Source organism: Equus quagga, chromosome 6, assembly GCF_021613505.1.
Source record: "Equus quagga isolate Etosha38 chromosome 6, UCLA_HA_Equagga_1.0, whole genome shotgun sequence".
NCBI lineage: Eukaryota > Metazoa > Chordata > Mammalia > Perissodactyla > Equidae > Equus > Equus quagga.
Genome location: NC_060272.1, coordinates 121626808 through 121698896, shown reverse-complemented (window position 1 = coordinate 121698896; position 72089 = coordinate 121626808). Strand labels below are relative to the sequence as shown.

Sequence of the window (72089 nt, the reverse complement as noted above, 5' to 3'; positions counted from 1 at the left end):
CAAATAAAAGCATCTTACTTTTCTCTCTCATGCTCTTGTCCAACGAGCCTGTCTAGTTGAATTCTCTTCACGTGAATACAAGGATTCTGCAACTGCACTGGACTATCTTTTGTATTTCCCACGGCAGACCTAAGCCTTGTAAATTATTACCATTTCAGTTGGGAATCTAACTGGTTGTGAGTAACAAAAATGGATTCTGGCTGATTTAAGCAGGAAAGGAATTTATTGGGAGAAGGATGGGTAGCTCAGAGAATGGATGGGAAATCTGAAAACTGGGTGAGAAAAGGGAACCTCTGAACTAGGGTCAGAACCAGAGCCGAAATCACTCCACAGCCAGTTCATTGAGGACGGTGATGTGGCTGCTGGGCTAGGACACCATACCTTTCCCCCAGACTCCACCAGAACCACGTTCTGCCACACAGCTGGCTGGCCCTATTACCCCGGAAACTAATCTTTATATGCTTAGCGTCTGGCTGGCTGAGCTTCAGTCAGGTGTCCATGGGTTAGCTGCAAGGGGGACTGAGAAATGGAGTCCCTGGCTATTTTAGCTTCTGGAGAGACACACTTTCCCACCAAGGCTCATGCAGCGGGAAATAAATTCCCTAAACATAATGGGGAGGAGAAACACTAGGCAGTACAAAAAAAGGACAAATATCCTTTAAAGGAGAAATATTATTGCACTCTGAAGGAACTCTGAAGGAAATGATGATGTGAGTACATGCTATCCATCCAGTCCTTCAGCCATTCCAAAAGCGTTCTTATATGTAGCACGTTAGAATGTTCCAGATAGCCTGATAAATCCTTTTGTTTTTCTTTATCTAAAGAAGAAAAAAAGTGTAATTCATAGTGTTTCCCCTTTTTATCCTGATTTGCAGGAAGCTCAGGGCTAATGTTCAATCACAGTAGCTGTGACCACCTACAATCCTGATTCTCAAAGTGTTTTCCAGAAAGCCCTAGGGCTTCATGGAAGTGCCTGGACAATGGGCAAGCCAGCGGGTCTCTGCTCCTTCCCACCCTGCTTAACTTTAAGGAGGCAGTCCTAACTGTTCATATCTGCAGGTTCTTCTGAAGACCACATGTGATTACAGGCCCCCATCGCTAAGAGATGCTTACACTTCTGCTGGGATCGATGAGCCCACTTGCCTCCTCCTCCCTCGAGGTCCATGTCTTCTATTTCCATGTCAACAATTTCCCTTTGTACACATACTAGACTGCACCACAAGCACTTCTTTGGAAGCAGGTGGATGTGGATCCTAGAGGAGTCACTCCCTCTGGGAAATCGAGAGGATTCTCCGATCTGGGTTCTGCTAGGGTCCATGTAACAAACACCTGCTGCTGACTGAGTCACTCCGGGCAAGTCCGGGTTCATCTCAGGGGCCCTTCAGGACACTCTGAGCCTTGATGATATTTTCTACAGCTGCCCAGGGAGTTGTTTTGCTTACGGAATTGCTGGTATTTCAAATTTACTAAAGGGTCACCATCCAATACAGCATTTCTGCTAAAGAAAGCTTTTGTTTTATTTTCAAATCTTTCTCTTGAACCCAACAAAACCAGGTTCTAATATTCTGAGATTTCCACCATAGTTCAAAACCAGGATGTTCCCCCGGCCCTTCACTGGACCATTCAGATCTGTTCTCTACTGTGTTCTACAGATTTGATTTGAGTACCTTTTTGAAATTTTCGAAGATGAAAGGAAGTGTTTTCTTGGATTCCTTTCCCTTTTTGAAAGTTTATCTTCTTCATTCCTTTTTAGACAGTCTTGCAAAGGGAAGGATAACATGAAATATCTATTACTGCAGCAGCTTAACTACATTGAGGATACCATGTTCTTTGTAAGAACACAGTTTTAAAAGTCAAACACAGCTGATGAGGTGCACATTGAACATTCAGGAGCAGAGTAAGATCCCCATGTTTCCCTGTAGAGACTTGAGATGTGAGTGATGACATACTCTTCATTTCGTTTACTGACCGGAAGTTAGGATGGCCAGACAACCAGCCCCCAGTTGCTGTTGATGCCCAGACATCTGATTGCCCAAGGGCTTATCTGGAGTGAAAGAAACACAGATTCCTCCAAAACTCCTCCTCCAAAGCCCCTTAGCTCTATAAACCTCCCCCTACCCCCACTTTCTTCTTTTATTAAGGCAGACTTGAGAGAACCTATCCTTCTGCCTTTTGTCTTGGCCAATTTGAATAAACCTTTCTCTACCTCCAAGCACCAGTGTCTCAATGATTGGCTTCCTGCTCGTTGGGCACACAAACTTGAGATTTAGAGCTTCCATATCAGGCACAGCCACACATATTATCTCAAATGACTTGGCCATCGTCACGCAGAGCTAAAATGGAAATGAAGATATCCTAGACTTGAAGACCAGCTCTCTTCAATTAAGCTTTTTATTCTGAGAAGAAATTCTGCCTCTTCCATACAAGCCATGTTCCTTGGTGTTTCCTCTATATCTACCTGTTTTTTAGATCTTAAGAGCTCTTCATCCCTTTTTCCCAAAGCTACCACCTTTGGTATGTAACTTCTTTGATCCACTTAGGGATGGAGGCAGAGAAGTGGCTGATGCATTTTGCAAGCCTCACATTACTCTGAATATATTGAAGTCACGGTCAATTTCATGAGCATGCCACCTGGGCAGTTGCAAAGGGCCAGATGCTTAGAAGGGCAACATGCTTAGTTTCAAAGCTCTGCTGCCACCATCTTGAAATTCTAAACAAATTTTACACTGAGCCCCACAAATTATGTAGCTGCATCTGATTGACCCAATTCATTTTCCGAGAAACCACATCCAGATAGTTGGCCTGAGGATATTGTTTGATTTCTCTCAGTTTCCACAGTATAGCAGTTGCCAGCCTAAGATGGACAATGAGTGAACAGGGAAAGTATAACATTGGTGGTGCACCTAACAGTTTACAACAGACTTTTGTATGCGTGATGTTTTTTAATCCTCACAGGTGGATGTCAGGAGGCAAACCTGTTTAAGGCCATCAGAAATCCACACACAGGAGACAAAATTGATTCAAAAGGCAAACAGGAAACAGCTCTTCAAAAGTGAACATCAACAGAAAAATAAGACAGACAACCTATCCAGATGTTATACGGCTGTGCTGCAAAGGAAGTTACAAAGACGACAAAGGACTCAGCATGGAGTTTGTCCAAAGGGACCATAGGGAAAAAAATTTCAATTCCAGGTTGAGAGAGAGAGAGAGAGACATTGCTCTTGGAGCATCCCAGAGCATCAGTCACAAAGATCCCGGGATCCCTCACAGGCCAGGGATATGCATCTCAAAGTCCAGCTGAAAACTCCTTTGTCGAAGATTCTATCTTTGCCCAGTTGCTTCTTGATTAGCGGTTTGGTTTGTTTCCTGTGTCCCTTTGTCCCAGGAACAGATCAATACCGAAACACTGTCAAGCCACCTTTATAAGCTTGCTGGTCTGAGACCTGGAATCTGGGACCAGAACAAACACAACCTTCCAACCAACCTCCTGCCCCAGACTGTGGGTTTTCACTTGCCTCCACCTAGTCGTCTGACTTTCTGATCTCCCGCCTCTGCCGGCCCTGTTTGCACAGCTCCAGTTCCACCCTGACATGCGAAGTCCAGGCCGCTGCTGCTTGCTGCCCGGTGTGGGCTGACTGGATCCAAGTGGGGGAGCACCATGAGCTGCAACCTTGTCCTCAAGGCACAGCCATGCAGGGCCCAGGGAGGCCGAGGAGGATGCCTTCATGAGTTTGCACCTCCACAGTCCAGACGGGCCCATTTCCCTGACTCTGTTCTCGGGGCACTTTTAAACACTCTGTCCTAAGGAGTTTTCTACCTGGATTCAAAGTAAAAGTGACCTAGAGAAATACCAGATTTCTGTCCTCATTCTTTCTCCAATGTTCTCAGCTCACAACACAAGATTACCTGTGGCTTCACAGCCATACTCTAACATTTGAGTTTTTCAAGCCTGGGGAGAAAAGAGGAGCTTTTTGTAGAGATGGATTCTCTTGGACAATCAAGGTATAAATAAGATTTCTGTGAAGAATCTATTCTGCTGGGTGGAACTGTGGTTGCTCTTTACAGAGTGAAAAGCTGTGGGGGGATAAGCAGATTTCATTAGAGGTCAGGCACTCAGCCAGTATGTTTATTGAATTTATGGCCTTTTAACCAAAACTTTTATCACTTCAGCGAAGAATGAATTTTATTTCTTCCTGGTTTTGAAACAAATCACTGTTCGAGTTTCTGAAAGAACAATCTCCTGTTTCTCTGTCTGCTGAGAAATCAAACAAGAAACTCCAGTTAATGATCTGGTTGCCTAAACCCACTCATTTGAGCGCATTTGCTTGGCTGAGAATAGGCCTCATTAACAAGTGCTGAGTGGGTGTGTCTTTGCTTCCAGATGAAGTGCACAGAGCAGGTGAAGTCTACTTTCCCCTCTCCTGTAATCTTACTTCACAAATCCTTTCAAAATAGTAGGTTCATGAAAGAGAGCCTATTAATGAGCTTCCACTGCTACTAAAACGATATGAGAGCAATGGGGGTGGGGAGTTAGCACTTATAGAACCCCTTCTGTATACCAGGCCTATCGCAAACATAATCTCGTTCATTTCTTATGGCATTCTTGGGAGGTCTGGAGTTCAAGTTTCCCATACATAGCAGAGAACCAGAGAAGTTCAGTAACTTGCCCAAGATTTCCGTACAAGAAATGATCAGAACTGGAGTTCCATCCCAGGAATGATGATTATTTCTGTTATGCCAAACTCATGACATTTCTGTTATGCCAAACCATCTGCATAAAAAAGAATACAGGAATGGTGAATCTAATCAGGACATCCCCCACCAAGACTAAAAAAAAAAGCTTCATACCTGGGAATAGTCTTTGAATGGAGGGAGTGAGATGTAGTTATTGAAAGTGAAGTGAGGGTACAGTTCTCAAGTTGGCACTCAGCCAAAGTCTTTTGACATTTCTGGAACTTTCCCACTTCTTAGGCCCATTGGTGTCTCGAGAAGCAAGAGCATAAGAAGGGGAAGTGATTTAGGCAGAGAGGGTAGGGCCCACCGTGTAAAGACACTGCTTGCTACATTTGCCTCACCTATAGAACTTCCAGGGGCCCAAGGACTAATGTCTTTATCACATGTAGTTGAAATTGACCTGTGACCTCACCTTCATGTGTACAGTGTCTCTCATTTTACGGAGCATAGGAAAGTCGAGACGGAGACTTGCTGGCCGCTCTTACTGAGCTCCGCAGATCCTTTTGTACTCCCAAACGCTGCCCTCAACTTTTCCCCAAAAAAGTATGTAGATGCATTGATTTGGTTTTTATAACAGTCTCTGTATTCCAACAGTTTTATTGTCTTTCCCCCCCCACCCCGAATTATTGCATTGTTTGCATTCTCCCTCATTCTGTGGTTATTTGCGCACATATCTGGTTTTCCTCCCCAATATTAAGCCCTTTGGGGGCAGATCATGTTGTTTACCTTTGCTCTCTATAGTTTAACTTGCATAATTCACATAGGTTTTTAATTTTAGAAATACGCTTGAAATGGTACTGTACATAAACTTTTATATCTTGCTTATTATTAGATGTAACTATTCTAGCATATTTTGTGTATTCTTTATAAACTTATTTTTAAAATGTTGTAAATTAGTTTTAATTATAAACAAAAACGAACTTTTTTGGTGAACACGTTAGTTCTGTTTATAAAATTTCCCAGCAAGGACTTGGTGAATTCAAATAGAACAAACATTGAAAAGACTCGACAGGTTTTACTAACTCAACTTGCAAAAGAAAGAGTTTTATTGGCTGCAGTAGGCAGAATGCTAAAATAGCCCCTCCAGATTTCCCACTCTGATCCCCAGGACTGTGAATGTGATGAGATATCATGCCTATGATTATGGCACATTGTGGCCAAAGGGAGATTCTCCACATGGGCCTAATCTAATCACAGGAGGCTTTTAAAAGCAAGGAATTTTCTCCAGCTGGTAGGAAGAGGGAAAGTCAAAAAGGGTCAAAGAATGAGAAGGATTCAAGGCATGGATGTTGTCTTTGAAGGCTGGGAGGGGGAGGCTATATCCACAAGACCAGAGAGTGGCCTCCAGAAGCCAAGAGTGACCCCTTGCCAACAGCCAGAAAAGAAAGCAGGGACTTCAATCCGATAGCCACAAGAAACTGAATTCTGCCAGCAACCTGAGCAACTTGGAAAACAATCCTTCTCCAGGGCCCCGAGGTCAGAGCCAGCCTGGGCAACACCTTGATTTTGGCCTTGTGAGACCCTAAGCAGAGAACCCAGTCAAGCCCACCTGGACTTCTGAGATCATAAATGGACGTTGTTTTAAGCTGCTAAATTTGTGGCAGTTTGCTATGCAGTAATAGAAAATGAGTACACTGGCTTACTCTGTACAAGTAACGCATGAAATTGTTCATGTCACTACATGGACAGGTAGCAGTAAACAGAAGCCAGAATTGTGTGCTATAATTACAACAGTCTTCGCTAAGACTTTTATTATTGATTCCATCTGTTTTTCTCTGATTGATGGTGGAAATGAGAAAAAAAATTTTGTTGCCTTCTGATAACATTGGAGTGGAGGAACTAATGAAAGAAAAAAGACTGGAAATTCTGATAAGAGATTTCCTATTGAGAGAAAGAAAACAATCACAGGGGAAAAGATTCTACCTAAAAACAAGTGGTGTGTTGAAGCTGGCTTGTCCCAGCTTATGCAAGCCAACCGTTAATTTTTCAGGAATCTTGTGAGTTAGTTGCTAGCCACAGCTGTTATTAAAAATTGTTATAAAACTTTCAGTTAAAGAAGTTATATTAAAAACATAGGTAACAAATATCCAAAACTCATCACTTCTTAACTATTTTATATTTTAGTATCAGCCATGCACTCGAGGTTATTTACATCTAATGTCTCTGTATGATGGGAATATGATATAATGGTTTGCTTCTTTACACTTCTTCCCAACTCCACATTAAAGTGACATTACTTTTGAAGCTTGAAATTGGCCATGATGGGAGTATTTACACCATGGAAATTAGCAAATTCTTTTTCTGAGCCAGCAAGACACCATGAAAGTTTTTCTGAGACTTGGATCAGAGGTAGGGCCTTTTTGCTATTGGATGTGGGCACCAGAGAATGCAAAGTCTAGCCTCACTGGCAGCCCTTGTGAGGGGAGAGCTCTGGTGAGGATGGAGCCCACCTAGCAAAAGACAGAGGTGAGAGAGAGAGATAAACCAGTACTTGATGCCATGATGTGAGCCCCATTTCCAGCAGTAACGGATCCCACCCCAAGCCCTAGACTTTTTGATTAAGTGAGCCAATAAATTCCTTTTGTAGTTAAGCCAGTTTGGGTTGACTTTTCTATCATTTATAATGAAAAGCAACCTAAAGGATACAGCAGAATTTCTATCAGGTCCAGAGTCACACTCCTAGACACCAAAGAGGCTTCACTGATAACAATCACTTAATCAGAGGGATGGTAATCCTCCTGATCTCAAATTTGTTCTGCCCTTGTATTAGTTACAATTCTCTGTTTCACAAACACACTTTTGTTTCCTTTAACAGTTTAATGAGGCTTATATTATTTCCCTTGCAGGCTGGGATCAGTTCTCATCAATGAACACTTTTGTCAGAGTAAGGGGCATTCTTACCAGGTTGTCTAACAGCTCCCCTGCCCTATCTTTCTCTTCTTTGATAATAACAAACTTTTATTTCGGGTGACAAAGCCGCAGAAGATGAGTCATGATTGTTCTAAACCTGTCATGATAATCTCATTTCCCTTTACCAGATATTTGCTTTGAATCCACCTTTCAGCTAAATGTGGCCACAGGACCTAGTTCTGGCTTCTACTCTTAGCTCAGAAGGCACAGGCAGGCAGTGATTTTCATTCCTGTAATCACTCAACAGGTATTTGCCTTTACACCATGTAGCGTGTTACTCACTAAGATCCCAAAGGGGAACGGAGCAGACTTCATCCCTCTTATCTTTCTTCACTAATGTGAAATTAATAAAGGAAACCTTAACTAAATTGGATGAGGAAGGCCTGTGGGGGGAGCTCTCAGTATCATACATCACCAATTTCTCCAAACAGGAAGAGACCTGAGCTTGTGTTTCCAACAGGAAGATGTTTTCTACTTTTCTACCCAGCAGGAGGAAGAAAGATTTCTCTTCCCGCAGGGCAACAGCCCAGCCAATGAGAAGTCTCTACACTTTGGACTCCCAGTTTCCTCCAATGGATATTTTTGTTAAGCCCCTCCCCCAGCTCCCCCTTTTCCTCTGAAGGCCAGCCCCTTCCTTTGTTTCTCTGAATTTGCCTCTGGTCCACCATAGCCTGCATATCCTGAATTGCAATTCTTTCGGTTGCTCCTGAATAAACTCGTTTTGAGGGTAAAATAACCGGCCAATTTATTTTTTGTGTTGACACCTTTATGACTTTTTTTGCCTGTGTTTGAGAACATGCAAAGTAGACATAGGTGGCCAAACTCCAAAGACACCCTCAAGTTGTTCTTTAGATCTCATTTATTCATTATCAGATGTTGTTAATATGCAGTGATCAGTTAGATCCAAAGTCTGTGCCAAGCATACATTGATAGAGTTCATATATTTCTCTTTGAAACACAATCTATTTACAATTCTTATACTTCACTGTGAATGCAGACTACTATTTACTTCAGTTGATGGCATCTAAACTTGGTTCTTCAGCTGGGTACTACACTGAGCAGTTTCTTTTTTCATGAACTCTAAAGTAAACCTCCTCAACTCTGAACAGATCTCTTTTTTTGTGAGGAAAATTGGCCCTGAGCTAACATCTGTGCCAATCTTCCACTACTTTTTCTATGTGGGATGCTGCCTCAGCCTGGCTTGATGAGTTTTGTGTAGGCCCTCATCTGGGATCTGAACCCATAAACCCGGGCTGCTGAAGTGGAGCATGCAAACTTAACCATTACACCACCGGGCAGGCCTCTGAACAGATTTGAAAGGTCTATTCCAACGTTAAATGTATATGTCAAGCACCTGAAGTCTTTATCTTCAGGTTTTCTAAATAGCAGTCGTTTATCCTCATTTGATGCCACTTCTGAATCCATATTTGGAAATTCTTAATTCTTGAGATTTTTTCTTCTGTATGGTAGAATCTCTCATGAATACATCTTAATGGGTTGACTTATAGTTATATATGGTCAACATTCGTCCTTGACCCTCAACACCATGCCACCAGGTGAGATTGTGCATCTGAACTGCAGGATCCCATAGGTGCTTCACTGGCATCACCTGGTGATTCATTGTTATGGCAAATTCCATACAGCTAACACTATTCCCAAAAAGAGGTCCCAGGATCACTGATAGAGACTATGTTCACTCTTTGGTTAGAAGCATAGTGGTAGTAGAGAAAGAACATGGACTAGAGAGTCCTAGATTCAAATCCCAGTTGGACCACTCCCAAACACTCTGACTGACAGCACTTTGAGCATCCTCACTGAGCCTCCATTTCCTCATTTGTGAAAAGGGATCATATTACCTACTCTCTAGCATTTGTGTTGTGCAAACCAAGTGAGATCTTATGAGAAAAGTGCTTCAGACTGTGTCTGGCACATAGAAGACACCAAATATGGTAGTTGTGTTGTTATTATTTATTTTTTTCTCCTCAACTGGATGGCAAGTTCCTTAAGGCCCAAGATCTGATTGGTTCCATTCACTGTTTCTTCCCCTGTATCTGGAACAGTGCCTGGCACGTGGTACATTCCTAATACATGGTGAATTAATGTTATTACTATTATTACCATAAAAGTCAGGTCAACGACTGAATAACTCCAGTGACTTCCTCAAGGAATACCTCCTACATCCTTTTCTTTTTCAAATCAAGTCCAAGCACAAATCCTTTTCCTGTGGAACCAGCCCCTCCATCCTCTAATTTGCAGTTATCTCACACTCCTCATACTTCACTGACACCACCTCTCCTCCCCCTTCCCACTTACCATTTACACTCTGGACCAAAAAGGAATGGACTGCATAATACAACCCATGATGTCTATCATTGTCTAATTGATAGAGACATATATGTGAATCCTGTCTTTTTTTTTTTTAATTTTTTTTGAGGAAGATTAGCCCTGAGCTAATATCTGCTGCCAATCCTCCTCTTCCTGCCGAGGAAGACTGGCCCTGATCCAACATCCGTGCCTGTCTTCCTCCACCTTACATGTGGGACACCTGCCACAGCATGGCTCGATAAGCAGTACCATGTCCACCTGGGATCTGAACTGAATCCTGTCTTCTTAAAATTCAATTCCACCAATATTTCTTGATTGTTTACCAAGTAAGATTGTTTACCTATGCTAGGTTCTGGAAAGGAAACGGTAGCTTCCTGAAGGAGTACAAGTCTTTTAGTGGATATAGATATATATTCAAACAATTCCATCACAACATGATGTGAAAAACTATACGCACAGGTTACCTAGGTAGCAGACAGGTGAGAAAGTGATTAACCTCCGAGAAGGTCGGGGAAGACCTTCCAGGAGAGGTTATAAGGGAACACGATTATAAAGGAGGACCAGAAATTCTCCAATAGGTCAATGTGGGGAAAGAATATTCTGAGGAGTCTGAACAATGTGCACCCAAAGACATGAGATGAGAGGATGTTATCCCAGTGAATTTAGAGACGATTCAGTCCTATTGGAGTATAAATGGGAGGCTGGGAAACGAGGAGGGGCCAGGAGCTCATGGTGATGAGATTGGAGACAGAGGCAATGGCCGTATGTGCAAAATTTTGAATGTCGTAATCAATGTAGGTGATGAGGAGCCTGGAATGTGATGATTAGAAATGACTTTTGCTAGCAGGGTAGCAAAAGAGACTGTAGTTCAGCCATAACTCAGGAAGAAGTAGGAAAGGCGCAGATGAGAGAGACTGGGGGCCTAATTGAGTCAGTGATGATGGGGCTGAAAGACAATTGGATTGATTTTTAGGAGGGAAAATTCATAACTGATATGACAAACTTAGTCATTGAAGGTAAAAAACTAAAAAGGAGAAAACATAAGATACAGCATCTTTTGTTATCCCTTACTTGGTAAAGCCTAATTTGTTGTTGTTAGTGCCATGGAGTCAATTCCAACTCCTAGAGCTGTATCGGATGATGCTCTGCTGCTGTCCATAGGGTTTTCATGGCCAAATTTTGCAGAAGTGGGTACCCAGGTCCTCTGAAGACTCCCCTGAAACCTGTCCACCATGGGTGACCCTGCTGGTGTTTGCAATACCGGCGGTATAGCTTTCAGCATCACAGCAATACGCAGCCACCACAGTATGACAACCAACAGACAGATGGTGTGGTTCCTTGACCAGGAAAGGAACCAGAGCTGTGATGATGAGAGCGCCGGATCTTAACCACTAGACCCCCAGGGCTGGCTTTTTCTCTGGTTTACAGATGAGGAAACAGGCACAGGAAGGTTATGTAATTACTCAGGGATACAGAGCTAATAAAAGTTGAAGAACAAGGATTCCAAGCCAGGTGGTTGATCTCCAGATCCAGTGCTTTTAGCCCCTGTGCTGCCAACTTCCCTCATAGATAAAGTGAACAAGATTAGATGAAGTTGCCAGAGTGAAGCAGCAAATTAATGAAATGAACGTGACGTTTTGGAAAGGAAGAGAGAGGAGAAGTGGTGGGAGTGGGAGTCTATCCTGCCCCCTCGTGTTAGGGGCTAAAAATCTTGTCTAAAATGGACCCGACCTGATGCAGCTGGATCAGCATAATGTTTAGGATTGTGGGGTAGCATCGAAATAGCAAAAACCTGTCTCTGGAGAGGGGAATGGGGGTGAGAAGGGTCGAATTTCCATAGCATTCTGGTCACTATCATGTTCATGTATTATTTTCATAAAAAATTAAAATATTCTATTTATTTAGAAATAGCTTCAATCGTGTAAGTGCATCAAAACATGGAATTTAAAATCTTTACATCCCTCACACACTTGTTAAACGTTTGCCTTATCAGGATCATTATTTTTAGCTTGAAGGCCTTTTCAAAGGAAAAGAAGCATGAATTTTCAAAATTTGTCCCTGGTAATATTGCAGGCATGGCGGAGAGAGGGTGCAGGACGATCAGAACAAACCGGATTTCAGCCCTGCTTCTGAGAGGCGGTTCTGACGAGAGAGGCAGGCGATTCTCTGAAGCCAGAGAGCAGGAGCCTTGATCTCTGGCCTGTGAAACACAACTCAGAGTGCGTGACCAGGCAGCAGGGCCTGGAGGAGTCCGGCATCCTCTCTGATGGCGCGCTTTGTTCCCACAGGGCTCGTCTCATCACTGTTGCATTTTTAGACTCAGTTATCATATTTTTCCATATTTTTGCTTCATAGAAGTGAGCACTTTTATGCTCCCTTTAAAATGGGAATCTCCTATTTGAATTGCCTAGTGAAGGCAATCAAAGCATTACTGCTGAAGGAACTCATATGGATGCGCTCTGTCTCCGTCCATCCTCTACGTATCTATCCTCTATGTATGTATGTATGTATGTATGTATGTATCTATCTATCTATCTATCTATCATCTATCTCCTTCCCTCCCTACCTATCTGAATTAGTCTGCTCATAATTCAGACCAATTCAGAATTAGTCTGTTAATTCTGCTGTAGCAAACTATCATAGCCTGGGCAGCTTAAACAATAGACACATTTCCCACATTTCTGGAGCCTGGGAAGTGCAAGATCCAGACAGATGCAGTGCCTGGTGAGGTCTATTTTCCAGCTTGGTCAGGCTTCTGCCTTCCCATGATATGGAATGCCTTCCCCTCAGACATCTGACTCTCTGGCCTCCCTCTAGACTGTTCCAGTCCCACCTTCCCAGTGAGGCTTATCCTGTCCACTGCTTATCTTGACAGCCCTGCCTCTGTCTGCCCACAACCTCAATCCTCCATAGGCTGCTTTATTGTCTACAGCATTTATTACTGGCTAACCTACCAGACAATGTACATACATTTGTTGTTTCTTTTCTCCCCTCCCGCTAGAACATAGGCTCCACAGGGTCAGGAATTTTGCCTTTCTTAGGTCTAGTGGAGGCCCAGCGGAACTCTAGGTTCAGCTAGAACTGGGCGCCATTGTAACTCATGCGATCTGATATTTTAGCAGTTTAGATTAGAGTCAGGCTGGTTATTAAAGAAGATCTTTTGTGATATTTTTAAGCAGCATAAGAAATTCTAAGTAAACTTAAATTTTCAGTAATTGCAGAGCAGGCATGAGCTCTTTCTTCCTTTGTTCCTCCAGATGCAAGAACCTGGGTGCAAATCCACCCTCCCCGGTGAAGTGGGAATGTGTGAGGACGACTGCCCGATGGGTAAATTAAATAAAAAGATGCACAAAAAAGACATTGAAACCTTTTTCAAAACTAAAATCATAAAGTGTAGTTTCCTGTCACACATCAAGGATTATCTAGCCTCCAGTGAGTCAGAGCAGGGGAGACAAGAGAGCAGCACGGAGACAAGAGGCCAGGGTGAGTGACCCCATCGCTCCCTCCTCTGGACTTCCTTCCTCCTGGAGCGTCACCCTCACACTCAAACCCAGATTTCAGGAGTCAGCACGTGCAGTCATAAAGTGTGGCGGCTTCCACATCCCCGTTACCGGGACACGGAACATTTTGCATAGTTAGTTTTGGCTCAACACATCACCACTCGTATGTGTCCATTCTTCCTTTACAGCTGAGCAAAGAGGAAAGCCACACGAGCAGAGGCAGATAAACAAGAACAAGGTTTTGTATACATTAAAAACATACATGTAATCTGGCAAAGATAAGAGCCCATTGAGGAAATGGGTAGGGGCAGAGGAAGCCCCTCTAAAGAGCAGTGGGCATCCTGCCAGTTCCCAGCCTAGAGAAAACTGGCCCAGAGCTTGGGTCGGGGGTAGGGGGCAGATGATTTGACTGAGAGTAGAGGTTTCTCTATATAAACATCTGGTGCTGTCCCCATGACCCCACCTGCACTTTGCCCAGGGGGCTGCAGGTGTTCTCTGTGAGGGGACCATAAGTGCATCCAGTCATAGTAGGAACAGTGGCAACCCCCATCAGCCCACCTGCGCTCTGGGTAGATGGGCTCCAAGCATTCTGATGGTAGACGGTGACACAGGGACCTCCCATCACAAGTGAGATGTTGTTACCCACGACTGTGGTTTGGCCAGGTGAGCCCCAGCTGTACTGATGCAAAGTGGGAATATCAGGTCCTCCAGTCATGGGAATGGTGTTGTCCCCCACTGTGTTCTGGACACATGGGCCCCAGGTTCTTGGATTTAAGGTGTTGACAGTGGTGTCAGATGTGGAAGCTGGCAATGTCAAACCTGCAAAACCAGATGGCCTTACGCCGCCCGTGGGTGGCTGGGCTGCAGGAGAGGTTAGGCCCAAGCTTGTGCCGGGGCTACTAGTTCTCCCACCAGGACAGAGTTGTTAGGCTGCTGCCCATCACAGGACCCAAATTTGGGCCGAGAAGTGATTCCTGGGTCAAAGAGAAGGTTGGAAATTGCGGCCCGTCTGCTGACTGACTGTAGGTAAACGGCTGGAGACATTGGCTGAGGCAACGCTGCCTCTGGGTGGCACATTCTCAGAACCAGGAGGCACCTTGTAAAATGGGAAGTGGTCCTCCCTGGAGACAGGAGGAGACGGGAAGATGATTGCCTGGGGAGGAGGCGAGGCATCCATAGCATCGGTGTCAAGCGCAGGCTTGAAGTTGGCAGAGCCTGCGGGAGACCTGAAAGTGACAGCCTGGGAAGGGGGAGTTGTGCCCATGTCAATGACACCAGGATCTAAAGTAGGGAGGTGCAACCTGCAGATGCCATGGCTGTGATGGTGGAGGGGACGGCCACCGAAGGGGTGGGCTGGCTGGTGAAAACAGGAGTATTGTAGGAAGGGACTGGAAGAAGGGTGTGTAAGAGAAAATATGGGGAGAATCTACACACATGGGTGTCGGGGATTCTTTTTGGCAGGAGGGGAGCTGGAAGGAGAAGGTTGAGGTGCTGGGAGGTGTGAAGAGGTCAAAAAAGGAGATGTGGGAGCTATGACTCAATGAAAAGGGGTTCCATTCTCATGAAGTGGAATTCCCAAAATGGGACTGGCATTAAAAGGAAGAAGAGAATCCTGTCTCTTCTTGGACCTCCACCTCAGATTCCTTTGGGCAAGAAAGGTGGAGCTGACTGTATAGTGCTGGCTTCATAGCCTTGACCACCTGCTCAGGTGGAGAATGCAGGAGAGTAAATTTGCCCTGGAGGAGGGATCCTTATGCCTCTGGAGTGTCCAAACATCGTGGAATTCCATGAGGCAAGTATGGGCTTCTTTGGAGAGTCCCTCCAGCTCACCAGGGGGAGGATCCCCAGAGGGGAGCGCTTGGCCTGCTGGATCAGATACTGCCTCTTGGGTGCAACATAAAAGCCAGCTGGTAAAGGCACAGGATGCAGGTGGAACTGCCTGTCACCAGCGCAGAGGGTGGGTGCTAGAGCAGCAAGGGGTTGGGGGGCCTGGCCATGCAGGGCAGCATCGCTGGCAGGGGAAGCCATTGGGCGAGGGCAAAGGAGAGGACAGCGACGGGGAAGGGGACGAAATTTAGGAAGGAAATTGCCCATTTAGAGCCTGTCGTGTGCCAAATGATCCCAGAGAATGGAGTCTGAAACTGGGGAGCGTCTCCTTAGCTTCCGGCTCCTCTCGAGGCCAAACCACACTGCTCTACTCAGCCTGACGCCTGTGACATCCCCTCGGAACAAGTCACAGAGAAGGGGAGCCAGGGGCTTGGGGCCGCCCAGCACCTGAGGAGATGGCGCCAAAGAGTGAGGCCCCAGTGCCACCCCAGCTGAACTTTCTAGCTCCTGGGTCTTGCTGCTGCAGGTGCAGGTGTTGGGCACCAAACGGGCCACCATGTGGGGACAGGTCAGGACTGGGAGGCCCCATCCACGGAGCACACCCCACCCAGGCACTGGCCCTGTAGGCCTCTGCATGCCTGGGTGTGTGTCACCAGCCCTTTCTGTGGGGTCCCAAGCCAGGAGCCACCCAGATCCTGCCAGCGGGTGACCTGCCTCCTCTGGGGACCTCACTAGCCAGGTGGAGGTTTCTGAGGAGGGCACACCAAGCCTGACCTGACTGGATGCTGCTCCCCACAACATTTTTTCCTGGTAGGTAGATGCTTTCTTCACTTCTTTTTAGAAATTTGGTAAAACAACATTTAAACCTTAGACCAGCCCAGATTTTCTCTTTGGTCTAGTTTGAAGGATCCAACTATGTAAAAATTCGTCAGAAAGCTGTAAGTAGTCAAATCCCACCAGCACCTAACGCCTGTCCTGGTGGTCTAGTAGCTGGAGTTCCTCTCATGCCTGTGATCTGGGTTCAATTTCCGGCCAGAGACCCTCACCGCTGCGTGTTAGCTACCGTGTTGCAAAGCCCACAGTTTACCTTAGGGTTCATTCTCTGTGTTGTACATTCTATGGGTTGGGACAAATGTATAATGACATATATCCATCTTATAGCATGAGACAGAATATTTTCACTGCCCTAAAAATTATCTCTGGGGGTTCACCCAGTGGCGCAGTGATCAAGTTCGCACGTTCTGCTTTGGTGGCCCAGGGTTCACTGGTTAGGATCCGGGGTGCAGACTGATACACCACTTATCAAGCCATGCTGTGGCAGGCGTCCCACATAAAGTAGAGGAAGATGGGCATGGATGTTAGCTCACGGCCAGTCTTCCTCAGCATAAAGAGGAGGATTGGTGGCAGATGTTAGCTCAGGGCTAATCTTCCTCAAAATAAAAAAAAAAAAAGAACAAAAGAATCTGTGCTCTGCCTATTCCTCTCTCCCCATCCCCCACCCCTGGTAACGACTATTCTTTTATTGCTTCCATAGTTTTCCCTCTTCCAGAATGTCATATAGTTGGAATCATACAGTAGCCTTTTCAGTTTGGCTTCTTTCACTTAGCAATATGCGTTTAGGCTTCCTCCATTTTTATGGCTTTTTATTTCCATTCCTTTTTATGGCTCCATAGCTCACATCTCTTTAGTGCTGAATAGTATCCCATTGTCTGGATGTACTTTTGAACTTTTGAGACTGAGAATGCTTGAAATCATGATGTTTAATCCTTCCAGGAAATCCAAAACCCAATTAAAGGATGTATAGTTTTGCAAAGTGTGCTCACAACCTCACTAAATATTTCTCTAATTCCCACAAAAATCTTCAAAAGCTGGTGTCTTCTTTTGATTGAAGTTAAGAGACATTAACTTACCTAATGACGGTTACCTGGTCTTGATTAGAAACCAAGGGCCCCTCTCCCCGACTAGCCCACTGCACTGCAGCAGGGGGTTGGGACTAGAGTTTTCATATTTAGCTAATTAAAATACAGTATATTTTATCTGCCAATCCTAATTGGAATAAAAGCCCTACACACCTAAAGATGGTGGCAGGAGAAATACCTTCATTTTTTCAAAAAACCTAATAGAAAGTCAATATTTACCACCACAGGCCAATGCCAATGCAAACTTTCCACCACTCTCCTACCCGACCCGCAATTCAGTGTAGTCTCTCATTTATTTTATTCTGATGAGAAGTTTTGAGCAGCAACTATATGTACCTCTGGAATAAAAAGAAGAGAACACAAACTGATGACTACTTAAACGCAGTTTGTTTGGAAGACTAATTCTTTCAAAGGTGAGAGTCAATAGCAGATGGGCGAAGAGTGGGAAACGCTGTGCGCTGGGATTTTGCCTGAAAGTGGTGGGAGGGGCAGAGTGGGGGCATCCGATGGGGCTCCAAGACCCCTCCTCTGCTCCAATATGAGCAGCTCTGCCCTGATCCATTTACAGAATAGGATTCAGCCTAAGATTGCATCTGAGGAAAATGGCCTCCTGCAAAAGTACCTCCTGAAACCACTGTTCTGCCTTAGAGACGTGCTGGCCAGTACAGCAGCCACTAGCCACACGTGGCTCCTGAGCACCCGAAATGGGGCTGCTCCAACTTGAGTTGTGCTGTAAATGTAAAATAAACATCAGATTTCAAAGACAGTACCAAAAATAGAATCTATATCTCAATAGATTTTATATTGATTATATGTTCAAATAATATTTTGGACATATTAGTTAAATAAATATATTATTAAAATTAATTTGACCTGTTTATTTTTATTTTTTTAAATGTGACTACTAAAAAGTGTAAAATTACATGTATGGCTTGCATTGTATCTCTGCTGGATAGTGCTGATCCACCATGCCCTGAGATACATGAAAGAAACTCGAGGACTGGTGTGAACAGCGCATGACCACTCGCAGGTTCGTTTAGACTGTCCCTTAGTGTAAGCGCTTTCTAGCCAAGAGTAGTTTCTTGTTTATGTTACTGAGAGTCACTCTAAAATGATAAAAAATTGTTTTTGCACACTCTCCCTAAATTTTTTTTCTGGTATATAGTTCTTTCTTGGTATTAACACTTATTTCGTTCAATGATGGTTGTAACCAGTCAAAGAAAGGGGGGCTGTGACACTGGCCCCGAGTTTCAGAGAAATGCACAGGTCGAAGCCCAGAACAGGAAGCGGTTGCTTCCTGCTGAGTGTCAAGACCAGCCGCTCCCGCTCCCGGGGCCGGGTCCTCGGCTCTGCCCAGCAGCTCGGCAAACAGCTGATCTGCTGCAGGATCCTCTGAGCCAGCAGCAGCTTCCACTCTCCCAATTTTATTTTTTTCTTGTAGCTTTTTGGCTCCTCTGCTTGTAGCTCCTCGAGTTTTTTCTGATTCCAACAGAATTCACCATCCCTGTGTTTTCATTCCCTCCTGCAAAGCTTCTCCTTTCTTTTTCTTTTCTCTCTCCAATTCTTCTAGCATTTTCTGTTTCCTTTCCTCTGCTCTCTGCCTCTCCTCTGCCTCTTTCTCTCGGAGATTTTTTTCTTCTCTTCGCGGTGGTTTCTTCATTGAGGCATCACTTAGGTATGCAGTTGAGTCAACAGAAACATTGAAGTTGGAGGCCACAGCCTTGCCATCCTTGCCGTTGTACCTGAGCTTCATCCCACGCAAGGTGCTCATGACTTGGATAAAGCCCATGTACCTACGGTTCTGGACATATGCCTTCAGGGTCAAGTGTCCCCCAAACTTAATGTGTGGAAGTTCTGGCTTCTCATCTCCTCCCAACAGGGGTCCAGCATGGGGATGTCCACCTTGTGTATCTCCTTAAACTTCTCAAACACCTTGACCAGAATGTCCTCATTAGGCTTCTCTGAACCTGACTCCTTCAAGGTGACCCACGTGCAGGGCAGCCCCTCCAGGTGGAATCACGTCCTGGCCTCTCTCCCGGCAGCATTTCCTTCATATCCTTCTCATTATGGCAGGTGGGGAAATAGATTTTGAATTCCGCGGCCCGGCAACTTGAGGATGTTGTAGACACCGCAGAGCTGGATGGTCTTGCTGTGGAGGCAGGTCACGAAAGACTTGACTGGAGTCTTTTCTCCACCTCGCCCTTGAAGTGGATGAAGTCCACAGTGTTCTTGGAAATCTGGAGGGTGGAGAACTGATGATTGTGCACCGTGCCCTTCAGCCTTTCCATCACCTCCCAGTTGGAGATGGACTTCCCAGCTACTTCAGCGGCAGGAGGGCCGGGCTCATGGTATCCTTGTGATGGGCTTGAGGTAGAGGCCCTACAGAAGGCAGAGCTCCACCGCCTTGGACACGTCGTGGACTATGGCAGCTGCTGCTATAGCTGGGGCATTGGGCCAGCAAGGGGCTGTGCCTGAATCCCAGGCCCCCACCACTCTGGCTGAGCTCGCCACCACCCCGATGACCCGGCAGGAGGCGCATCCCACCTGGCATTGCCACTGTCAGCTGGAGGTTCCCCTGAAGTGACCGGCACCACTGCGGTCTGCCCTGACAGTGCTGAGTACTGGAGATACAAAAGTGAGTAGGACACATTAATTTGTGCCTTTCAAGAGCTCAATCTAAAGAGAGACGAAGAATAAGTAACTAGGTACAAATATGCCCTCTGGGCTACAGGGACCTTGACTGTCTTGTTCACAGTGCATCCACATTGTCTGGGCCATACTGCTGGATAAATATGTGATGAGTAAATAAACAGATGGATGGCTGCAGAGTACTAGGGAGCACAGAATGGAGGGGTGAGGGAAGGCTTTCTGGGGGGAATGCAGTCTCCAATGGATCAGAAGGAGGGAGCCAGGCAAAGCTGGCTGGAGACAGTATTCCGCAAGGAGGAAAAGGGCTAGGTTGGCTCAGGTTTACAGTAACTAATTATGCCTGGATTAAGAGTCAGGCAGAGGAGGTGATGAGAGAAGAGGCTGAATGTAAAGACAGTGTTCTGATGAAGAGCCTCATGCACAAAGCTACTAAGATTCTATCCTAAAAATCAATGGAGAGTCATTTTTAAGCAGAGAAGCAACACTGTGATATTTGTGACGTAGAAGGATGAATCTGAGAGCATATGGAGGTCTGGTTGGTTATAGAGTGGCTAATACTGGACACAAGAAGACCAGGTAGAGAGTTGGTGAATAATTCAGGCAGGGGAAGATGGGAGTCTGAACTAAGGCAGTGATACTAGGAAGCCAAGAGTTGGGAGACAAAATTAGGAGATATCTAAGGGGTAGATTTGACAGGACTTGAGGACAAATTGACTGTGGGGGTTGAGAAAGGAGGAGCAGAGGGTAATTGCCAGGTTGCTGTCTCAGACAACTGGGTAGGTGGTGGAGCCATTCATCAAGATAGGGAGCACAGGAAAAAGTGGTCTAGGGATGGGGCGATCATGCTGGAGAATAATGCATTTACCTTTCAAGTCTGAGGTGTCTGCTGAGCATCCAGTCAGAGATATTAACAGGCAATTGGATGTACGGAACTAGAGCTCAGGAAAACCATTTGCAAAAGAGAAGTAGATTTGAGGGCAACAAGATGTATGTGATAATGGAAGCCACTTTAACCTGGAGATGGCTATATTCATATGTACTTGGGAAGCACTTGGGAAGAAGTTATTTTATTTAACTTTATTTTTTTCAATTTTTTAAATAGAAGTCATAATGATTTATAGCATTCTGTAACTTCAGGTGTACATTATTACTTATCAGTTTCTCTATAGACTGCATTGAGCTCACCACCAATAGTCTAATTTTTATGCATCACCATATATATGTGCCTCTTTTGCCCACCTTCCAACCCCCTTCCCCACTGGCAACCACTAATCTGTTCTCTTCATCCATTTGTTTAGCTCCTACATATGAGTGAAATCATGCGGGTTTTGGCTTATTTTGCTTAACATAATACTCAAGGTCTACCCATGTTGTTGGAAATGGGACCATTTTGTCTTTTTTTAATGGCTGAGTAGTATTCCATTGTACATACATACCACATCTTCTTTATCCATTCATCAGGTAATGAGCACTTGGATTGCTTCCACGACTTGGCAATTGTGAATAATGCTGTGATGAACATAGGAGTGCATAAGTCTCTTCGTACTGTTGATTTCATGAAATTTGGGTAAATACCCAGTAGCGTGATAGCTGGATCATATGGTATTTCTATTTGTAATTTTTTGAGAAATGTCCATACTGTATTCCATAGTGGCTGCACCAGTTTGCATTCCCAACAGCAGTGTAGGAGAGTTCTCTTTTCTCCACATCCTCCCCCTCATTTCTTATTTTGTCTTGTTAACAATAGCCATTCTAACCGGTATGAGGTGATATCTCACTGTAGCTTCGATTTGCATTTCCTAATAATTAGTTACATTGAACATCTTTTCATGTGCCTGTTGGCCATCTACAAATCTTCTCTGGAAAAATGTGTGTCCATATGCTTTGCCCATTTTTTGATGGGGTTGTCTTTTTGTTGTTGAGTTGTATACGTTCTTTATATATTTTGGAAATTAACCCTTTGTCAGATGTATGATTTGCAAATATTTTCTCCCAGTTGGTGGGTTATCTTTTCATTTGTTCATGATTTTCTTTGTCTTGCAGGAGCTTTTTAGTCTGATGTAGTCCCATTAATTTTTTCTTTTGTTTCCCTTGCCTGAGTAGACATGGTATTCAGAGATGCTGCTAAGACCAATGTCAAAGAGGGTACTGCATATATTTTCTTCTATTAGTTTAATGGCTTCAGGTCTTACATTCAAGTCTTTAATCCATTTTGAGTTAATTTTTGTGTATGGGATAAGATAATGATCTCCTTTCATTCTTTTGCATGTGGCTGTCCAGTTTTCCCAATACCATTTATTGAAGATACTTTGCTTTTTCCATTGTATGTTCTTGGCTCCTTTGTTGATTAGCTGTCCAGAGATGAGTGGGTTTAGTTCTAGGCTTTCAGTTCTGTTCCATTGATCTATGTGTCTGTTTTTGTGCTAGTACCATGCTGTTTTGATTACTATAGCTGTGTAGCATATTTTGAAGTCAGGGCTTGCCTCCAGCTTTGTTCTTTTTTCTCAGAATTGCTTTGGCTATTCGGGGTCTTCTGTTCCATGTAAATTTTAGTATTCTTCGTTCTATTTCTATGAAGAATGTCACTGGGATTCTGAGTGAGATTGCATTGAATCTCTAGATTGTTTTAGGTAATATGGACATTCTAACTATGTTTATTCTTCCAATCCATGAACATGGACTATCTTTCCATTTCTGTATGTCTTCTTCGATTTCTTTCAATAATCTCTTACAATTTTCAGTGTATAAGTGTTTCATCTCCTTGGTTAAATTTATTCCTAGGTATTTTATTCTTTTTGTTGTGATTGTAAATGGGATTGTATTCTTGACTTCTCTTTCTGCTAGTTCACTACTAGTGTTTAGAAACGCAACTGATTTTTGTAGATTTTGTAGATTTTCTACCCTGAAACTTTGCTGTAGTTGTTGATGATTTCTAATAGCTTTGTGGTGGATTCTTTAGGGTATTCTCTATATAGATTCATGCTATCCTGGAGGGAGCATATTGTTGGGTCTTGTTTTTTAATCCCTCCAGCCACTCTGTGTATTTGATTGGCGAATTCTATCCATTTACATTTAGAGTGATTATTGATATATGAGGGCTTAATACTGCCATTTTGTCTCTTTTTTTCCAGGTCTTCTGTGTTTCCATGTTTTTCCCCCCTTGTATTTCTGACTGCCATTACAGTTTGGTGGTTTTCTGTGATGGTTTTTTTCTTTATGATTTGTAGTTCTGCTCTGATTTTTTGTTTAGTGGTTACCATGAGGTTTGCCTAAAAGATCTCATAGATGAGATAGTCCATTTTCAGATAGCCTCTTATCTCCACTAGCCTAAGCAGCTTCCATCGCTTTCCTCTTCCCTCTCTGAGTTATTGTTGTCACAAATTATTCGTGTGTTGCGAATTTGCAACTAAACTGAAGTGATTATAATTACTTTTTATGCTTTACTTCCCTTTAGCTTTTACATTTGCTTGCTAACCTGTCCTGATAGAGACATGAAATTTTCTGATTTTTCCTATTTATCTCCTTGTTCATAGCTTTGTAAACCTTTGCCTTGCTGTTACAGGTGGGAGGGCTTCATTCATCATTTCTTGTAAGGGAGGTCTAGTGGCAATGACCTCCCTCAGCTTTGTTTATCTGAGAAAGCTTTTATTTCTCCATATCTGAAGGAATGCATTCACTGGATAGAGTATTCCTGGCTGAAAGCTTCTGTCTTTCAGAATTTTGAATATATCATTCCACTCTCTCCTAGCCTGTAAGGTTTCTGCTGAGAAATTCACTAAAAGCCTGATAGGGGTTCCTTTGTAGGTTATTTTCTTCTGTCTTGCTGCCAGTAATATTTCTTCTTTGTCATTGACTTTTGCCAGTTTTAGTATTACATGCCTTGGAGAAGATCTATTAACATTGATCTAATTAGGAGTTCTATTGGCTTCATGCACTTGTAAGTCCAGTTACTTGCCCAGGTTTGGCAAGTTCTCATCTGTTATTTCTTTGAAGAAGTTCTCTGCTCCTTTTTCCCTCCCTTCTCCCTCTGAAATACTTATGATCCTTATCTTGCTTTTCTTAATTGAGTCAGATATTTCTCAAAGAATTTCTTCATTTTCTTTTCAATCTTAGTTCTCTTTCCTCCTCTACCTGAAGCTTTTTCCTGTCTTCTATATCATCAGCTCTATTCTTTATGTTTTCTAGATTATTTCTTATCTCAATTGTTTTCTTCATATCCAGAACTTGTTTGGTTTTCTTTTAGTTTCACTCTCTTTAATGAAGTATTACTTCTGCTCATTAGTTTTATTCCTGAGCTCATTGAACTTTCTGAGTTTTCTTGTAACTCATTGAATTTCTTTATGACAACTGTTTTGAATTCTCTATCACTTAGATTGTAAACTTCTCTGACTTCAGGATTGGTTTCTAGAGATTTGTCACTTTCTTTCTGCTCTGAAGTATTATTGTAGCTCCTCATGACGTTCAATGAATTCATCCTTTGCGAGTGCACCTGTGGTATTATCTGGTCACAAATTCCACCTGCCACCACTGCAGGGGAGCAAGACCTGTGTTTTCTGATTCCACTCCATCTGCTGGAAGTCGAGCTGGTAGGGCTGCTCCACGTTTGTACAGGCTGGCCACAGATGTTCTGTAGGCTGAGCTCACCTGGGCCAGTCCTCTATGCTGAGCAGGTGGGTCACAAACCGGGGGCAGGTCACTCTTGTGCAGGCAGGGCTGCTGTGCTCAGCTGGGGATGGGCTGAGCTGCTGTGCTAGGCAGGAGAGGTGCCTACTCAGAGGCTGAGCCACTACTCAGTGGGTCTCACAGCCTGCTGTGCTCCGAGGGTAGGATGCCTTCTCATATGCACTGCACTCAGCAGGCAGGTGCCTTTGTGGGGGCTCAGCTGCCACTGGGTGGGCCCTGCGGTCTGCTGTGCTCCATGGGTGGGGTGCTTTCTCACTTGCACTGTGCTCAGTGGGCAGGCGCCTGTGTGGCAGCTGGGTCGCCACTTGGTTGGTCCCACGGGCTGCTGTGCTCCATGGGCTGGGCACCTTCTGAGTGGGTGGAGTGACTTCTCACCTGCACTGTGCTCAAGGGGCGAGTGCCTGCATGGGGGCTGAGCTGCCACCACTTGGTGTAGAGGCTTCCCACTGGCGGGGCTACCACGGCATGATGGGCACTCCTGCGGGCCTGGCTACAACTCTGAAAGCATTTGCATGGCCCTGGCTGCCCTTGCCTCCCCTTACAGTCATGATGGCCATAGTGTGAGCATCCACAACCTGGCTTGCTGATACCGGGGCGGGAGAGGGGTGCACTCACCTAGTTCCACTGCCTCCCAGGGATCCAGTCCACCCACCTTCAGATGCACAGCTGCGTGGATCTCTCGGACGTCCTATTGTGCTGTGTAGGGAATCCTCTGCTGGTTAATGAACGTCCATTTAGTTGTAACTTAGAGGGGAGAAAGGGAGCAAGTCACACTGCCACGATGCTGACATCACCTCTCAAAAAGTCAAATATTAATTTAAGAAATATCTGGCACACTATATGTATATACATAGTTCCTTAAATAGTGTACCTTTAAGACTCAGTATTAAACACCCAGCTTTTCTCAAGTTGTTGCAAACTCAAATATCATTCTGACTATATAATCATTAGCGATCTTCTTTTGTAACAAAATAAGTTGGAACTCAAACAGAACTCCTCTTAGTATTACCATCTTAAATTTGGCTTCATTATCAGAAACAGTGTGTTTTCAAGACCTGGATCTTTCTAAGTCCATTTTTATTTTTAAAAAAACTTTATTTGATTATATTCATTGTATAAAAATGTGAAGAGACAGAAAAATATAAATAAAATTGAAATTTCCCAGTATCCCTCTCCCACATACAGTAACAAAAGATTACATATATCTTTCCAATCTTTTGGTACATTTAGGTACAGAATTTTAAAATAAAATCAGTAAAGTGCTTATATATGTTTTTTCATTTCATATTATAGAGTCACCACTTCTTTAGAACATCAAATATTATGTGAAAACATGACCTCTAGTTGGCTATTTCACAATCTAGTGTTAAATTATAATTTACCTCCAATTTTTGGATTTTCAGATTGTTTTGAATATTTGTTATTATAACTAACACTCTATTGGACATACTTCTTTATACCTAATTCTTTGTATGTATCTCCAATAATGTTTTAAAGATAAATTCCTAGGAGTAACCAGCACAAAGGGTGTATTTTTTTAGCCTTTTGATACATTTTACCAAAGTGCCCTCCAAAAAGATTGTATCAATTTACAGTCACACCAATAAATGACCTAAGAGTCCCATTTCTTCTTCTTATTCCTTGCCAACATAGGAAATTAGATGCCACCTCCCACCATTTATTGTTACAAATTTAATGGGGGAGGGTGAATGATATCTTCTCGTCTTTTTTCTAAAGTGTAAGAATTTTCCAGACACTTGCTGGTCATCTGCTTTCCTTCTGTTTTCTGAAGCAGTCCATGTCTGATAAAAGCCATCTCTGACTCGTGCAATGTCTTCTATGTTCCTCCTTAGCGTGCAAGGGCATTAAAGCTGCATGTCTTTTCCATGTTTTTTAAAGTTAGGCAGGAATTCCATAAATGTGTAGAATGAGAAAGTCTTCTTCTCTTCTGGGCAACCAAACTGTTTTAATCTTTTGGTAATAAAACAGAAAACCGGGCCATATCCTGAAAGGAAGAAAGCAGGCACAGATTACGATCAGCCAAGCACTTACCACAGGCAGTGGGTTTACAGATGTGTGAGCATGATAATCACCTGGAGTGCTTGTTAAAAACCAGATTTTTATTTTATGGAGTGAGGTCTCAGGGGACATACACTTTTAACACACTCTCCAGAATATTCTCACATTCACCAAAGTTTGAAAATCACTAACCAGATGTGGGACATCCGGCGTCGCTCCGAACTCTTGGTCCCTCACTCTCCTTTCCTGTCAAGTGACGTCCATCACACTTATCTAGAGGACTGTTGTGATTCTCACTTATCTCCATCCCCTTTCACATCCACCAGGACACATTTTATATGCCAACCCTCGGCCTGGATTATCGTTTATGCAACCCCCATCTTTCACCTTATCCTGCTGAAAAAAAGTCCACTGAAATTTTAATATGTAGTATGTCCAAAAAGAGTAGGGTCTTCTTCATCACTGCAAGTCTCATGTGTCTTTGCAAACCACAGCTGGACTTACAGTGGGTGCTCACTAAGCGTTTCTGGAATGAATTAGTGAGTGAATGAATGATATACATTTCAGTGCTGGGAGGACTGGAAACACGACCCCAGAATAAGGGATTAGGTGTTCCTTCACGCTATAGAATGGAGGCCACGATTCTCAACTGTGTCTAGAGCAGCAGTTCTTCATTTTCTCTCTTTAGGTCATACATCCCACTTGGAGAATCTGATGAAAGCTACACATACTAACACTTTCTAAAAACGCAGACATCCAAAACCACACAGTTTTACACACACTTTCAGAAGCTTCCTAGAAGGAAAAGAGAACACTCATTTCTACCTTCCAAGCATTTTTACTTAAAAATGAAGCTGAAGTAAGAAATTTATTGCTTGAGAAATTATCTTCAAGTTCAAGACTCTAGGGTCAAAAAGGGGTTAGTCAGGAAACTTAAATGAAGGAAAAAAAGCCCCCACCACATCTTGCAGGTAACATTAGCCCCAGGAACACAAAGTATGAATCACACTTCCCGCCAATCTATAGTGTGCTCATGTAGACAAGCTGAAGTCAGGCTGCTCTATTGCATTTTATGCATCTGAATGGAACTGTTGCTAGTTCAAACTGACATTCTCCAATTCTTAGAATTTATATTCTGTTTCCCTTTTCTTCATAATTCTAAGGGCTTCCTGTACTTCAGTTATGATGGTACACTTCATGGGAGGAAGGAGCTGTCATTTATTCATTAATGAACATTTATCTCCTCGGTATACAGGCTGAAACCAAAAGTCGTGTTTCCTGCTCCTTAGGGACTTGAAGTCTACTAGGGAAGACAGATTACAAATTCCAGTATCCCTGACTTTGCAGTCCTAAAGGCTGAGAGGCACCCTAGTTACACTGGTGCGCGTGAGCCTGCCTGTACCAGCTTGCAAGAAGTGACTGTGTGTATCACTTCCCAGCTTATCAGGGGCTTCATGCTGATAGTTTGAAATCAGCTGTGCTGGAGAATTTATACCATGTAAATCAGGAAACACTATAAATCATGGCGCCTCCACGCCCATCAGCTGTCAATCATTTACTACCCTATCATGTCATCACACTAAAACTGTCACTCTCAGTGCAGGGCTCCTCAGTGGTAATTCAGCAGTGTAGGAAGAGCTTACATCAACCTTTCAAGTCCTCTCTCAACTACTGCCATGAGACCCAAGAGCACAGGCGTGTTCTAGGAGACCTCAGGATATGCTGGCTACCCTCTCTGGATACCAGGTCAATGTGATATCTGACCAATGTGAGGCAACTCCTTATCTAATGTGGTTGATCAGAGAGTTATAAAATGTCCAAATAAAAATCATGCATCTCTGAGCTTGGCAGTTGATTTAAATTATAGTCTGGGAATTAATACAGTCATGCTTCGCTTAACCATGGGGCTATGTTCTGAGAACTGTGGTGTTAGTGATTTCGTTGTGTGAACAACCTACAGTGCACTTACACAAACCTAGATAGTACAGCCTACCACACACCCAGGCTATATGGTACTAATCTTATGGGACTGTGGTCACATATGCAGTCCATTGTTGATCAAAATGTCATTATGCAGCACACGACTACACTGGAGCTGAAAAGCTACCAATATGCAACCATCTGACGTTCATCATGAATTACTGTCTTCATGTGATGCAACATTAACCATAAGCAGACAGTCCCCAGCACCATTTTGGTATTGCTATGTCAGTGTCTCAGCTTTAAAGGCTGCCGACACTTTGCATGGATCTGCCAAAGAGAAAACAGCTTTGTCAGCAATGTAAGGTTCGGGCAGAGCAGGCACTATGAATCTTCGGAAGACTTAGAGACACACTGCAGAATGGGACAGTGTCAACAACCTGGCAGACTAGATAAGAAACCTCTCCCCACCTCACCTTCGAATGGTCTTGCATTACGAGGCAGAATATATGACTACTCAGTTTCACAAATGGTTAGGATGGTATACTATAAATGACATGAAAATTTGTAGAAAACCTCTCGGCTAGTAGAAAATACATGAGGAGAGGGACCAAGGTTGAAATGCAAATAAGAGGAAAAGGCAGCTGAGGGCCTATGGATCGTCTGCTTGCAGATGACTGAGGATACTTACCTTCAGAGTACGAAGAGTCTCTGACCATTCCATGGACCCTATCTGGGGTATGGTAGTGAGGAGTAAACTTGTGGCTTTATTGGCATTTTCTTTCAGGGTCTTTAAAATCCGGTCCACTGAAACCTAGAGAAACAATGGCACACGATGTTGCCAGAAATTAAAAATTCCACTGCTGTTCATGGAATGTTTTCCTGAGCTCCTACCTGACCTGCGTGGTCAGTTTACCCCAGTTTCAATCTGGAGCCCTGCAACCTGGGCATTTATCAAGATGGTCTTTGGTCCCAGTGGGGAGGTCTTGAAGTAACTCAATGATATTTCTAAAAAGCACCGCTGGTTTTCAATATGGTGTCTGAGGAACTCCCTCAGATGTATAATGTGCGAGCATGCTCTGGAAAGCTGTGTCTGTTCTCTCCATGTCCAGAGAATGAATTCCAGTCTTAAAACTGTTGCCAAACTGGATAACCAGTCAGAAGATCAGCACATTTCCCTTTAGAGAAGTCTTCCAATAAAGAAAGATGATGGAATCAATGGATCATCATTTTTCACGTTACAGCTCCCAATGAATCAATGAATGGATGGCTAAGATCACAAAACAAAAATAACTAAAACCAAATGAACAACTCATTTTAATGTGCTTCCTGATGGAAAAACAAATCACTACATATGACACCTGAGTGTGATCAAACCTGTAGATCCAGCTGCCAATTTACAGAAAACAACAGACGACAGAACAACCTACTAACCTACCCTACGGAGACGATTTCAGCAGTTTAGACTGTGGGAAACTCTACGGGACAAAAAACCTGATTTCTTTTTGGATAACATCATTTATGATATTTGCAATAACTAGAAACTTGAACTTTGGCTATATTAAGGAATTATTGCTGGAATGTGATAACTATAATGCAGTTATGTTAGATATCTCCTGACATGTTAATGGATAAAATTATGGATGAGAGCGTAGATGAAATACAATTGACTGTAAGTTGATGTGATAATGGTTGACGCTGGATTCTGGATTCATGGTAGTTCATACTATTGCCTACTTTGTACATGACTAAAATTGCCTCACAAGGAAAAGCTGGAACAAGTTGTGATTATAAAATGGACAATGAGAGGTATAGAACTTGTCGCACTTCACTATGCTTAGAAAACCTCTAAGATTCAGGGTCACCATGAATGTACTTTTCTCTCTATTTCCTGGAGTATAAGGTCCAGACACTTCTCACAAACACCAAAATGTGTTTAGAAAAAAATGATGAGCACCATAGCAGAGGGAAGGGCCCACTACTGTGGGAACACAAAGCAGTGACAACTTGGGTGCCTGCCAGCTACAGGTAAACACATGTCTTAAGTGGAGTCATTGAATGCAGTCATAAAGCATCCAAGACATCTACCCTACATTTACTCTTTTCCTGTGACTGATATTTCATAAAGAATCGGACCTCTCTTTCCTCTTCTTTGTTCCTGCTCTTGGGCTCCACCCAAAACACCCTTTCTACTAACCTCCTCACATTCAAATCTAATCTAATCTAATCAAAAGGTTCAGCTCAAATCTCAAAAGTTTCCTTCTTCACAAACTTGTTTTTGGTCTCCCCACCCCCAACTCCATCCTAGCTCCCATCAGAGGACCACCCTCCTAGGAGCCAGCACTATTCCAGTTGCTCAGCATATATCATTTGGTTTAACTCTCCTAGTTACCCTGCAAGGTCAGAATTGCAACTAAACAACTCACACCCGTCACCCCCAAGCCCCGGCTCCATCCTAGAGAAGAGTAATGTGGTAAATAATGGGCCCAGTGTCCCAGGTAAATGGAACAACGGCAACATGAAGATGGGTTTAGGCAACACAAAAACCTTCCCCCCACGCCAGGCTGCACATCTGGTTTGAAGCACAGTGACACACATGGCTGGCTGAGATGATGCCATCTTGGACTCTGCCTTCCTTGTGGCATTTAACAGTATTTGCCTTCACGCCTTTCCACTTACACAGGGTTCAGTTTCTCTGCTTTTAACTGAAGTAGCTCTAACTGTATGCTTTCCAAACTCCCTGTGGCCAACTAAAGGGAAGCACCGTTAGCTCTGCAGAGGAGGAGACAAACGTCACCAGGCTGAGCAGAAAGCCAAGGCAGTAAGCAATCTGCTCTCACACTGGCTTGCATAACCTTTCCCCCGCCCCTCCCCAAAACCAAAGCATTAGCCCCTTAGGGACTTGTCTGTTTGCTGTCGTGTTCCTACACCAAGGATGGTATCCAGTCAGGGTAAGTTAAACAGACAGGTATGAATACAGAGTCCTCTTACCAGGAAGACGTAATAGGTTTCTCCCTTTGAAAACAAACATAATAAACAGCAGCACAGCATAAGGAAATTATCACCAAAAGACCCTTTATCCTTAAAATAAGGCCCAAGTCTCAATATGATCCCCAACATGCCTACAATGTACTGTTCACTGTTGACCCTTGGATAACAGTGTCTTTTTCTTCCCTATGAAGATCTTTGTTCTTAACTTCCAGTGGGAACTACAGAAAGTATGTGGCAATGTATGAAAAGCTGACTTTACAACCTGGTAGGACACTTTCTGGAACTAGTGCGAGAGAGACAAATAGTTAAGACACTCTCTTAATGGCTCTCATGGCACCTGGAAACCCAGGCCATACTCGTCCAGAAAAGAATTCCACCTACCTCTTCCTCATTCTCCTTCCAGCAATCATAATCTGTTGCCAAGGCGATGCTGGCATAGCAAATTCCAGCCTCCTTAGCAAGGACCGCCTCTGGAACTGTGGTCATGTTGATAACATCCGCCCCCCAGGCGCGGAACATGAAGCTTTCTGCCCGGGAGCTAAAACGAGGTCCCTCAATTGTGACCATTGTCCCTTTTGAGTGGCACCGGAGTCCTAGCTTCTTAGCATTCTCTAAGAGGACCTAGAAAAGAAACAACCACAAACTCAAAACGTACAAACACAAGTAGAGCTTAGTATTTTATTTTTTCCCTGATGTCTAACAAGTTAATTCTTAATTAAAGTCTTTTATGGTAAATGCCTAGGAGCTGCAGGTCCTCAGAGAGAACCTGGGAAATCACAGAAGGGTGCTTCCTAGACGCTCAGCCACTTACCTAACCCTGTTCCCGAGCCCCTCGCAGACAGCTCACAGCTACAAGAGCAAACAGCAAGCTTTTTCTATCCCCCAGGCATTTGTAGACATACTGGAATCTCAGTGACTTCTTAACAGCTTGAAGAGACTCAGCTGGGCTGTGAACGTGAACTTGGATCTGAGCTCTTCACCTCCAAGGCTGAGCTCAGGGGCCGCTGCTCACCCACATCTCAGAGAGACGCGCTGAGAACTGCTTGCCAGCACCTGAGAAATTACGCTCATTGCCCTTACAAAATCTGAAGACTTTTGTAAAAGCATTTCTTTGGTTAGAAAGTGATTTCTTCATAATCTCCTTTGTCTGCTGCCTCTCCAGGGACGTATGGTCAAAACAGAACGAGGCCGCACTGATTTTTTTCTTTCCAGGGATAAACTTACCTTGGCATCCCTTTAGTGGCAAGGCCACACAGGGGCTTTAGAAAAATTATTTAAAAGTTTGATCACTTTTTCCAGTGTCTGATTAATATTGCACGTCTAACTTTCGGGTTATTAATTTCATTTTTTCTTAGCCTGTGCTTCAACACTCTTCTTTAATTAAAAAAAATTAGTCTTTTAAACTTAACTGTTAACCTACTCAAGCACTGATGAAAATTCACTTAACTTTTGTATGACTTAGTTTTCTCATCTGTAAAAGGGGACTGATAATGTATAACTCAGAGATATTGTGAAAATTAAATAAGCTAAGGAATATACAGTACAGAACCGTGTCGGGCACAGCGTCAACACTATATAAATGCTAAACTGGTCTCCTAACGATTAACACCGGCAGCTTCTAAAATGTTTACCAAATAACTGGCAAAGGTTCCTGGGATACTACACATATAAAAAGGAGTGACTCAAAGTCAATCGAAGGCTGCAATCTAGGCCAAAGTCTCGCCTGCACATGTCTGAACCACATAAGCGAATTAACCTAGTTCCTTAAAAATAACTCATACTGTGCCATGGCATTGGGAGAAAGAATTTTAACAAGTGTCTTGGCAACTCCAAATTTAGAACCAAGACAAGTCACAGACAATGAACAGCTGATGCTACATCAGGCTGATTTATCCTACAGATGCTGAAAATAAGATTATGCTTAGTCACAACTTCTCCCCAAAGAGCACAGGTCATGCATTCAAGGGCCTAAACCACTCCTTCCTTCCCTGACCCCCGCCATTTTTTTTTCAAAATTAAGATACAACCAGCTCAGCCCTGAATGTTTTAAAGACACTAGATGTCTTTAAAAATCCCGAATAACGAAGCTGCATGTCTCGGCCACACTTCCGAGTGCTTCCAGAGATGTGTGAGGGAAGATCCCAACTACCGCGTGCCACTGGCCTGCGGCACCTAAGTCCGCCTATCACCCTGGGAGGTGGGTACCATGATGGGGAGGAGGAGCAGGTGGAGGCTGTGGATGTGGACCAGCCACAGACAGACCCTGGGGCGGTGCCACCTGAACCAGTACCTTGCACCCCTATGAGAACCGCTAATGTCATCCCAAGGGACCAGAAATACAAACCACAGGCTGAGACATCTCTGGGTCTGAGGCTAAGATGCTTTCACTTCCATGTCTTGAGTAATCATAATGGAACTTTTGAATGTATTGCCATCATCACAAATGCATATTAGCAATATTATATCACCAGGCTAAATATACTTAATGTACCAGAATTTTCAGACTTTGTTTCAGATGCTCTCCTAAAGTGACTAGAAGTGACACTGCTCTGGGAATAGGTAACACTTGCACACAGCTCAACATAAACAGTACAAAAGGATATTATTCTGTGACAAGTATTTCCTTCACCTGTGTCCTGGCAACCCCGTTCACCTCTCCAAGGGAAACCACTGTTACCAGTTTTTTGGTCAACTTTCCAGAAAGACGTATTTACATGCAAATATGTCCATATTAATCTCTTTATATATACACATATTTAACACAAATGGTAGGTACGGTACAACCACTGTGCATCTTGCTTGCCACCTGACAATTCAACTGACAGTCCTTCCTCATGAGTACATGAAGGATCACGTGAATGGTGACAGAGAAAGTGGGTTGCACCACCTACTCTTCACATTTTTGGACAATATTTAAAAATCTCTTTTACAGTACAGAAGAATAAAGGAATATTCTAGAGGCTTACTTTTCATATTTTCTTAAACCTCCTTCCCCAGCACTCTTTAGTTTTTACATGGGGGTCCTTGGCTTGGCTAGACTAATAATAGCTGAATTCATTCGGTCTCAAGGGAGGTCAAACTGTACTACTGGAATTCACATTTACATAGGCTCAGCATACAGCACAAGCACTCCCTCCGCCACCTCTACTCCTAGTGACATAGATCACTATTTTCTGCCTGAGACCAGATCTCAGATCTCATATTAACATGCATTTTCTCTCCCTAGTCCATTTCTTACCAAGCTGCCCCCATTTTGAAATGGACGAGAATTTTATATCCATCTAATTTCCCCTGGAGAGCAGATTTATTACGTGGACAGATCAGTGTTTCAGGGGGAAGGCCAGCAGCACATCCTGATGCGTTCTGTTGATAACCACCCAGAAACACATACATCTAAATACATACATTCACACAAACTGAACCTGCCATTTTTTTCAAACAAGTAAAACATTTACTTTCACAGAAGTTAGAGAAGGTACACACAGTGGTCTATCTGAAACGGCCCCACAACCCCTGGCTTTGGATTCCAGATTTTTGTTGGAGACCAGAGTGAGGTGCCCTGCTGTGAACTAGAAGGAAACCAGTGGCACAGGATTACGCAGGCTAAACAGAAAAGCTAAACTAAACCTACTTTCCATAGGCAGGTGATAAGATTATCTGAATGATGAACATGTTTAGGTATTTATATTCTCTAAGCTAATTTATAAAGCACATTTGACCAGGCAGTTTTCCTCTGACAATACTTCTGATCTGTTGGGTCCCACCTGACTGATAATCTGGGATTATCAGACAAGCACCATTATGGACCGAGTGACGGACGCTGAGTCGTGGTACCATTTTCATCCTCTGAGAGCTGAGGCTGCGCTTCCACCCCTTCCACCACCACTGGCCTTTGTAGGGCCGCCCCTCTGTCGGAGCTTTTACTATAATCCCGGAGGGGAGACTGGACAGTAATGGCCGAACTCAGCTCAAAGCAAATGATGCCAATCTGACAATTTACAGATTATCAATAGTAATTTAATTCATAAAAGAAGTAACCAGTCATTGGCTATCTCATAACTGACAGAAACTGTTCCAAGCATTTTGTAAGTATTAACTCTTTTCTCTCTCAGTCCTATAAGGTACATGTTATCATCACCTTCATTTTACAAATGAGGAAACTTAAGCCCAGAGGCATTAAGTAACTTGTCCAATGACACACAGCTATTACGCTGAAGAGTAGACATTTAACCCCAAGTAATCTAGTTCCAGACTGGATACTCTTGACTAATATGCTATCATATAACAAATTATTTAGAAAGTATCCTGACAGGAAAATCTAAACTTATAAAAAAAGCAGGTTGCAACTTTGAGGGAGTTAGCTTACAAATGATTGAGAGTAGCAGAGGCATTATTAGCAAAGGGAAACAGCTCTTCATTAAACCTTGCATGAGAAACAAATTTGAGGGGGAAAAGAGACCACATGCTTAGCCAATTCATCTAACTCTAGATGCCACCCCAAGCCCTTATGATTTATTGTGGTGCACCTTCCACAAAGTCTACACACCTCTCTCGTTTTGGGGCAGAACGGGTCAGCCGCTGGAATATGGCACACTCCTCTGGCACAGGGGGAGCTTCCATCATAGAAGGTCTGAGGTCTCTTGGTGGTCCTACAGAGCAAAGTGAAAGGTTTCTGGGTTTTCTTAAAGCCATCTCCCATCCTCTGGGGGCTGGTGAATCAACTGCATCCAGGCCAAGCTGTCGGTCCTCACTCCAGAATCAACAGCTCTGAACAAGTTGAAGACAACAGTAAGAAAAGCAGCTCCGAGATGGTATTCAGCTTGTCTGGCTCTGGGTCGATGGCTACATGCTTTCCAATGGGAATTAAAATGTCTGTGGTCTGGCGGCTGTAATGCGATAACCACACTGGACTGTAGGGACAAATCATCTGCGGGCTCAGGAGGGCAGGTGACGCACTTCAGAAGTCAATAGGAAACTTTCAATCATCGCAGATGTAGAGGCTTGTACAGTGAACGCCATATATACCCATCACCTAGACTCAGCAATTTCCAAAACTTTGTCAAACTTGCTTCATCTGTTAGATTTCCAGGGTTGCAAAACCAAACATCGTCATTTTATCCCTACCTCAGATCCACCAAAATATGTGCATTATTTTCCACTGAAATGTCATTATCACATCTGATAGAAATAACATCAATTCCCCAGCATCACATAATACTAAGGCCATATGCAAATTTCCCTGATGGCCTCAAAAATGTCTTTTTCTAACAGTTGCACTGACAATTTCAGGTCATGTCTCTAAATTGAGAGTAATTCCTCCCCTCCACCCCGTCTTCTTTTTTCATGCCTTTGACCCATTGAAGAAAGCAGCCGTTTGCCCTGCTCCACATTTGGGAATCTGTCTCTTTGCTGCCCTGTTTGGCTTGTTCCTCTCCCTGCCATACTTCGTTCTATAGTCTCTTAGTTCAGTTTCTTTGATAAAACATTTTCAAACCCACAAAAGAGAGGCTATAATTAACCCAGTGCCAAGTCACCCAGCAATTTCTCACCCGAAGTTTTCAGAATAGGCCACTTTCTACATCCATTATATTGTTCTAAACTTAAACTCATGAGTAACACAGGAAAAAGTCCTCCGTGCTCTGCAGGAATGAAAACCCAGTCCCTGTGCTTCCCAACCCTTGGGCTTACGTGTCTTTTTTTTTTTTTTTTCATTAAAGACTGGCACCTGAGCTAAAATCTGTTGCCAATCTTCCTTTTCTTTTCTTCATCTTCTTCTCCCCAAAGCCCCCCAGGACATGGTTGTACATTATAGTTGTAGGGCTTTCTGGCTCTGCCATTGGGACGCTGCCTCAGCATGGCTCGATGAGCAGTGCTAGGTCTGCGCCCAGGATCCGAATGGGGGAAACCCTGGGCCACGGAAGCAAAGCGCACGAATTTAATTACTTGGCTGTGGGGCCGGCCCCTGTCACATGTATCCTAAGGGAAATGCTAAGTTAACCCCAAAGCAGTTCCAATGGGATTAAGAACATTGGAATGACTGTTCCAGCCTGGATAAACAGGCTTTTCTCTTTTTGTAAAACTGACCAACCAAGTGCCACGTACTCCAGGCTCTGGCTCGCTTTCACCCTTCAATGAGTCAAGTATTAGCAACATCCCCATTTACACCCATGTTTAAATATGAAACAGGGCTGCAGAAACCTCAAGCCGCTACATTCCAATAGACTTTGATGTGATAACATCTCCATCTTATAAGTCAAATGTGGGAGTTCGGGTGAGAAACTACTTCTCTCAAGAGGGTAGACATCAGAACTCTTAGGAATCAATCCAATCCCTCATTTAGCAGATGAGAGACTAAGCGACAAAGGAATTTGGGGGCAGAGCCAGGAAGCCATTGTGGACGTCCTCACTTCCAAGCTGGGGCTTCCTCCACTGCATTCCTCAAGCAGAACCTAACCCGGGCCTCAGGCACAACCGGCCAACATGTCAACAGCATTTTGCAGAAAACACTTGGCATTAGGATCTACACCTGCTTTCTTTATCTTAATTTTTTGGTCATATTTTTTCTCATTGTAAAAATAACACAAAACCTTTATCTACAAAAAATTCCTGATAAAGGGAATTATTAAAAAGTAAGAATCTTATTCTTGTCCTTACAGATGATGTTAGCTAGCCTCACCTTGAGATATTTCTGATAGTGACAGAAGCAGTTTGAGAGCTCTTACTAGTCCCTACTATTTTTCTCTTGGTAAGGAAGGTTGGCCCTGAGCTACCATCTGTTGCAAATCTTCCTCTTTTTGCTTGAGGAAGATTATTGCTGAGCTAACATCTCTGCTAATCTTCCTCTGTTTCAGATGTGGGATGCCACCACAGCATGGCGTGATGAGTGGTGTGTAGGTCCACATCCAGGATCCAAACCTGGGGCCACCACCGCGGAGCATGCGAACTTAACCACTACGCCACTGGGCCGGCCCCCACATCATTTTCTTTAACTTAATATAATGTGGGCGTCGTCCCAATCAGGTCACAGATCTAGTTGTTCCTTTCAATACATGCATAATAAATATGGTGAATTGAATTCCTTTCAATGATAATCATCAGGAATGATATTGAAGAGGAGAAAGGTCACGTGTGGAAATGGCTGGAATCCCCTGCCCATGTGTGCCTTGCACGACATGGACAGTTACTGGTGTGGGGTGAAAGAAATGCCATACAGTCAGTCCTCTCACACAGACAAATGACTCCCTACAAGTATCTGACAGTAACTGGGTTCAACAATGCAGGGTGTGTGCAAGGAAGGAAAACAGGAGTAGACAACAATGTGCCTCATGCTGTGAAAAAGCAGCTGGTGGGAAAACAGGCGTCTTGCTCCTGCTGCAAAATTCTCATCAGAAATCACTTGTACGCTCCACTGTGCACTGCATCACTAAGGTCAGGCTCTAAGAATGGGGTGGGTATCTGATGTGAGAGACGGTCACACCTTCCAGCTGCAAGGCTGAAAAGCAAAAACAAAACAGAAGCCAAGTGACTGCAATGTCCTGCTTCTAACTTTCCCAAGTCTTGCCTCAGAATTGGGTGAGGCTTCCCCGGGGCCCTCACCATCCTACAGGCAGGGACGTGCTTCCTCAGAGCCCTTTGCAGAAAGAAGAGTCACCAGTGGGAGAGGAGGTAACAGCAACCACCCAGCACATAAGGAGACAGGCGGCTCTCCCAGCTGCTCCCTGGATGGCGGGAAATAGTCAGGCATGGAAGACCAGAAGGCACGAGATGGAACCAGGTATACAACCCAAGAGAATAACAACCTAAAAGGCCTTACTGGATCCGAGAGCAGCTCAGCTTTCAGAATGCTGGCTCCATTTCACGTGGCAAAGCTAAGGCTGGGGAGGGAAATCGACTTTGACTCCCTTATGAGGTCTTTCTTTCTCCCCCACTCACCGTCTTGCTTCACTTCCCCACAGGTGACACTGTGAGTGCCAGGTGTACCCTGCACACACAAGGGTTTGTACCACAGGAGAAGAAACCCCAAGTTATGAATCTTGCAGTGTGTCCCTTATGAGATCCTTTTCAAGTATAAATAGTCCACAAGAATAGGACAGACGAAAGGGCAGACAAATTCTTTCCCAAGTTCACATGGACCGTAGAATGACTGTCAAGAAGTAGAACAAGTCCCATTCTTAACCACGTTTCAACATCAGTTGCCAAATGCCTTGTGACAATGGGGACGTCCACCAAGGCAGAAGAAACAGATTAATTAAACCCATTACAGCAGGAGGTGTACGTCACTGAAGAAACTCACTGTGGACGATCCTCCAGCACGTTCTTGATAGGAATTGTATTTTTAATTTCTGGTTTATGAACACCACCGCACATGGAGCCCAGGACCCAGGGCGAGGGAAGTCAAGAAACCTGTCACTGTGCAATGAGAAGGGGACAGTGACAAAAGCGGCACATGCTTTTGGTGTTCAAATTCTAGATCAAGATCCATTTTGCTTTCCACAGCTGCTCTAATCATAAATGAAAGAAGGTTATTTTCACTTTAAATATAAACCAAGGCATTTCCTTGCACATCTGAGAAACAGATGCCAGGACTGACTGCACACACCCGGAAGTACCTGGAACTGCGCCCTCCCCACCTGTCTGCTGTCCCGCTCTCTCCAGGTCAGTCACACCCAGGATCCCCCTGTCCTCGGCCAGGCTTTCAACTTTTCACAGGACAGAAAGTGGCATGAAAGAAAAAAATGATTTTCAGAAGAGAATGATCTCATTCTTGTAAGAGACCTTTCCAGCCTGTCAGACTCCTTCAAGGGTATACTTCATTTTTAGAATAGAAATCTAATGTTTTTTAAAACAATCATAAAAATCAGAGCCCTTGTCACTCTGAATCTTAACAACCTCTAAGGCATGCTCGGCATGGCTCACATACCCAGTTGGTGTCCTTTCCCTTGTGCTGGGCACCGAGGGCGGAGAAAGGGACAGGTTTTAGTTCTGCCATCTATTAAATAATAAGAGCCATATTTCATTCCGATTCTTTATCAAAGATTTCTGGCAGAGAGATTAGAACAATCCCTCTAGCATTTGAAGACCACTTTCGGACAAGGAATTTTTCCTAAGATGATGCTGGCAGTTACAGCGACAGGCAGATGTGTGTTTCTAGATCCGTGGCTGGAGAAGAATCCAGGAGTAGTGCAGAGAAGAGGGGGCAGAAATACATTGCAGTTCAACCCCTCATTCTGAAGAGGGGACCGAGGCCCACACAGGTCAAGGGACTTGCCTGAGGCCAAACAGGCCCAGGACAAAACCTCCTGATCCAGTGCCCTTGCCCCGTGGTCGTAACCCCCTGGGCGGCTTGGCAGACCACTGCAATTCTATCAGACACGCTGCAGCCGTGGGGATGGCTGGGTCCTCAGGCTACAAACTGCACAGCCTCCGGAGCTCAGCATCCCGGGCCTGGTGAGGGCACCAAGAGCAGGGACCTGGCGCCCACTTCCACACACCGAGACATACTTTGTTCAAAAATGCACCATCAGTACACTGCATGTTGGGCACTACTCAAAGGCAAAAAGCTGATTCTCCTCTCGCCTGAGCCATTCAACATACTCACGGTGAATCACGTACATGCCCAAGCCTGGTTAACTGCAAAACACGCGGCTCAACCAGTGGCAGTCTCATTTAGAAGACACTGTCCAATGGCAATAGGACATGAGACACGTACGTAATTTTAAATTTTCTAGCGGCCCACATAAAAAAGTATGAGAAACAAGTAAAACTAGCTTTAATATCTCATCTAACCTAATACATCCAAAATGTTATCATTGCAATATGTAACCAACAGAAAATTTGAGATTACATTCTAAATGGTATTCCCTTAGGGATCCTCCTTTTACAGATCTTTTCTTCTGTTGTTACCAAATGATGTTAACCACTGGACCCCTCTGCCCAACATGTCCACGCTCACAACAACGGCACCCATTTATCAGGCAGGTAATATACGCTAGATCCCAGAAAGGCACTTGCTAGAGACAGTGAACTCCCCACGCAAGACAAAGGAGGCAGCTTATCCACACAGCACATGAAAGAAAACAGAAGCCTCAGGATTTGAAGGTCACACAGCTACGAAGTGCCAAGACAGAATGAATCCCGATCTGAGGGCAACACCCGTGGTCCTTCTAGTCAACATCTTTCTGCCTCAACCGCTTTCTTGAAAGCGCCAGCGCGTGAACTGTCTTCATTTACTACACGTGAGAAAGATCCAGGAAATGCAACAGTGTATAGTTATACCACATAAGTAACGAATTAATCCCAGGCTTAGGACCCAATCAGATTTTCTTTCCAGCATCATCTATAATACTTTATAAATCCGGATCATTCTGAATGTGGAGTTCTGTACTCTGCTTTATTAAACAACCATATAGCAACCATTTTCTTAAGTCGTTACCTCCAAACGCTCGCACTTTGACAGCCAGAGAGATTTTCAAGAACTCCAGGCTGTCTCTCCTTTGGAATGATCATATTCATTCAATCACTCAAAAAATAATGACTGAGTAACCAGAGGCTCTGGCACGGGTGTTAGGGTCAAAGTGGCGATCAGGACAGGGAAAGTCTTTGCCTCCACGTGGCTTATATTCTAGAGGGGAAGGTGGATAACATGTATATAGTGTCAAGGGCTAACAAATAATCGGAAAATGATAGGTGAGGGGTTGTGATGCTTTTGGTATACCCCATTATTTATTAGGTTGGACCACCTGAAACTGCTGATATTCAACTATTTCTTGACATACAGAACGGGCAACTTCATACAGTTCAACCAGAGTTTCATTTCATCAGACAACAATCAAGGATGCTTCTTGATTCTTATTTTATTCTGTGTATGTTAAAAACCCCCACAATAAGAAGCTTAAAGCAGATCTCTGGGTCTGCCCCCTCCCCCAGGGGCCCACACATCGCCCATCGGAGCTGGGGATGCTCTTCCAAGAGCCTCAAGCCTCTCAGATGACTGCTCACCTGTCGATGAACTGGTCGATAATGACAATGTCTCCGGGCCGAATCTCCTCCCTCAAGGAACCGCAGGCTGTGGTGACGATGACGTGTGTGCAGCCTTCCTCCTTCAGAGCCCAGATGTTCGCCCGGTAGTTGACTTTTGAGGGCATGATGGTATGCTGCCTCCCGTGCCTGTGGGAGGGACAGTAAATATGGTAGGGAGTGAGAGGGCATTTTAACACTGTTAGAGAAGAAAACTAACCTACAGCAGTGCCTTCCGGCCCTTCAACCAAAGCACTTCCACTGGCAGAGGAAGAATTAGAAGGTCTGGCAATGACTAGTCCATTCTGAGTAGAAACTACTCGGTCTTAGGCGCACGCCAGCTGTACATTCTACGGATTTATTTTCCTGTCAAGAGTAGGTAACAACTTAATCAGAATTCACTTTCCAGGAAGATGTGCTGTGTCTGTCCTGGGGGGCACCAAACACCCCAGAATCTGGGGCATCTGGCCTTACACGAGCCATGAAACAGAACAAGACGTGCCACTGAAGAAAGATGCAAAACAGAAACAGAAACTCAAGTTTCCAGCTGAATCTCTCCATTCCTTTCTGTCTGATCACCTACCTAAGTTAATGATTCATTTAAAACATTAGAGTCCCCAGTTGTTTATGAGGACATTAGAAGGTTTTGTCGAAAAGCCGATCACCTCACGTGTGACCACTGTTATGGGCTGAACTGTGTCCCCCCAAACTCCTACGGTGAAGTCCTGAACCCCAGTGCATCAGAATGTGACTGTATTCGGAGACAGGGTCTTGAAAGAGGTAATTAAGTTAAAATGAGCTTATTAGGGTGAGCCCCACCCCAACACCAATGGTGTCTTCAGAAGAGGAGGAAATCTGGACACACACACAGAGGGAAGGACACGTGGAGACGCAGGGAGAAGATGGCCATCTGCAAGCCAAAGAGGCAGGCCTGGAACACATCTTCGCTCCGGCCCTCAGAAGGATGCAGGCCTGCTGACACCTTCGTCGTGGGCTTCCGGCCTCCAGAACTGTGAGGACACAACTTCTTTCCACCCAGCCTGTGCTCCTTTGTAACGGCAGCTTCGGAAAAGCCAATGAAACCACCAACGATTCCTGTCACACTTCAAATAAAATCCAAACATCCTACACCCATGGCCCTCACGCCATGTGGGCACCAGTCTACTAACGCCACCTCGGCCCGTTTTTATCCCTTCCTGTCCCAACTCAGCTCACTGGCTTCTCGCTGCTCATCCACGCTCATTCCTGCTCAGGCCTCGTCAGGTCACAGCTCCAGTGTCACCTCCTCAGAGAAGCGCTTTCCATGACCACTGCGTCTAAGTCACACCACTATCCCATGACCTTGTTTTTCTTTCTAGCATCCATCAGCAACTGAAACTTTTCCTTTTCAGTGTCCGTCTTTCCCACTAGAATCAGCCCCGAGAGGGCGAAGCCCCTGTCTGTCTCCTTGCTGGTACCTCGAACAGGACCTGCCATGTGTAGCTCAATTTTCTGGACAAAGAAATGTGTTTGGTGGCAATTCTTTGAGCACTTAAACACGCACACGTACACCCAGAGCATCAGTAAACAGGCAGTAAAGGGAACCCAATTTCTAAGATTATTTCTAAAATTCACACGTGTCAGATGGTTACTCACAAGCAGTATTTCACATGGAGAGCTAAAATTATTCTTGGCTGCTTCACAAACTACAAATATCACACATGCTGTTCTAGCACAGAAAGGCCACGTGTCAAGAGCCCAGCGTCCTTCACATGTGATAACACTGAGACAGGCTTTCAAGGAAGTAACTGAACACACAAAAATCTCACTGTGTACAATGCTGATTAAAAGCGTGGGCTTTGGAGTAACAGTGCCTGGGTTCAAACCCCAGCTCTGCCACCTACTAGCCGTGTGACCTCATCAAAGCCACTCAGCTCTCTTGGCTCAATTTTTTTTTCATCTGTAAAACGCGTTATAAAAATACCTGCACCACAGGGTCGTTATTAAATACCCCTTGTATAATCCCATGGATGTGTTTTAAAAGAAACTTTAATGTTTTTTCTGGTCACTGACAACAGAATTATTAAAAACATTAACATAATTTGTACATAATTTCAGACAAGTGTAATGATCAGGGTTTTACCCCAAGTTCACAGATGTCCTCTCAGAAGCTGGAGGCCCAGGAACGGCCAGAAAGCACATGTATTTTTCTAAGTCTAGGCTCCAAAACTCAGATTAGATTTTGAAAACATTCAAGGATCAAAAGAACCACTGTGTTAAAGGCTCAAACAGTTCACGGGGCAACACGCTTCCGTCCAGACGGCAGGAGTATCACACTCTCCTCATGGGGCCAGGGCCACCCCACCAACTGTTCTCTCATAGAGCCTGGAAAAAATTAAGTGACTCTCCAGCAATGACCACAGACCAACAAAGAAGGTTGCCTGAAACCGACTCCATGTGACCATCTGAAACTAAAATTCACTTTTACGGCATTCAGCTGAGCTTTTTGTTTTTCTTGAGGTCATCCTGGCCTCTAACACTGTGTAAACTTCAGGTGTACATGATTATATATCAGTTTCTGGATAGACTGCATTGTGCTCACCAACAATAGCCCAATTTTTATCCATCACTATACATATCAGCCCCTTTATCCCTTTCTCCCTCCTCCCACTCCCTTCCCCTCTGGTAAGCACTAATCTATTCTCTTTTTCCATGTGTTTATCTTCCACATGAGAGAAATCATATGGTCTTTGTCTTTCTCTGTCTCGCTTATTTTGCTTAGCATAATACCCTCAAGGTCCATCCATGTGGTCACAAATGGCATGATTTTGTCTTTTTTATGGCTGAGTAGTATTCCATTGTATATATACACTACATCTTTATCCATTCATCAGTTTCTGGGGACTTGGGTTGTTTCCGCATCTTGGCTATTGTGAATAATGCTGCAATGAACATGGGAGTGCATGAATCTCTCTGAATTGTTGATTTCGTGTTCTCTGGATAAATATCCAGTAGTGGGATGGCTGGTTCACATGGTATTTCTATTTTTAATTTTTTGAGAATCTCTATACTGTTTCCCATAGTGGCTGCAACAGTCTGCATTCCCACTAGCAGTGTATAAGTGTTCCATTCTCTCCACAAACTCTCCAACATTTATTACTTTTTGTCAATTCTAGCCATTCTGGCGGGTGTAAGGTGAAATCTCCTTGTAGTTTTGATTTGCATTTCCCTAATAATTAGTGATGTTGAACATCTTTTCATGTGCTTGTTGGCCTTCTCTGGCTTTTCTTTGGAATAATGTCTGTTCATAGCCTCTGGCCATTTTTTATCGGGTTGTTTGTTTTTATGTTATTGAGTTGTATGAGTTCTTTATATATTTTGAAAATCAATTCCTTGACAGATAGATGATTTGCAAATATTTTCTCCTAGTTGGTGGGTTGTCTTGTCGTTTTGTTCATGGTGTCCTTTGACTTGCAGTATCAGTGAAGCCATTTCTGTTTCAAAAATGCAGTGTGGAAGAGAGACCCTAGGATGGTCCCCATTCTCATGGTCTGAAAAACTTCTTCCTTCTCGACTGCAGGGGACCCAAGACTCGCTTCTAACAAACAGAATACAGCAAATGTGCTGGGAGTCCTCCCATAGTCAGGCTTCACCTGGCCAGCACACACTAGAGACTTCCTGCTGGTCTTGGAGAAGCAGGCTGTTGTCATGTGAACTGCCCACGGAGAGAGCCGCATGGCAGGGAATGTGGACAGCCTCTGGGACCTGAAGACCTCAGTCCTACAACCTCAAGGAATTGAATTCTGCCATCGAAGGAGAACCTGGAGTTCCAGTTGAGAACAAGCCCTTGAATGATCTTGTGTGGCCTAGAAACTGTGCGATAATGTGTGCTATTTTAAGCTGCTAAATTTGTGGTACTTTGTTATGCAGCAATAGAAAGCTAACAGATGTAGTCTGATTAATTTCTAACTGTGTGATAAGAATAATTTGCCTCCTCTATAATATGGAACAGCACTAGCCTTGTCAAGAAAAGAAGGGTGTGGACACCAGAGAATCCATTTCAGGGACCAGAAAGCCACTCTCTGAAAACTTAGAACTATTGCCACACAAGGGGTCATGAATGAAGCAGTTTTGCTTTTATCTTGTTAATTGGAAAAAGAAGAAGGAAAGAGAAACAGAAGAAAACATTTCTTCCTGTAGCTAGAACTGAAACCAGAGCTTCGATTGCAGTCAGACTCATCTTATCACTCACTGGATTATTCTAACCACTTTCTCAACCCAGGTTGGGGGGCGAGGGTGTGGGTCTTGATCTCAAAAGTCAATAAAACTTCCCGAAACCCTAAGTGGTCAATCATGGTGACTAAGATGCTCTGGCTCCAGCAACGCATAAAATCTCATACCTGCATCACTACTCTTTCTAGAACTTAACTTAAATTCTCCTTTAGTAACATTCAAAATGCTTTGAAATACGTTACCTTGCAAGGAGGACACAATCAACGTTCTTTATCTTCCCCAAAATTAAGGCATCAGAAGGCTGCACATAATGAAAAATGGTTACAACTCAGTGAGTTGAAAACATACATATGAACGATTAAAAAGCTGCCATTTCAACGGTTCCACCACAACAGGATTCCCAGAAACTTGGAGTCTGAAGATACACTTTAAAGAAGTAGAGTGTGGATTTGAGGATCAACTTGATCACCCCCATCAGTCCTCACTGAGCCCTCTCTGAGCACAGAGAGTCACCGGACGGAAGGCCATCCTGGTGCGTGGGGAGGTCCCCTTTAGTAAGAGCTCTTTGTAGCAAACACCCCAGGGCACTCTGATGATACGATCGTCAACTACACATGTGTCAAGGGTATCTGGCAGGTTCAAGAACAGGTGTGAGAGGGAAACGTGGGAAGGACAGGAGGCCCATGTCATGGAATTTAGGAACTCAGCACTGGAACTGTGTGCCACGTTCCCCGGGTCTAAGATGGCCATGCGGTGAGCTGAGGTCATGGAGGGAAAGGTCCTGAGAACCGAGGAGGTAAAGACAACGTGAGGGTAAGAAGTAAGCCGAGCTGACCGCAGGGCTTGGAGGACATGAGGTCCATCTAAGGACTTGGCCGAAAAGGAGAGAGTTTAGTTGGGACTGCCAGACGCAGGATCCTGGTGGGAGGATGAGAGGAGCTGCCATGTCTGGAAGGAGCACTATGGAATCGGGAGGAGGGAGACTCCCGCGCCCTGGCTGGATGACATGTGGGCTGGAAAAACAAACAGCCTCCTTTTAACAGAAAGGAGGAGTTTTATTTCCAGTTCAGTTATGCAATCACGTGGTGGATCCCCGAGAAACCCCGCTTTGGGCAGGGCTTCCTAAGGAAAGGCCGCTTGGCAATGACATTTCCTCCCATCTGTAATCTGTCCATCTGCTAAATTAGTGTGGTGTGACATGTGGGCCCCAAATTAGAAGCTGATTTGGATGCAGAGACCTGAAAAGTACCGTTGCTGTGTCTGCATGAGCATCTGGCTTCCAGGGACAGAAGTTGAGAAGTCAGTGCACATGTTCAAAAGCCACGTTCTCTACCGTATGCCCCAGGCATCCTCAGGGCCACTGTCTCAGCTGGTGGGACCCAGTGCCGGGACTGCTGGCCCCTCTCAGCCTGGGGGAGGCAGCTCTGGGCTGCCAACACAAAAGCAATTAAAAAAATTTAAAATTGTTTTTTAATTTTTAAACTTAAAAATCAAGCCAGCAAGGAGAAAGGAAAAAGCTAGTATGTCTCCACTAATTGGAGATTAACCTTGCCAAACGGAGTATCCACATATTTTTCAGTTCTTCCTTCTAAGATTTCTGAATCATCCAGACCTGTTCCACCGATGATTCCAATCTAAGAGAGATAAGAAAAAGATACCATATTTGATGACTTTTCACTAGAAACAAAATCATTATTTTAAATAAATTCAATTATTCACTCAACTGTTCCCTTTCTTGCTATGCCCTATTTTTAAAAAAATCTGAACATTACTGAAAAACAATCATTCATTCAACAAACATTTGAAAGCCTTCTATATTACAGTAATAACCAAAGCATGGGTCTACTGGACTCTTATCACATTTATTGCTGACTATCTGAATAACAAATTAACGAAGAAAGGCACTTTAACTAGCTTAAGGTAGAAAACCAAACCTAAAAGTAAATAAATGTGATTGTAGAAAGGACTATCTAATCAATTTTATTTTCTCTCCTAAATGGGCTATGGAATAAAGAATGTTGAAAAGACTGCTGGGATAGAAAATACTCAGTATAGCCATTTGGTAATAATTGCTTCTCATTACCCCATTTGATAAAGAAACAGAGATTTTTCTTTCTTATGCCACTAAAATCACAGAGCTGTAGGGGATGGCAGATAGATGAGTCTGGAATAGCAGGAAACGTTAGCCTCATGTATATTCATGAAATCCAAAAGTCTTTCATAAACATGTGTAAATACAAATAAGTAATTCAAAGGGAGTTCTAAATTTTTTTAAGTTCAAGTGTTGAAGTGCATTTTCCAGAGATTAATTTAACAGTTCTTGTCTTCAGGGATTAACTGGAGTTAAAGAAACTCGGCACCACCCTCTAGAGTAATCCAATTCGATGACTAAGAAACACAAACAAGAACAATTACACAAATAACCAAATATTAACTGAACCGTTAACTAAAAATGAAATAACTGAAACTAGGAAGGTTTCCCTGGGCTGATAATTCCTAGAGGAGAAACAGTAATTAAATTGTCCTGTTTAGATTTAAACAGGCTGTAGAGAGAACACTGTACTGGAAATCTAACGGAAAGGGAACTGAGCATTTCCTTTTGTCAATGAATAGCTTTAAATCTGTTGTCACTTGAATAAAATTTCTACTAAATAGAAAAAGTAGCTCCTTGAGAGAAAATTCCAGAGTTAAGAACACGCTGAACAACTGAATGAAGTAATTTTCAGAAGAGGTTCCACAAGTTGATTTAGACTAATACATGGGAAAATGGTTACCTCTCTGGCCCTCAGTTTCCTGAAAAAGAAAAATCAACGGAACAGGAAAATAAGGGCACGTTAGTAAGATTTTACAGAAGAACTGCAGGTTACGGGGTTGAGAACTTCGTGTCCCCACAACTTCCTTAAGCGGCTAAAACAGTTTGTGAAGTTGGTGCCACCTTGTGGTACATTGTTGGAACCACAGCAGGTTACCCGTTCTAGCCAACCCATTTCTCTCCTGCCTCGTTACAACTTAACACCATAGGCCAAGACTAACCAATATCAGTTTTCAAATCAACAAAAGCGGTCACTTAAGTCAGTACATTTAAATCACGCCAATTCAGTAGATTTTTTTTTAATCACACTGTTTGATGCAATGCTAAGCCTTCCTCTGGCTGGCTTCTCCGTTTCATCCTCCATTTCACATTCTCTGAAGCACCACAGATCACGGGGGGCCTAATGCACGGTCCAGCCCATGGCATCGCCCAGACCACAGAACCGAACTGCTGACTCTAAAATTATTCTCAGCCTACTCTTCGGGATTCTGCTGCTCACGAAAACGTCCCATTTTTCGTTTTGTTTTTTACTTATTTCCACTTTGACTTGGTTGATTCTGAATGCTCCCTGGGCCGTGGCCCCCCCGATTCCGGATTCAGCACTAACTCTCGGACTTGTACACACGAATCACAGCCTACCCCGTCTTCTGAAACCACCCTCTCGGTTCAGGAAGCATCGCAGACGCGGGTGACAAATGCTGACCAGGGGTCCTGCCGAAGTTCAGGCCGTCGAGCCTACCCTCACGGCCCCAAGCTTCAGTCCACACCACGCTGGCTGCACGAGGACTGCATTAGAAGCTGGTACTCAGCCCTCAGCGAGGAACATGGAGTACTGGCCATGAAAAGAAGAGCTGCTACTGCTCGCCAGAAAGGCCAGGGTGGGGTCTCCGGCTCTGGAATTATCTGCAGGTGAGCACATCCGGTCACCCAACTGGCTCTGGTTGTTTATGGAAAACCGTATCTAGCAAGGGTTACAGGACAAGTGTAGCGACTGAGTACTGCCTCACCAGGGACCTCTAACCATTTTCCTGCTGCAGAGGGAGGCCAGCAGTGCCAAGATGTGGCAATGCCGCCACCTGCTGGCCCATAGCAGAGTACGACTAGGACGAAACTCCCAAGCACGGATGGCCTAATTCTGTCCACCCCTGAGCCTCCAAATTCAACAGTCAACTCAGGCCCTGCCGTGGTAATAAAGGAACTGGGTCTCAGCACCCACACGTCACAGGCACTGTGCTAACCGCCTCAGCGGCCTCACCTCCTCTCATCTTCTCAACCGCCCTATAAGATAGGCCCTGCAGTATTACACCCATTTTACAGAGGAGAAGGAACGCATACAAATCAAGACACTTCTCCAAGAGCAAATCATAAGCAGCAAAGCTGGAAGAGGAACCCAGCTCTTTCACACTCACCCACAATGACGGACAGCTCCCAACATCCCCTGGAGTCCTTTATAACGTCAGACCCTATGAGAAAAGTTTCACTGTCTCCGTGTACTGAGGAAACTGATGCTCAGAGAGGTCAAGTTCTGGACCAAGGTCACAGAGCAAGCACAGAAACAATGACTCTGGGCGTCTAAGTGAACCTGGAGGGGAGGGGGGTCTCCATCGGTGACGTCAGCCACACTCAGGCAGCAATGACAAGACCTTACCAGGCCTCCTGGGCCAGCAGCATCAGCCCTCAGTCCAGGAAATCCTAGGAGGCCTAGGAAATGTGTTCGAGGACCGAGATGGAATTTCTGGGCCAATTCTGCCCAGCCAGGACTTCTTCATTGCACACGATAAAGTTCTGAAACAGGGACCTCCGGTCAATCAAGGTCATTGGCAAATTTTAACAACTAGTGGTCCATCCCACACTTTCCACTGACGGAGCACCCAGTCAATCTCCACAAAAAAAGGAGAGGGTCTGACTTCCCCTCTGAGACCTGAAAGCATTTTATCTAAATGCTGGCTTACCTGGCCAGAATGCATACTTCCCGCAGTGCCAAAGGGCTCATACTAACCTCTTGACTAGCCCAGATTTTAGAAATTTATGATCTGGGCCCTAGAGTGGTGGTGCTCAATTGTGGCTGCACATTGGAACCACCTGAGGAGCTTAAAGAAATTAATAAGACTCTCTCGAGTCTGGGCCCTGGGCTTTGGTATTGACAGCGTCCTGGGGGATTCTAGAATCCAGCGGCAGAACCAGGAGGGGACCAGGAAGAATCCTACTGCTGTTCCACAAGCGAAGGAGAGCTCTACAGAATACAGTGAGCACTGAGGAAAACCCTCCTCAAAATAGTTAGACATTTCAGGAGGCAAACTGTATCTTCCAGAGAGTGTCTACCTGTTAGAATAGCATCTTGCTTTTGCAAGAGGAGATTGGTTAAATAAAAAACACCAATGTTCTGAGCCCTCAGTTATCTCTGACCAAAATACAGTCATGTGTCACTTAATGATGGGGATGAATTGTGAGAAATGCGTCGTTAGGTGATTTTGTTGTGTGAACGTCATAGGGCGCATGTACACAAACCTAGATGGCACAACCTACTACACACCTAGGCCGTATGGTGCTAATCTCATGGGACCACCATGGTATACGTGGTCTGTGGTTGACTGAAACGTTGTTACGTGGCGCACGACTGCATGGCATTACTGTATTAGTTTGCTGGGCTGCCATAAAGGACCACAGCTTGGGTAGCTTAAGCAGCAGAAATTTATCCTCCTAGTTCTGGAGGCTGGAAGTCTAAGATCAAGGTGTCAGTAGGGTTGGTTTCCCCTGAGGCCTCTCTCCTTGCCTTCCAGGTGGCTGTCTTCTTCCCGCGTCTTCACATGGTCTTCACTCTCTGTATGTCTGTGTCCTAATCTCCCTTTATAAGGACACCAGTCATTTTCGATTAGGGACCCCCTCATGACCTCATTTAACTTTAATTACCTCCTCAAAAACCCTATTTCCAAATATGGTCTCACTCTGAGGTATTGGGGGTTAGGACTTCAACATACGGATTTGGGGGGAAGCAATTCAGCTCGTAACCATCACCTACCTGGGTGGCTTACAGAGGGGGAGTCATGTCAGAGATGGAGCCCCAGTTATCTTCGTGGACCACATTGCAGGTTTTGAACAGACCTCTCAAACTGGATATTGGGCCACTCTGTCCCCATACAGCTGGACTTCCGGGATTTTGCAAGGCCCTAGGAGGCCTCCAAGCCAGGTCGGCCCAAGAAGAAGGCCTTTTGTCTGTGTGCTTGTCAGACTTGTCAGTGGCAACCAGAGCCGAAGGACTGAGATGCTGAGATCAGGGAGTGCCGCCAGCTTGAGCTCTGGCTCCCTTGCCTCCTCGTGAGCTCGAGGCGCCCAGAGGCAGCCATCTCCCTGGCATGAGCTAGTCTCCACGGCTCAGGGGTGTGGGGTTTTGAGAATGCCGTCACTGAGTGCTGGGCTCCTTAAGGTAGTGTGTCCCTGCCCCAAAGTGTTGGTGAGTGGTTCCTGAAACCAGGTGAGCTATGTGACATCCCCTGGGTCCAGGTACCAGTGGCGACAGATGGAGGGGAGGAGTTGAATAGGCTGAATAACTGCCGCTGAAAGAGACCTTATCTGCATCCTAATCCCAGAGCCTGTGAATGTGACCTATGTGATTAAGGATCTACAGATGGGGAGATTATCCAGGATTATCTGTATGGCCCCTAAATGTAATCTCCAGAGTCCTTATAAGAAGGTCAAATGAGGGGGCCAGCCCGGTGGCACAGCAGTTAAGTGCGCACGTTCCGCTTAGGCAGCCGGGGTTCGCCTGTTCAGACCCAGGTGCGGACATGGCTCTGCTCAGCAAGCCAGGCTGTGGCAGGCGTCCCACGTATTTATACAGTAGAGGAAGAGGAACATGGATGTTAGCTCAGGGCTGGTCTTCCTCAAAAAAAAAAAAAAAATTTTTAAATTAAAAAAAAAGGTCAAATGAGGAAGAAGGTGATGCGATGTTGGAAGCAGAGGGATGTAAGGCGATGTGATGCGCACTGTGAACCAAGGGATGCGGGTGACCTCTAGAAGCTGGAAAAGGCAAGGAAATGGATGCCCCGTTAGACCTTCCAAGAGGACCTGCCCTGCTGACACCCAAGTGTAGCCCCATAGGACTCATCCTGGAAGTCCGCCCTCCAGAACTGCAAGAGAGACATTGCGCTGTTTCAAGCCATCCAGTCCGTGGTAACTGTTACAGCAGCCACAGGCAACTAGGACACTAGGGCTCCCCTGAGGAGCTGGGGGAAAATGCAGACGCCCAGCCTTTTCAAAGCTCCCTGGTCAACGGGGGTCACGCTCCCATGGGCATCTGACTCCACTGAGGCTCTTTTTAAAACCCAGACCCTGGGCCCCGCCCCCCAGAATTTCTGATTCGGCAGGACTGGGGTGGGGCCCGAGAATCTGCATTCTAACAAATTCCCAGGTGGGCTTGGAGAACCACCGCTGTAGATGCTTCTGAGGCACAGACTAGGATGCCACGATCATAATCCCAGTGAAGGATCTGGAGTCCATTGTGCACAAAAGTTTCTATCACCTGTTTCCTCATCTGCACCTAGAAGGGGAAGATTTTTCCTTAATTCAGAGAATTGTGAACATCAAATGAAATAATGCATTATTACCTGTCACTGTTTCTGTACACCCTCCCACCTCCAGCAAAACCTAACCAAATCAAAATGCACTTCCTCAAAGCAACAAAAAAAGGCCCTTTTTCTCCTCATTTTTCTCTGCTGGTCAGGACACAAACCTGGCTGCTCCGACGTCTCCTCACTGGGCCATCTCTGTCTTGGGGATTTAGTCCACGGCCCTTACCCGAGTGTGAATCGGCTCTCCTGGGGTTTCCTGGAAACCCAGGGGACATTTCTGCCCCAACATGACGACTGGGGTGAGTGCTACTGGCATTTCGTGCAGAGGGGCCGAGATGCGCCATCCGTCCTGCAATGCTCAGGACATGGTGTCCCTAGGCAAAAAATAAAGGCTCACTGGTCATCTGGTTTCCAGTTGTGGCCTGTGGGTTGTCCCCCAGGTTCGGAGGGTCACTCAAGGCCTTTCATTCTGAAGGCCTTTGCTTGCTACAGAGAGCCAGCCAAAAAAAGAGCTTACAACACCTGTTCTCCACAGTCTAGACTCCACGACTTGCTCCTCCTCCTTAATAATATTTGTTGAGAACCCCCTATCCACCAATGAGGGGACCATATGCCCTCCTTGCCACAGCAACCAGGATTACATCGTATTTGTTTTTAATCCTCCAGAGCAAAAGCTGGGCAGCTGCCTGGCAGAGCCATAGCCCATTGAAGGAACCCTCAGAATGCCCTGTCTAGACGCCAAAGACAGGTTCAGCCCTCCACAAAGTGAAGCACACCACCCGCCCGTGGCTGATAAGGACGACACCTCCCTGAGGTCCACCCAGACAATGGCTGTTCTCAACACCACGGGAGAGCACCCAGTGGGCACAGGGAGGCAGCCTGCTTTATGCCCTCACTCCACACTCCCTCTGCCTTAAGGCTGCAGGATCTCCTTACTCCACAACGAAACAGAGCAGAGACCACACGTCACATTTCAGAAATGCCTCAGAACATCCAGCTGGTGGAACGCCAGGATCTAGGCCCAATTCTGTCACTATCTAGGGCCAACTGTGTAAGTCTGGACACCTCAGTTGACCTTTCTGGGCCTGAGCTTTACGTCCACAAAAAGGGGTTTGCATGGCTATATGGTCTTAAGGAACGTTCCAGCTCTACATTCCACAATCTGAGGATAGGATATGGCTTCTATAAGCCTGCTTTGCTCTGGACACTGGCACCTCGTGTTTCCTATGTGGGATGTTGGTTCAGCAGTCGGGGGACTGCAGTTGGCATCATGGATTCTCAACAGCAAAGCGGTCACCTTCCCATCCTCAGAGACAGAAAGCAGCAGGCAGGCCCGGCACCATGTGGACCTCAACTTTATAGTGAGCTGCTCGCCAGGACCAAATATCTGCCTCCTTCAATATTCACCTCGGGGCTCGACCACAGCACCCACTCCGCACTTAGTGCACCAACCCAATATCACAGGGCCCCTGGGTGCAGGGAGAATGAGGAACTAGATTAAAATGACACTTATAAATAGCATCCCTCTCTGTTTTCAATCTCACTTGAAGTACATTCCTGTAAGGGACAGGTCAGAGTTTCCTGCTTGCCCACTGAAGGCTGGGGGCTCATGACACCTATCATGATCATTCAATTGTTGGAGAAAAGATATTCAAAATTACTCTCAGCTCCCCCACTTAGAAGCACTACCAGTTAATAAGTTTCAACCACGTGCTGGGCAGACAACACAAGTCTAAACGTCCCAGGAAATCCTGCGGTAAAACCCCCACTTACAGATGGGCACCTAAGGACCTCGCTTCCTTTGCACAGGAGCTTCATAAAAACGCTTTCTGCCTTGTTCTCAGTGACTGGTGAGGGAACAGCGTTCCACCAATATCTGTTGAATGCAAGATCCTTTTCAAAATGGAGTTTCATACATGTGTGTGACTGCGACGCTGCCCTCCCCTGCTCCCCATCATAAGTGTCTCATTAAGAGCTGCAAGGACCTAATAAACGAATCCCTCTGGCTGATTACACGCTGACCCCAGAGATTTGCCTCCTCCCTGGAGAACTGAGCACAAAGCGGGGAATCACAAGAGATTCCTGGAGAAGGCGGTGGACCTTCCTATCCCATCCGCCAAGAATTTCTCAAGTCAAACAAGTTAAGTGGGTTCTTAACCAATCACAAACAGCCTAGAAGAGATCTGAAGATTGATCACCAATTCTTCCCTAGGCTCTGTGACTCTTCACTCCCTCCCAGGCACCAACCAGGAGAGACGTGTTTAAAAGCCCCAGGGAAGCTCGCGGCTCCCTTCGGGACTCACGCCCTCCTCTGGTCCAAGCTCCTACCGCAAGGTGATCCCTTGTACGCAGACCTCTGAGGTCTGAGGGCACAAGAAAACTGACCTCTAACTTTCCAGGTTGCAAGCAAAGCAGTTTAAAGCCAGAGTCCTCCAAACACGGAGCGGCCCTGGACTGTCCTCCACTTCGGTGCTGTAAGCAAATCTCAGAATCCCTAAAGCAATGCGCTGCAGGGGAAAACCTCAGAAGAGAGAAGGGCTACTTTCTGGAAGTATATTTTCTGGAACAGGAAGGAAAAAAAAAAGCCAGAAGCTTGCAAAACAGCCAGCACGCATTTCTCCCACGTGAGCTGCCGGGCAGGGAGCCTAGTCCGAGCGGAAGCGTGAAACTGGCAGCGCTCAGGGAGAGGGTCTCACCAACTGCAGATTCTCCCTCACCTGGCACGCGCGCTAGCCCCGGCCAGGTGCATCTCCCCGGAAAGGAATGGCGCCTGGAAAGGGTTGGGGGCCGGGCGCAGCCCCCGCACTGTCCCTCTCCAAAGGGCTAGCCCACGCCCTGCCTGGTGCGGATGCAGCTGTGCGACTCTGCAAGCGTTCCCTGTCCCTTCGCTCCCTGCCCCTGGGCGACCAGGCCCGGGATGCCGTGCACCAGACCCTCCCCGCCGCGGCGGGGGCGAACAGGCAGGGCGCACGGCCCAGAGGCGCGGTCCCCCGGGGTAGGAACGAGAGAGCACAGGGCAGGGTGGACCCGCCGCCACTGGCACCGCTAATCTCACCTTCACGGCCGTGGTGGTGGCCACTGAGGCCATGTCTGCGCGAGGAGGGTGCGGTGGCCTCGTCAGGCGCGGAGAGCAGGCTGCGGTGGCGGCTGCGAGAGCCCGAGAAGTGCAGCGGTGTCAAGGGCGCACTCCTGGACCGAGCAGAGCCGGAGCCGAGCCCCGGGAGGGCCTTGGCTCCTCCTCTTCCTCCCGGGGACAGCTGGATTGGCTACCAGCGTGGCATCGCCACCGCCACCCCCCTCCTAAATTCGAGGTTCTCACGTCCCGCCCCTTGTGCAGAGCTTTCCGGCTCTGCCTTGTCTTTTTCGCACCCCCGCTTATAACTAACGGGTTCATAATATTAATAACGGAGACGGTTTATTAAGCACTTGTGTTGTCCCAGACTCTGTCCTTTGCACTTTAATCAGCTCGTTTAACTTTTACAAGAACCATAGAGCGTCTTGTCTGTAAAATTAGGCGTGTCTACGTTGCAAAAGTTCTCATTGGTGGGAGATTCGTCCAGAGTAAGGAACTGGCTGTTCCCAAAGGTTTCCTCCTAGCTGTCAACCCGGGGCGGGGCGCGGTTTGCTCTTCCTACCCAGGTGACCCGACCGGGGGTTTGCTCCTTTGCCTCAATTCCTGGAGGACAGAGCAGGAATGGGGTTGACCTGAGACTCAAGGATGACAAAAAGGAAATACACAGGGTTACATATGCAGGATAAACTTTCTGATTTACGAACTATGGCTTATTGATCTTCAACTTGAGGGGAGAGTTTTAAAGGGGATGAGACGCTGCCTCACTCCCACCCGGGCTATCTTTAACCCCTCCCACCTCGGACAACGGCCCATAAGCCTAGGTTCAGAATCCAGACTCAGGTCTTCATCATTCAACACTGGCTGGTCACCACCATCTCGGCTCTGCTCCCTGCCCCCCAAACACACACACACACACACGCAGGCACACACCCCAACACCACCACCAGCCTCCACTGGGATAATCCCTTACTCTCAAAATGCCCATCCTTTCCCTACTGGGATAATCCAATTTACCCTCCTTTGATGGATTAAGCTCTCCTGAACAGAATGGGTGAGAGTGATGTTCTGAGATGCAGAAATGTTGCGGATTACTCTGGGGGTGGGAGCATGGCTGTGGAAGTGAAATGAGAAGGAAAAAGTTAAAAAATCTTCCCCAGAGCACAAACTTTGAGATGAGCTTTGCTAGCGGCGTCTGGGCATATTCAATGTAATCAACTGTTGTTTAAAACTAACCAGGTTTTCTGTCCCTCCTTACTATGTGAGTGAGCTCTCTTTCCCAGGAAGTCAAGGTCCAGACATCAAGATCCAGCCTCACTAGGCCAAATGCAGGCCGAAGACGAAAACTAAAGAGAAAAGTCCAGACAGTCAAGGGAAAAGAAATTCAGTCTTCAAGGCTACACGCAGGCTGGTGGGAAGGCGCCAACCAGCAAGGCTGCATGCTTCCTCTCCCTACCTAAATCCCCAGCACATGCTGTCCCTCCCCTACCTAAACCCCAAATAAAATCCCTACTCTTTTCCCTTCAAGGAGGTGGACCTGAGTTCTAACTCCCATCTTCTCATCTGGCTGCCTTTCAATAACAAACCTCATTCCTTGCCGCCAGCCTAGACTTATGTACAATCTGAGTTCTCCAACACTCAAGTCTTCTTCAGTAGGGTCCTCAGAAATGAAAGGATAGATACAATTTGAAGTGAACACTGAATAAGAGACAAGATGACTTGAAATGAAAGCTATTCCTAGCTATTTCTAGGGTCAAATGGACTTAGACTGGAAGGAAAGAGGGATAAAACTAAAGGAGTAGGACGTGATGGCCTTGCAATAAGACAAACAGTTGGGGAATCTCTGACTATCCGGAGCCACATTCAAAATACATGGTCACAACCCACCCTGCTGTTCTCACTTCAAAGCAAGTGGTTCTGCCCTCAACCAGAAGTACAGATGCCAAGTTATATTTTATTCTCGGACACTCCACTCTTATTAAAGGTCCTTATAAGGAATCGCCACCTAAATTTGACTGTAAATATTTTTTGAAGAAGTTAGCTTCTAATTCGCTTTAAAAAGTACCCTGCAATAAATATATAGTGAAAATTAGATTTAAATAATCTTTTCTTTGCTTGTGACACATTACAGTGCTACTTTACTCCAATGATGGGAGATTGAAGCATTTCTCTTTTTTTCCTTGTTTTCTTAAAATTTTATTGCAAATAATAATCACTTCCTGACCTATAAGACAAGCATAACAAATTTAGAAAGGTGCAATTAATTAGGCTTTCTGTGACAAATAAATCCAAGTGGAGATAGGGAATCAAAAGGAATGGGCATTTTGTATTGAGACAAATTATAGGAAGCTTCTGCCATCTTGCACTGCCGGGGAAGAAAATGAAATCATCAATTTCCTACACACTCACCAATAATAAGTATTACATTTATAAATATAAAATCCATTTTGTGGTTAATGTGCATTTGTCTGACTATTCCTATATTTGAGCTTATTCTTATATGTGTATTGGCCATTCATATGTCAGTGTTTTGACTTGATCTACATTCTAAATTGAAAACACATTAAATAGATGGATACATATATAAATACTTTCCTTCTAAAATCCAATTTTAAATCCTAATTCTACAAAAGTAGTCAACTATACTTTATAATTTGAACTGGAAAGAAAAACTCACATTGATTTTTCCACCAAGACCAGAAACTCTGGCCAGATTAAAGAGCATGAGGAACAGTCTGCAGGTGAGGAAAAGAGACAAGAGATACCTCCTTCATGAAGTTGGGATGAAAAAGGAGGAGACCTTTGGACATGATAAGAAGAGGATAGGAAATCAATAGTTGTTTTCTTCCCTTCCTTTTAATGATGGGAGAGTTTTGAATTTGTTTGTCAGCAGAGGGGAAGAAGTTCACACCAAAGAAAAAATGGAAGATACTGATAGAGAGGGATGGCTAAGGGGGCAGGATCCCAGAGAATCTTAGAAGGATGGGATTGGACGTACTCACAGGAGCATTGTCCTGTATCAGAGGATGGAGACAGGTCTGCAAGAAAGGAAGTAAGAATGGGGCTCCAGATACATTTAAGAGCAGGTGTTGTGAATCTATAGGAGACCACACTTGATGGCCTAATTTTCCCAACAAAGTAGGAGATGGGGGTTGCATATGGGTTTGGCATGATTGTGATATTGTGTCAGATTAGCATCATGAATTTGAAATGGTACCAATCTGCAAGGGTATACAGTTCTCCATGATAGGCCCCTACTGACTAATTAGATAGGACATCAAGGAATGGAGGGTGTCAGGGAGGTGAGTTCATAGTATCAACCATGGGAGAGAAGATCCAAGATGACGGCATGAGCAGACTTCTTTGTCTCTCCCCCTTCGAATCTACAACTAATTGGACATTCATTGCTTGACAAAGGATATCTATATAGCATCTCAGGACATCGGAGAGGCCCACACTGCTATACATCGGAAGGCGGATGGACTTCCCTCCGGGAGGAGGTGGAGATAGGTGAAACTCTCCGACCCCAACCCCCGAACAGCCTAGAGCCTGCGGGCAGCTTTCTTCCAGCGGACACCCCCAGAACATCGCCACACGCCAAGGACAGGAGGGAGTGCACACCAGAGGAGCGATGGTGGAAACAGATGAACAGAGCCCTACCTAAGCCCCCCACAATTACACCTGAGCCCAGAGGGAAGCTCCAGAGTTACACACCGGAGGCGGTGGGGAAAACCCCTACCCGCCATTAGCGGAGAGGTCCTGCCCAGCATCCACAATGTCTGGGGGCTCCCAGAGAGAATTCCAAATGGTGTGCCGACCCGCCAGCTGCCACCGCCAGCTCCTCTGACCGGGCTTTCGCCCAGGAGGGGCTTGGACTACCAGAGATCTCCTGGGAGAGGACCGGGGCTGGGTGGAGCTCCAGTGGCCGGGCTACGTGGCCTGGGGGAGAAACTCTGAAGTCCTGTCCGGGCAGCAGGCAGGGTCTTTGCCTGCCATTAGCGGAGAGGCCCCACCCAGCATCCACAATGCCTGGGGGCTCCCGGAGAGAATCCCAAATGGCGCAGTGGCCCACCAGCTGCTGCCACCGGCTCCACTGACGGGGCTTTTGCCTGGGAGGGGCTCAGGACTACCGGAAATCTCCTAGGAGAGGACCGGGGCTGGGTGGAGCTCCAGCAGCTGGCTACGCGGCCCGGGGGAGAAACTCTAGAGTTCCGTCCCGGCAGCAGGCAGAGTCTTTACCAGCCATTATCAGAGAGGCCCTGCCCAGCATCCACAACGCCAGGAGGGTCCCAAAGAGGAGCATCCCAGGCAGGGCAGCAGCCGACCAGCTGCCACTGAACTCAAGGTATCCCCCAGACAGGGCAATGGACTCCCCGAGATCCTAGGGGAGAGGACTGGGGCTGGGTGGAGTTCTAGCCACCTGGCTCTGTGGCCCAGGGGGAAACTCTATAGTCTCACAGAAGCCTCAGCGATAGCCTCTGCACAGCACTAGTAGAGTGCACCCATCCAGCAACCACAAGGCTGGAAGACCCTGGGACAAAAGTAGCATAGCTAGGTGAGCTAACCACAGATTGTAGAAAATGCCCATAGCTCTGCTGTGACCCATAGTGGACAAGTGAGATTTTGTGGGCGCTGACAGTGACAGAGCTGCAAATATAAGTGATCCTGCCCCTGGCCTCTGGAAAAGCCCATAACACCACTGCAGAACCTAAGGAGGGAGCACATCTAGGTGGTCTGCAACAGTAGGCACCAGCAGTCTGAAGCCCCCACGTGACGGCCTCCACAGCTGAAGAGGGAACCCACAGGATCACTGTGACTGTGAGGAGGGGCCCAGGCCCAGTTAGCAACAGCTGATAGGGTTCCTGGTTGGAGCAGTATAAACAGCTGTCCCCCCACCACACCAGTAGAAACAAGTGGAAGCAGTAACTAAACTCTATCTCTATGCAGAGGCACAAATCTATACCATCAAGCAATATGAAAAAATATATTAAATCTCCAGAACAGAAGGAAAATGACAAACACACAGAAAACAATCCCAAAGACAATGAAATATACAACCTAAATGATGATGACTTCAAAACAGCCATCATTAAAAAACTCAATGAGTTAAAAGAGAATTCAGATAGACAACTCAATGAGTTCAGGAGCTATGTCACAAAAGAGTTCGATACTATAAAGAAGAACCAAACAGAAATACTGGAAATGAAGAACACAATAGAGGAGATTAAGAAAAATCTAGACGCACTGAACAGTAGGGACAATAATATGGAGGAAAGAATTAGCAATTTGGAAGATAGGAATATAGAAATGCTGCAGGCAGAGGAGGACAGAGAGCTAAGACTAAAAAGAAATGAAGAAACTCTCCGAGAATTATCTGACGCAATTAGGAGATAAGTAGAAGGACAACAACAGAGAGTAGCAGTTCTCCATCAGAACAGACTAAACCATGGGACGAGAAACAAAGGAAATTGAAGAGAACTGGAAAACAAGACATAAAATGGCAGTGGTAGGCCCCCACATTTCAATAATCACTCTAAATGTAAATGGATTGAAATCTCCAATCAAAAGACACAGAGTGGCAGGATGGATCAAAGAACAAGACCCAACAATATGCTGCCTCCGGGAAACACACCTCAGTCCCAAAGACAAACACAGAGTCAGAGTGAAGGGATGGAAGACAATACTCCAAGCTAATAATGAACAAAAGAAAGCAGGTGTCACTATACTAATATCAGACAAAGTAGACTTCAAAGCAAAACAGGTAAAGAAAGACAAAGAGGGACAGTATATAATGATAAAAGGGACTCTCCACCAAGAAGACATAACACTTGTAAATATATATGCACCCAACACAGGAGCACCAAAATTTGTAAAACAACTCTTAACAGAACTAAAAGAAGACATCAACAACAATACTATAATAGTAGGGGACCTCAACACCCCATTAACACCAATGGATAGAACAGCCAGACAGAAAATCAACAAGGAAATTATAGAATTAAATGAAAAATTAGACCAGATGGAGTTAATAGATATATACAGAACACTTCATCCAAAAACAGCAGGCTACACATTCTTCTCAAGTGCGCATGGAACATTCTCAAGAATAGACCATATTTTGGGAAACAAAGCAAGCATCAATAAATACAAGAGAGCTGAAATAAGCATCTTTTCTGATCACAATGCTATGAAACTAGAAATCAACTACAAGAATAAAGTAGGGAAAGGTGCAATGTGGAGACTAAACAACACTCTACTGAACAAACAATGGATTATTGAAGAAATTAAAGAAGAAATCAAATATTATCTGGAGACAAATGAAAATGAGAACACGTCATACCAAATCATTTGGGATGCAGCAAAAGCAGTCCTAAGAGGGAAATTCATTGCAATACAGGCTCACCTCACAAAACAAGAAAAAGCTCACATAAGCAACCTCAAACGACACCTAACAGAATTAGAAAAAGAAGAACGAACAAAGCCCAGAGTCAGTAGAAGGAGGGAAATAGTAAAAATAAGAGCAGAAATAAACGATATTGAAACTAAAAAGACAGTAGAAAGGATCAATGAAACAAAGAGTTGGTTCTTTGAAAAAATTAACAAAATTGACAAACCCTTGGCCAGACTCACCAAGAAAAGAAGAGAGAAATCTCAAATAAATAAAATTAGAAATGAGAGAGGAGAAATCACAACAGATACCAAAGAAATACAAGGGATCATAAGAGAATACTATGAAAAACTATATGCCAACAAATTGAACAACCTAGAAGAAATGGACAAATTCCTGGACTCTTACAACCTCTCCAAACTGAACCAGGAAGAAATGGAGAATCTGAATAGGCCAATCACAAGTAAAGAAATAGAAACAGTAATCAAAAACCTCCCCAAAAATAAGAGTCCAGGAGCAGACGGCTTCTCTGGAGAATTCTACCAAACATTCAAAGAAGATTTAATACCTATCCTTCTCAAACTATTCCAGAAAATTGAGGAAGATGGAGTACTCCCTAACACATTCTATGAAGCCAACATCACTCTGATCCCCAAACCTGACAAGGACAACACAAAGAAGGAGAACTACAGGCCGATATCACTGATGAACATAGATGCAAAAATCCTCAACAAAATTCTGGCAAACTGAATACAGCAATACATCAAAAAGATTATACACCATGATCAAGTGGGATTTATACCAGGGACACAGGGATGGTTCAACATCCGCAAGTCAATCAATGTGATACACTACATCAACAAAATGAAAAACAAAAACCACATGATCACCTCAATAGATGCAGAGAAAGCATTCGACAAGATCCAACACCCATTTATGATAAAAACCCTCAGTAAAATGGGTATAGAAGGAAAGTACCTCAACATAATAAAGGCCATATATGACAAACCCACAGCCAACATCATACTCAATGGACAAAAACTGAAAGCCATCGCTCTGAGGACAGGAACAAGACAACAGTGCCCACTTTCACCACTCCTATTCAACATAGTACTGGAGGTGTTGGCCAGAGCAATTCGGCAGGAAAAAGAAATAAAAGGAATCCAAATAGGTAATGAAGAAGTAAAACTCTCGCTGTTTGCAGATGACATGATCTTATACATAGAAAACCCCAAAAAATCCATAGAAAAACTATTAGAAATAATCAACAACTACAGCAAAGTAGCAGGGTATAAAATCAACATACATAAATCAGTAGCATTTCTATACACTAACAATGAACCAACAGAAAAAGAACTCAAGAACTCAATCCCATTCACAATTGCAACGAAAAGAATAAAATACCTTGGGATAAATTTAACCAAGGAAGTGAAAGATTTATACAATGAAAACTAAAAGACTTTCTTGAAAGAAATTGACGACGACATAAAGAGATGGAAAGACATTCCACGCACATGGATTGGAAGAATAAACATAGTTAAAATGTCCATACTACCTAAAGCAATCTACAGATTCAACACTATCCCAATCAGGATCCCAAGGACATTCTTTACAGAAATTGAACAAAGAATCCTAAAATTCATATGGGGCAGCAAAAGACCGCGAATTGCTAAAGCAATCCTGAGTAAGAAAAACAAAGCCGGAGGCATCACAATCCCCGATTTCAAAACATACTACAAAGCTACAGTGATCAAAACAGCATGGTACTGGTACAAAAACAGGTGCACAGATCAATGGAACAGAATTGAAAGCCCAGAGATAAAACCACACATCTATGGACAGCTAATCTTCGACAAAGGAGCTGAGGGCCTACAATGGAGAAAAGAAAGTCTCTTCAACAAATGGTGCTGGGAAAACTGGACACCCACATGTAAAAGAATGAAAATCGACCATTCTTTTTTACCATTCACAAAAATAAACTCAAAATGGATCAAAGACCTAAAGATTAGGCCTGAAACAATAAGTCTTCTAGAAGAGAATATAGGCAGTACACTCTTTGACATCAGTTTCAAAAGAATCTTTTCGGACACTATAACTCCTCAGATGAGGGAAACAATAGAAAGAATAAACAAATGGGACTTCATCAGACTAAAGAGTTTCTTCAAGGCAAGGGAAAACAGGATTGAAACAAAAAAACAGCCCACTAATTGGGAAAAAATATTTACAAGCTACTTATCCGACAAAGGATTAATATCCACAATATACAAAGAACTCACACGGCTTAACAACAAAAAAACAAACAACCTGATCAAAAAATGGGCAGACATTTCTCCAAAGAAGATATAAGTATGGCCAATAGATACATGAAAAAATGTTCATCATTGCTAATCATCAGGGAAATGCAAATCAAAACTACACTAAGATATCACCTTACACCCGTTAGATTGGCAAAAATATCCAAAACCAAAAGTGACAAATGATGGAGAGGTTGTGGAGAAAAAGGAACCCTTATACACTGTTGGTGGGAATGCAAACTAGTGCAGCCACTATGGAAAACAGTATGGAGATTTCTCAAAAAGTTAAAAATAGAAATACCCTATGACCCAGCCATCCCATTACTGGGTATCTATCCTAAGAACCTGAAATCAGCAATCCCAAGAATCCCATGCACCCCTATGTTCATCGCAGCATTATTTAAAATAGCCAAGACATGAAACTAACCTAAATGCCCAGAAACTGACGACTGGATAAAGAAGATATGGTATACATACACAATGGAATACTACTCAGCCATAAAAAACGACCAAATTGTTCCATTTGCATCAACATGGATGGACCTGGAGGGTATTATGTTAAGCGAAATAAGCCAGACAGAGAAAGACGAACTCTATATGACCCCACTTATAGGTGGAAGTTAACATATAGACATGGAGAACCGATTGGTGGTTACCAGGGAAAAGGGGGCGTGGGGGAGGGCACAAAGGGTGAAGTGGTGTACCCACAACATTACTAACAATAATGTACAACTGAAATCTCAAAAAAAAAGGACAATGATCTAGGAAAGTTTCCTCAACTTTACATATGAAAAAGTTGTGTATTAAAGTGATATCTGACAAATTACCAAAAAAAAAAAAAATATTATCAACCATGGGAGTCCAGCCTTATAGGGAACAAAGAGGTCTGAAAGGAGTTGGGTGATGGGTGAAACTGGGGGACCAAGGAACTAGAATTCTCGAAGAAGTCCAAGAGGAGTGATGGCAGGATGAAGAGGTGTGAAAGATGGAGGGAGGGAAGGTCCTGGAGGGAGATACTGAAGCTCAAGGTTTTAGAAGAATAGTAACCCTAGGCTATGGCAAGAATGAGGAAGTGAACAACTGAATCAGATGATCAGATAGGACAGAAGGCATGTTTTAGGTGTGTTGTCTGCATTCATACTGCATCTCCTGGGACTGTGACAGGGCTGGGGATAAGCGTAAGACAAGGAGGCAGGAGCCAATTGCTGGAGGGGCTGGCAAATTACAGCCAGAAGGATGGCAGAGATGCCACAACGAACCCAGAGACGTCACAATAGTGATAGTTTTATCGAGGTCAGGGAAGCAAACTGTCCAGAACTGGCAGTGAGGAACCAGGGGAATGCCAGCCTTCCTCATGACCCCATAGTATACGGAGAGGTACATCAACCTCCCCACGAGAGGGCTGTGGAGGGAAATGGTTGACTAGGTTTCAGCCAAGGCAAGGAGGTGGAAAGAGGGATATCGAAGGAGGTTGAGGTTGTGGAGGAGCTTGCTAATAATTAAACAATTGTTTCCCAGCTACAGTGGAAAATGTACTTATAAAGCGCTGAGGGGAAATGGAAGAGAGGAGTTCTTGATCGGCTTGGTAGCTTGGGAAGAATCAGGACAAACTTCTGAGAAGAGGGGCTGTGTGACGAGGGTCCTGAAAGACAGTTTCTAGTTAGCAAGGTCAAGGGTGAAAGGAGGAGGAGGGAATGGTAAGCACCAAGTTTCAAGCGAGGGGATGGTGTTTCCTGGAGATATGGCATCTCTGTGGTGTGTCATCAGTGGCTGTGGTATTGCCACCAACGACTGTGGTATTGCCCCCAGGTGGCTGAATTGAAGAGTATGCATCTGATCCAACTGTGAGAATAGCTCTTGCTGGCCAAATGGGACAGAGGTAAGAGGAAAGAAGTTTGGTGTTGGTGAGAGTTTCATGGGCCTCCCCAGAAATGTCGTACCAGATGCAATATTTTCTTCTAGATCATCTGACAATAATTGCCAGAATTAAGCTAAACTTTAGACACAAATCTTGCTCCAAAAGGAACATACTCAGGCTAAACTCATGTAGCTCTTTATTAAAGAGCTTATATTGGATTTAAAATAGAGAGGAAACAAGTTGTCCTCTGCGTGCTGTCTTGCCTGGATTGCATCCTGTTCTCTGTGCCTGCCCATTGTCTCTGAATCCCCCTCCCTTTCCTTCCTGTCCACCCCTTCCTGTCCTTTCTCTCTTCCTCAGACTGTCACTAAGCCCAGGCATCACAGATTTGGTACAACTGAACGGATGGATTTGTTACAACTCATAGAACTGATGGACACTTTAAAACAGATTCTCATGTAATTTTGCCTTGAAATTCTTCATTTTTCCTTCCTTGTCACGTTGGTCAGTTTTGTGTCCCAGTCATGTTGCACAGAGCGTGGTTCCTAGGTGCGTATTATGGCTTATATTCATTCAATGAATGAATAACTGAGTGAACGACTATATGAAGCAATAAATGGAAGAACAAACACATTAATTAATTATTATGTTTTTAGTTTCAGCGAAAGAGAAAATGAAAGCTCAGAAATGCTAAGGAACTGGAACAGGAAGTGGCAGCAAATCTTTGCTTTTTTCTTGTTTAAACCTACGAGTCAACATTGTCCTATACTTGAGTCATGTTGGCTTCATATGAGAAAGAAAAAAAAGGAAAAAGAGTCAAAAAGAGAGGTGTTATAATTTAAAGGTCAATTCTAACATGGCAAGTGTACTCTACTGTAATTTACTTCAGTTCCTTCTAGAACAGTGCATGTGGATTTTCATAGTTCTTTCCTCAAGGACCCCAAACTGTTCATATAGAATTATATACTGATGACCAGCATATGGCAGCACTTTCCATGGGTTGGGAGTATAGAGAAAGATTTTTGGGAAAAAATAAAGCATATATATAGGGCATGAAATCTTTATTTAAAAAATTACAGAAGGAAAATCAATATCAAACAGGGAGTTAAGCTTTCTGGCTCTCAAATACCTTGGTGACAGGAAGGCAGGCTTCTAACCACAGGTACATTGTTCATTCTGAAGCAAAATGGTAATTGAAATGTTTTATAATGCCAAGTTCGAGCCTTACAGAAGGGGAGCTGTAGCGGATGGAGATCATTTGGATTACAGTGGGTACCTTTACAATGTTCCTTTATCAGATTTTTCAGTGATCCATTCACAGATGTTGGCCAAGAGAAGGACATTTGCTCACAGACACAGTACTTTTTACATTCTGATCATTAGCACTAAATGAATTCCTACGTTGTCCTTGGCCCCACTATTTAAGTGTCAACCGAGCACCTCACAATCTCTTAGTATTGTCAGGTCTCCAGCTTTTCTAAACAGTGAACTGCTTTACTTGGGTATTTATAATCAGATTAAAAACAGGACAGCGTCTGTAGTTTGAGTCCTTGAACTGCACAGGAAAGGCAGACTCCGTGGTCTTTGAGAGTGACAGCACTCGCCCTGAAGCTTCCATCTGGGTGAAGGAGCAGAGGCCAGTCTAGGACTTAGATTCTCTTTAGACCTTCTGTTCCTCAGTCACACAGATGAATAATAACTGCTCGAACGGGAATAAAAAGCATTTCACTGCATTTCTGTGTATGATGAAAAGTCCCGCTGTCTCTGGCCCTTTCATTTCCCACATGAACCCCCATGGATTTTGCTACAATAACAAAGAGCACTAGAGAAAACAGAAGGGCATATTTGCTTAAACTGCTATTTGCACGAAAAGAAACTCCCTAATGGGGTTGCACTGGGTCAGACCATACTCTGCTTTTCACCAAGGCTGAATCAAGGGCAGAGGAAATCAGAAGTTGAGGTGAGTTTAGATTCTTTGAACACTGTTATTTTAATAAAGTTTTGCCTTCTTGGCGAAACATCTCTGAGCCCTTTTGTTTGATTAGCCACTGAACGTACATAAGAAAGGGATTAGAAATACTGAAAAGTGGTCAACTACTAGGAAATGACCTTTAGATTTAATTTCTGAAGAATGACACTGCTCTGTATGGGAGGAAATATAGTCTAGAAGCATGGTCTGGAAGCATGGTCTAGAAGCAAGGTCTTTGAGTCTAGACTATTTGGTGTTGAATCTTGTCACACTCCCTGCTTCAGTTTCCTCATCTGTAAAATGAGGACGAAACTGGTTGCTGTGAGAGTTGACACTTGTAAGGCACCAGGACTGAAGTCGGTACTACGTGTATTGATGATGATGATGAAGCACCAGGCACTGCGTCAGGTGCTGAGAATACAGAGATCGATAAGATGCTGTCTCTGCCTTTGGGAAGCTTAGGGTCTTTCGGGGGAATCCAGGTGAATAAAAAAGAGCCAAATATTACAGGTGTAATAGGGAAGTTCAATAGAGAGGGAGGGGGACAAGGGACAGTATGGTGAGTATGGCCTGGGTAGAGAGGAGGGATGCCTTGAGGAAAGGCTCGAGCTGAATCGTGACATATGACTTACATGTTTGCAGGTAAGAAAAGCAGGCAAGAAGGGGTTTGTGAGCACGTGACTGAGGCCCGCACTGAGAACCAGGGAGGTGCATTCACAGAGCTGCCCTTCTCAGACTATGATCAGAGCACTGGGTAAGTGTTTAAGGGGCAGAGTGACAGCTGAAGCCCTACAGGTGGATGGACATCAGAGTCCAGCATTGCAAAGAGGGGCCGTGGGTTGAAATGGGAAATTAGATGGGTTTTGTTTGGCTCATTCAGTATTTTTTTAAAATAAGGTGTTAACATTAAAATTTAGGATCTTTTACACACAAAAACCTAGAGTTCCCGGCTTTACAGAAAATTTAGAAAGTCTGGCAATCCTGTTCTAATTCCAGCACAGCACCAATGGATGACGCGTGCACTTCCCAGTTGGTCAGACCTCTGCCCATCCGGTTCAGTCATTGTCCCCACCTGCAGGCTGTCAGCATTTGTGTCTCTGATCTTTATACAACATGCCAAGGAATTCTGATTTTATTCTATAGGGCATGCAGAGCAGTGAAGAGTTCTAAGCAGGAAATTCTACTGTGATCTAATTTGCCTTTTCATGTGGAGAATAGATTGAAGGACAAGATGGCAAATTGTTTTCAGCTTTTAGCAAAAGTTTTATCCTAGGAAGTGACTGTGCACACACCAGGGCAATTGAATACCATTTGCTTTTACAATAACATTTTATTGGAAAATAGATCCATTTTTTGAAAACGGTAACCTTTAGTTTTGAAGGAGTGATCCATCTTCCGGTTACCTCTGTCTTGGTTTCGTTTATTTATTTATTATATTTTTGCTGAGAAAGATTTGCCCTATGCTAACATCTGTTGCCAATCTTTCTGTTATTTTTTCTCTGCTTCAGGAAGATTCTCCCTGAGCCAAAATCCGTGCTCATCTTCCTCTATTTTGTAGTGGGTCACCACCCACTACTGCCGACAAGTGGGGTAGGTCAGCACTCAGGAACCAAACCCCGACCGCCAAAGCGGAGCACATGGAACGTAACCATTAGGCCACTGGGCCAGCCTCTGTTATTTTTATTTTTAAAGTTAGGCAAGAAGTCTAGGATTTTAAGAGGAGAACTTAATCTAGTTTGGCAGCTCCTTTAAGCATCAATATATGGTCCCCTCAGAACCGATAATGAAACAGAATCACATCTTAACCCTTCTGGAAAGGGCTGAAGGGAATGCATACAGTTCAACAGGGGAGGGGGCTGATACAAAAGAATAGTTACTGAGGGGTAGCAAAGTATTTCTGCTGGAGTGGGTCTTGCCCTTTAAAACCTGCTTTTACCAGTAGAGATAAGCTCTCATCTTCAGATAATCCATGATTTCCTGGGGAAAGTGACATGACTTAAATTGGATGGTAGATACAAGTAAACCCAGGCCTTTCCTGCCTGTGGTTCAGGCCCCAGAAGGTTAACTGAGGCTGGCATCTGCTAGCAGCTGAGCTGGCATCAGAGTGCAGAGTGATGGAAACTTTCATGAAGCATCTCATATCCACTTCCCTTTGGTCCAGGAGTGGGGCTGGGAAGCTAATCACAAGAGGGGTGAATGCATCCTGTACAAGCAGCAGTAGGTTTGTAGCAGAACTGTGCTGGCAGGTGGTAGGATGGAGACCTAGGGAAGAGGTGATGTCACAGTCTTGAGTCTGAAGGCAGTCTGAAGGCAGAATTTCTTCTTCCTCAAGGGGACTTCAGTTTTTTCTGTTCAGGTCTTCAACTGATTGGATGAGGCCCATCCACACTATGGAGGGTGACCTGCTTTTCCAGTCTAATTGTTT

General features: G+C 44.6%; 1 protein-coding gene and 1 pseudogene across 4 annotated transcripts; both read right to left on the bottom strand.

Moving 5' to 3' along the window:
* Window positions 1-18356: 18356 nt before the first annotated feature.
* LOC124240807 (A-kinase anchor protein 17A-like) lies at window positions 18357-19766 on the bottom strand (annotated as a pseudogene).
* A 5843-nt stretch (window positions 19767-25609) lies between these two features.
* On the bottom strand, window positions 25610-57314 carry MTAP (methylthioadenosine phosphorylase). Of its 4 annotated transcripts, XM_046664193.1 has the most exons (10): window positions 57141-57277; window positions 55859-55961; window positions 54247-54459; window positions 48253-48339; window positions 46948-47006; window positions 42476-42643; window positions 36024-36126; window positions 31859-32098; window positions 29178-29300; window positions 25610-26552 (listed from the first exon to the last, which is right to left on the bottom strand). In XM_046664193.1, exons 2-10 carry the CDS (start codon window positions 55901-55903, stop codon window positions 26514-26516), a joined length of 1077 nt encoding a protein of 358 aa, XP_046520149.1. In that variant the 5' UTR covers window positions 55904-55961; window positions 57141-57277; the 3' UTR covers window positions 25610-26513. The 4 variants fall into 4 exon arrangements, with proteins under 4 accessions (XP_046520149.1, XP_046520150.1, XP_046520152.1 ...); XM_046664194.1 differs by lacking the exon at window positions 55859-55961 and having other exon boundaries at window positions 57141-57314; XM_046664196.1 differs by lacking the exons at window positions 54247-54459; window positions 55859-55961 and having other exon boundaries at window positions 57141-57308.
* Between the last annotated feature and the right edge of the window lie 14775 nt (window positions 57315-72089).

Excerpts from the sequence above, each read along its gene's own strand:
- MTAP (XM_046664193.1), bottom strand. The coding sequence starts at position 55,903 with ATGAAGCTCCTGTGCAAAGGAAGCGAGGTCCTTAGGTGCCCATCT. Across the intron at positions 54,460-55,858 it reads AGGTCCTTAGGTGCCCATCT|GGACACCATGTCCTGAGCAT; the intron begins GTAAGTGGGGGT and ends TTTTTTGCCTAG. Across the intron at positions 42,644-46,947 it reads GATTGTGTCCTCCTTGCAAG|GCACGGGAGGCAGCATACCA; the intron begins GTAACGTATTTC and ends TCCCTCCCACAG.